The following is a 52,016-nucleotide window of genomic DNA, read 5'->3' on the forward strand; positions in this document are numbered from 1 at the left end:
CCCTCCTCATCACAGCCCCTTTCTTAAGTTCTAAAGGAATGGCGCGAGCTTTTGCATCACGGAGAAAGGAAGAAAATGTGATAATATTAACGGAGCACCTTCTGTTCTCCAAGCCTCTTCCTAGTCATTTTCACCAAAAACCCTGGGAATTAAATGTCATTGTCCCCTTTAGAAGATGTGGCCACAACAGCCATGACGTAGAAACAAATGTGTATATCCAGGGGAATGGATAAACAAAATGTGGTCCACACTTACACTGGATATTTATGATTCGGCCTCAAGGAATGAATTCTATCAACAGGCCCTGGCTGGCGTAGCTCAGTGGATTGAGTGTGGGCTGTGACCCAAAGTATGGCAGGTTCAATTCCCAGTCAGGGCACATGCCTGGGTTGCAGGCCACGGCCCCCAGCAACCGCACACTGGTGTTTTTCTCTCTCTCTCTTTCTCTCTCCCTTCCCTCTCTAAAAATAAATAAATAAAATCTTTTAAAAATAAAGGAATGAAATTCTGATGTGTGCTACACCACGGATGAGACAGCCAGACATCACTCGAAGTGAAGTGAGTCAAACAGAAAAGAACAAATACTATAGGATTCCACTGTCCATGTAAGAAACACCCAAAGATGTAGAGAATTTTTACGAGTTTATTTCAGTCAAACTGACGACATAGGCCAAGGAGCCAGATCTCAAACGCTGTGGAGAACAACACAGTTTTACAGCCGCTTTTATTGCATCTGAAATGCAGTAAGGAAGATCATATCGAGAAGGGAAAGAGCGAGGCAGGGATTGGATTTCAGGACAGTTAACAGGACTGTGTGCTCTCTGGAGGGCTAACACCCCCTCTGAGGAGGACTCTGGCATCTCAGAGGTGTGCTGACCTCGATGCACAGGAACAATGGGCAGGGCTGGTGTCCAGCCTCTCACTACAGAAGTCACAGACCTGGGGCGTGACTACCACCATGGCCTCCCACTCAGGAATTTATGATCAGATCACCCTGTGAGGTTACTTCCCACAGAAACTTTTTTCCCCATCCACACCACTTACGTAAAGTACCCAGGCTGGGCAAATCTACACAGACAGAAAGTAGAATAGCAGTTCACAGAGGCTGACGGGAGGGAGAAAGGGGGAGTTATGGGTTAATAGGTACAGGCTTTCTGTCTGGAATGATGAAAAAGCTCTGAAAATAGAGGTGATGGTCACACAATGTTGTGAATGTACTTAATGCCACTAAACTGTACATTTAAATCGGTTAAAATGGTAGCCCTGCCCGCTGTGGCTCAGGGGACTGAGCACGGGCTGCGGACTGAAAGGCAGCCGGTTCCATTCCCAGTCAGGGCACTCGCCTGGGTTGCGGGCCAGGTCTCTGCGGGGGTATGTGAGAGGCAACCAATCAATGTTTTCTCTCGCACATCGATGTTTCTCTCCTCTCTCTCTAAAAGCAAATAAATGAAATCTTTTTAAAAAAATATTAAATTCCATCTGTATAGAGTCAGGGGTTGATGCTACTAACCCCCGTGTTGTTGAAAGGTCAACTATTTATTCGCACTAAAGCCATTACTTGCGGGCTTTAGGAGGCATATTTATTTTTCTTCTTCTTCTTTAATTATTGTCAAAGTTCAAACAGAGGTGGAATCAGGCGATAACCCAGCAGACAAGGCCACCGGGCAGCAGAGGCTTACGAGGATGTGGTCAGATGATGTTCAGTGACTGATGTGTTTACATTTCTTCCACTCACCCCCTCTTCATCTGAGAAACAGCCTCGGGTCAGGAAGTTAGCCTGGAGTAGACATGAGAAGCGCATGTGTATTCAACAGTTTCTGCTTTGCCTGGGCATCAGTGTTATTACTGTCTACTTACTGTTTTTTTCTCCACCTGATCATTAATCACACATTACACAGATAGGTTCAAACCCCGACTTCTCCTCATAATGGCTGTGCGCTTTGGGCAATGAATCTCACCGTTTCTGTATCCTTTTTAAAAAACTGCAGTAAAGTATACATAACATAAATTTTACCATTTTAATCATTTTTAAAAGATTTTGTGTATCTATTTTTAGAGAAAGAGAGGGGAAGGGAGGGAGAAAGAGGGAGAGAGAAACATCGATGTGCAAGAAATACATTGATTGGTTGCCTCTCACACACCCCACTGGGGACCTGGTGGGCAACCCAGGCATGTGGCCTGACCAGGGATTGAACCAGCGATCCTTTGGTTTGCAGGCCAGAGCTCAGTTTACTAGGCCACACCAGCAGGGGCTAACATTTACCTGGCCTTCTTTCTCTGACACATCAACACCCTGGGAAAGCAGGGGGCGGGGCGCTCCGGATTGGCAGAGGCTGAAGAAGAGATCAAACACCAAAATATATCACGTCAACGTTCAGTGAATTCTGATTCAAAAAAACAAAACTATAAAGTGAGCAATTAAGAACAGCTGAATATGGACCGGAAATTAGCTATTAGGGAATTACTATTCTCTTTCTTACTATGATGATGACACAGTCATGAAGGAAACCATCCTTGTTAGGGCATGAATGCTGAGGTCCATAGGGCTGAAGTGCCATGATGTCTGACACTTATTTCCAAAAGGTTTAGCAAAAAGTAAATAAATAAATACACATCACACACACGTGCCCTGCATGTAGGTGAAGCAAACACAACAAAATATTAACAGTTGCTAAATCAGGATGTTGGGTATTTTGGTAATCATTGTACTACTGTCTCAACTTTTCCATATATTTGGACCTTTTCCAAATTAAAAAATTATTTAAAAAAATAAAAATCAGCCCTGGCTGGTGTAGCTCAGTGGATTGAGTGCTGGCCTGTGAACCAAAGGGTCGCCAGTTCGATTCCCAGTCAGGGCACATGCCTGGGTTGCAGGCAAGGTCCCCAGTAAGGGGCAACTACACCCTGATGTTTCTCTCCCTCTCTTTCTCCCTCCCTTCCCCTCTATAAACATAAATAAATAAAGTATTTTTAAAAAACGATTGCCTTTCATATAAATAAATTAACAAATAATAAAATAAAAATAAAAATGACAGCCACAAAACAAATAGCTAATGTTTCCTGAGAGTGAGTGTGCTCAGTGCCAGGCCGTGCGGTAAGGTCTGACAGAGCAGCTCATTCGGTCTCTGCAACAACTCTACGAGACAGGTACTGCGACTCTTCTCCCTTCAGTGGCAAGGGAAATATTCAATCCCGACCTTCCAAAGAGAGAACACGGGGCCGTTTCAAAGCCAAATGGCTGACAGGCCTAAAGCGAATGACTCCCCTTACAATAGACACCCCAAACAAACAGCACAGCAAGCTGAGAATGACCCCCCCACACCTGCATCCCGGGTTTTTCCATGCTCTCCTGACCCAAGAAACGCATCTTCTGTTTCTGCCCCTTGAATATTGACTAATGCAGCTACTGCTACTGCTGAAGCCCCATCTCTTAAGATGTGCTGTGATAGAGTGACCTCAGTCCTGCCAGAATATTGTTCAATGTGTAATTTGGGGGTCAACGCATTCTGTTTTGAAAGCAGGAAGGGGAGACAGCCACATGGGCTCAGCAGCTAGCAGCTGTGGGACCCAGAGCACGTGATTTTACCTCTCTGGCCCTTCTCTTGTGAAATGAGGCATTTGGCCACAAACACAGCGTCAGATTCTTTCCAACTTTGCCTTGCTGTAGCCAGGGTTTAGAATAAGCAGTTGCACAAACAATCTCTCTTTTATGCTATTTAATTGTGAAACTTTTTAAAAGAAAGTTACGACGGGACAAATCACTTTCTTTCTTAAGTTCTATGTTCTATTTTAAAAGTGTTTTTCTGTGGCCATCCCCTGGCCGATGTTTCACCCCCTCAGTCTGTTTATTTAATAACCAAGGGCAGACGTCGCTGGGGACCTGAGGCAAGAGATTCACGGTTCGAACAGAGGGGCATGTCGGGGTGGGGGTGGATTTTACGTTGTACGTCTACCCATCTCGGGTCAGAGACAGTCGGGCAGGCTAAGCTCAAGCCTCAGCCCTCTTCATGTCCTCGGGGTCCTGTTCCAACAATGGGAGGAAGTGCAGTATGTAAACCTTTAAATACCTACAGGGGAGGAACAGGCTGGTGAGTGGGATGCACGAGAATTCTGCCAAAACCTGTTCAGTCTCCAAAACTGTCCCAGCCAAAGAGCCCTTCCATCTCAATGAAGTTCAGCGAGAGTGACCACGGCCAACCCCTCCAAGATGTTAGGGATAATACGGATTCTAGTCCTCTGCCTGAATTGTTGAACATGGGTGCTGCTGGGTCTGATTCATACAAGTTGCAGGTGGGTCTGTGATTAGCCCCAAACTTCACCTGGAAACCTGGAAGAAAACTGCAGTGCAGGTGAATGCTTCCTGGAACCCCGGCCGTGAGAACGGCGCCCAGGCAGGAGGCTGCACCCCCACCCACCTGCCCACTTCTACTCGTCTGGCTGCTGCCAGCCTCACCCCAGGTCCCCCAAGGAGGGGTTCTTCAGCATTTTCCTAACTTAGGGAAGGGTCTTTATAGCAAAAGTAATTTTGCATGGAGATTGATTTTTTCACCTTTATTTCACACGTTTTAAGTAGAGGCATTTTTGAACTTCTCTTGGAAGGTATTTAAGGTTATCCGTCTGGTTTGTAGTCACTCATCATTTTAAACATTATACAGAGAGTATGTGTGTCCACTGCACGCTGTGGCATGAAACCCAGAGGGTCCTGCAGAGAGCGGGGCGGCCCTTCACCACTGCCGCCCGGCCGCCATGGGAAACTGACCTTGCTCGTTGCCAAACTTGATGGGAATGTGCAAAGGCCTGGCTTCCCATTCCCACTTTGATCACGCTGTCCTGGCTCAGAGGCTGCCCTCCCTCCCCCGGCCCAGGGCCGTCCAGCACCAGTATTTCTAAATCAGGACAAAAGGCAACAAAGTGTAAACTCTGCATTCCATTCCTCTGCAAGAAAGCCCTGTGCAAGTTCCCGTCTGGGCAAGAGAGAAAGGGAAGGAGTGTAGGGGAGCTTTGAAAGGGGACTGAATGGCGTACAGTCCTGAAATGTGGTCCACACACTTTCTTCTACAAAACAGTTCCATTTTTAAATAAGGTTGGGGGATCATGCATATTAATGACCCTCTTGGAGATTCTCACTGCGCATGGGCATGTTAAATGTTCTGAGAAAGCCTACCAAAAACCTGTCTATGTGTAATGCAAGATTTCCTAAAGCTATTTGACCATACAAATAGCTTTTTAAAAACAAAAAAAGAAAGTCTTTTTGCTCTCTATTATGTAACACCCATGAACATTTGTCCTGAGGAATACAAATTGTGAAGCGCCGGTTAAATGGAAAATCATGACATCAGGTGTTAGCAGGTCTAGATTGCAGTCTTTTCTTGCTGTGGGGCCTTGGGAAATGTACGTGACCTCTCTGAGCCTCCATTTTGCCATGTTTAAAAATAACTAATAATTCCATCCTCCTAAGTGAATTGTGAGGATGAAATAAGCGAGGATATTGCTAGGCACCTGATGAGGGCCAGGTGAATGGTAACTGCCATTTAGAAATGGTGTGACAGTCGGTTGGGTGGGCATCTTCCCACAAAGTAAAAGGTGGCCGCTTTGATTCCCAGCCAGGGCACACGCCTGGGCTGTGGGCCCAGTCCTCAGCTGGGGTGCATGTGAGAGGCACTGGATCAAAAAACATCGATGTTTCTGTCCCTCTCTTCTCCTCTCTCTAAAAATAAAGAAATAAAATCTTTATATATATATTATAAAGATATATATTTCATTTTATTATATATATATAATAAAATGAAAATGATGCATCCTAGAATGCAGGTTGTGAGGCCCTTTCCAGATCCCCCTTCTGAATTATTTCCCCAGCTGCTGGGGGTGCTGCCTAAAGACAGCCCCCACTCTCAGCCCTCTGGTCGCCTGGTCCAAGGACACACCCCACCCTTAGGACAGCTCTGGAGGGGACACAGGGCTGACTCTCACCCTATTTGGGAGCCAGTATGAAGGGCTATGTCAGTTTCAGAGCTTTCTATGGGGTTGGCCAAGACCTCCCCCTTGAAACTGTACTACAGCCTATTTTGGGAAAGCCCCCCTCCCCAGTCCTCCCTCCCTCCTCTTCCTCTTTCCTCCCCTCCCCTCTCCTCCTTTCTACAGGTGTTAACCCAGGAGCACTCACTAATATATCTCTTGCACACAAATTTCTACCTCAGAGTCAGCCTCCTGGGGACCCAGCAGGCACCACTGGGATCCTAAGAGCCTGCCTCTCTCTCATCAGGACTTTGATGAAAGAGAGGCATGCGTGGCTCAAAGGACCTCAGCAAGACACAGATGTGTGCACCTAGGGAAGCCTGAGGCTCATAAACAAATGCATCCTATGCCAGGAAAGTGTCCTCCCCAGCGATGATCAGACAGGTTCCCTCGGGAGACTGGGGAAGGTCTTGCTCCTCAAAGTGAGGCCCACCCGCATCACCCGAGCAGCTTGAAAACAATGGAGCTCCCCAGGACCAGCCTGGGCCTGCCCGAGGAGTAGGTCTGGGATGATCCCGGGAATCGACATTTGTAACAAACCCTTCAAATGATGCCGGTGCCAGCCATCCCTGGACCACTCTTGGAGAGTCAGAGCTGCAAACTTTCTCTGTAAGGGGCAGATAGGGGATATTTTAGACTCAGCAGACCCTCTAGTCTCTGTCAGACACTCCTCTCTGCTGTTCTCGCAGGAAAGCAACCACAGACAATATGTGAGACAAATGAGTGTGGCTGTGCACCAGAACAGCTGTATTTATAACAACAAGCAGTGGTCTGAGTGTGATTGTCGGCCATGTTTTTTGCTCAAGGCATGGTCCCGAGATCATCGACATCACCCTGGACCTTGCCAGAAAAGGCAGAATCTCTCTCAGGCCCATCTTGGGAATTACTGAATCAGAAGCTGCCATTTAACGAGATCATCTGGTTAGTTTCTGGTAAGCTTGAGCTGGAGAAGGAATGCTATAAAGTATCCACTAGAGCAAGATGACAGATCCGTATCAAGGCGAGGCTGGGCAGAACAGAAGGGAGACTGAAACCCAGGCTGCGCCAGCTGTCTTGCAAAAGTGTGCCTTGCAGAGCAGGTCAGCCCCGCCTGCTCCCTGACTGGGCAAACCGAGTAAGTTCTGCTTTTCTAGCCGTGGGCCAGTGGTTTATGAATGTAAAGGGCACACATTTGTTAAAAAGACCTAGTCAAGCTGATATATAGAGAAGAAAAAAGTAGCAACCTTCTTCTTTTTGAGGGGAAGTTGAATGTAAGAGGTTATTTTGATTGCCAGGCGGAGCTCATCTTCCTGGTTCCTGCGGTCCTGTTTTTCCAGTAGAGACTTTGCAATATTGCATTAGCTTAATGATTCTGCAACATCATTTCAATGACATAAAATGTCTGTGTGTGTGTGAGTGAGTGTGATTCTGAGGGCGGATTTGTGCTGGTCCATCTGTTTCTCTGGAGAATGTATCCAGCATTAACTCTATTAGAAACAACAGGCTCGTTTGGCAGGAAAGCCCTGGTAGATGTGAATATAAAAGGCCTGTTCAGAGCTGTCCTCATAAGGGACATGACAACAGCATCAGGGCAGATACATCTCGTCCTCCCCTCCACCCTGACAAAAGCTCAGGGATGCTTTCTTGGCTGGACTTAAAACTCCATCCCCCTAAATCAAGGATGGGCAAACTTTTTCTGTAAAGGCCCAGACAGCAAAATGTTAGGCTTTGCCAGCTATAAGGTCTCAGTTACAACTGCTTGACTCTGCCACTGGAGCACAAAAGTAGCCACAGACAACATGTAAATGAATGGGGGTGGCTTGTTCGATAAAACTTGGTTTGCGAAGGCAGGCAGGAGCTGGATCTGGCCTACAGATCTGTTTGCTGACTCTTGCTCTCAAGTCTGGTCCAAACCACTGTTTCTCAAATTTCAGTGTGCGTAGACATCCCCAGGGTATCTTCTTAAAATGTGGATTCTGATTCAATAGATGAGGCTTGAGACTCTCCATGTGTTAAGCAGCTCACCCGTAATGATGAGGACAGTGGTCTAGGCCCACCCTTGGGGCGGCAAGGAATGAGTTTGCACCTGTAGTTCCCAACCTTGGGTGCACCCTGGAATCACCTGGAGAGCTTTAAACACGCCACGTCCTGATTCCTACCTCCACGTCCTGGGACTCTGATTTCATTGAGGTGGCCTCCGCATCAGGATTTTTAAAAGCTCCCAGGGAATTCTGGTCTGCAGCTACAATGAAGAATACAGCACAGCAGGTGAGGGAAAGCCTCGGGAGTTTCTTCCTTGACAACCATGAGATGCACCACTTGAATTTCTAAAATGGCACATTCACTCAGAGTGAACTACCCTTTGAGAAGGGAGAATTATTTCTACCCAAGAGGAATGACACTGTTTCTTGTGTGTAAAGTAACCTCATCCCTGAATTAGCCAAAAAAAGATCCGATTTAGAGCCCAAATGGACAAATCAACCTTATAGAAGGGACGAGCCCCTTCCTCTGAGTTGGGGCCGGAAGACACATGTAAGATATTGGTGGGAGAGAATTTAGAACTTGGGTCATTCGTGGTGACTCTTCTGTAGAGGAGGAGATACTCAACCAGCAAACACTTTCTGAGCGTTTGGCATGTCCCGGGGAAGGTCATCTGCTGAGTACAGGAAACGGAAGCAGAGTAAAGGACTTGAAGAAAACTGGGAGACTTTAGAACAGGCTCTAAGAACACTAGGAGAAGATGCAGAGCAGGGGACAAACAGACGTTCCAGTGCTATCACAGGGCAGTGCCAGTCAGAGGCGGTTTTCAACTGCACAGAAGGAAGAATTTGCTGGCAGTGAAACCGTCCAGAGCCGTCATGAATCGGAAATGATGAACTCCCAGTCCCCGGATGATTTCAGCCACCAGTAAAATCAGCACTTTTCAGCTACAAAAGTTACGTATTCAATATAAAGGACAGCAGGGTGCAGCGTTACTCGTTGTTTTGGCTATTAACAATTAAACTGCCACCCTTTGCACATGCGTGACTTTCTAAATGCTCTTTGGAATACAATCCAGCCTGTCTCTGCAACAGCATCCCTTCTAGTGAGTTGCATTATTGATTCGCTTTGAATGGAAGAAAAAGGCGTGGCACAGAGTTCGAGTGCCAGGAATCGCACACAACCCACCACGGTCTTATCGCATCGGCTGAGGAAATGTATCCGTTGCGGGGCAGTGGAGACAAAGGGGCTGCGAACGGCCGAAGCGATGGAAACAGAGGGAGGGAGCCAAGAACGGAGCTTCGAGTGGAGATGTTCAACAACGGTGAAAAGTCCTCCCGACTCTGATACCCGGGGAGTCTAAGAAAACACCTGTGCTTCTGCTTGCTCTTGTGGTTCCAAAGTAAAAGCTTTCATGGTAGAAGCAAAGGCATCAGTCCATAAATTATTCAGGGCTGGGAGTCCTTTCCAGAATTGCTCTCTGGCCTTGGAGGCAGGGATCTTCTTCCCTATCCCAAGTCTGGGTCAAGGCTGCTTTTTGATCTCTCCCATCTAGAGAAAGGCCACCTCCCCAGGCGTAGCTAGGCCGCAGGTAACCAGGCTTACCTCCATCTCGTGTCTTTGTGGTTCTCGAAAGCATCACCTTGTGCATAGCTTGCAGTAAAGTCTTCTCTCCAAAGCCCAGAACTGTCGTCTGAGCTCGATGTGATGTTGCTGGGAAAGCACGTCTGAGCTAGCAGGAGGCTGTGTGATACAGCCCTGTGCCTGGGTTCCCGCATCAGCTTCGCCACTTCCCAGGTGGCGACTTCAGGTAGGTCGTTTTCTGCTCAGTGCCGCCCGCATCACTGGTAAGAGGAGAACCACGATGCCTACCTCGGAGGGTTGTTGTGAGGACATAAAGCATTTAGATTAGCACCTGGCAGGTACAAAGGTGAGTGCCCGGCCTTTGTTAGTTATTACATAGTTCCTATCGTTTAGAAGCTGGGAGAAAGATACACTGACGTGGACATACTTTTACAACCCATGCAGCCAACAGAATAAGCCCATAAAACAAAAATAAAATGAGGTAGCAGCCATTTTATTTCTCTATTGTAGGTTCTACTTGTTTATAAAAGCAGGCGCCGACTCTTTGGCTTGGCATCAAAGGCCTTCGTGATCTCATGCCGACGTTTCCACACATGTCGCGTGCTTGCTTTGTGCAGGAGGCAAATTTACGCTCAGAGACGAAGCTTGTCCTGACCAGTAATTTATTTAACACAGGTTCACTTCAGGAATTATAATAATTTCACAAGCCAGTAGCATACCAGGTGATGTCTTTTAGTAAACAAATAACACACTCTAAACCAATGGTAGAACAATTCCACTACTGTTCCAGGCAAGGGGAAGTGAAAGAAATGGAGTTCAAATTTAGTTGAGTTGTGTCTTTCTGTGAGTTGGCTCTCAGGAGAGGGGACTGAACCAACCAAGGGTTGTCAGTGCAAAGGTGGATGTCCCTGTCGCCAGGGCACAGTTACCAGGGGGGCGCGGTGCCCGTGTTGATGGGCAGGGGGACCCCCTCAGGGGCCACTTCATGGTTTCACCACCGCCTGTAAGGAATCAGCTCGCCATGGCAATCAATGCCCCAAGGGCTCTGGAGAGCTACTTACATCGGCAATGGGTCGCCCTGCCCAGGCCCAACACACTCCTACGCACCTCATAAACTCTACACATCTGTAGTCTAAATGTCCTCTTGCCGTGGTTGCTTCTTCGCGAGTTCTTATCAAGAAGCCCCCAGCAACACCCCTCAGCGGCCGAGTCCAGCAGCAACCACAGATACCAGTGACATCCTGAGAGCAGCTTCCCGCTGATATCGAAACCACCTTACTTACAAAAACAATTTCAGTCCTGGGTCCAACCACTCCCCTCTTGAAAACAGCTTCATTTTTGGGCATAAACAAGTGGTTCTGAAACCCTATCAAAGCACCACCCGACGCCACTCTTCTCCATGCGGTAAATAATCTGTACTTGAACCAAACCAGCCCATTAATCGTGGTTCCCACGGGTTCTATACCTTCTCAGCTCAGGAAACTTATTCACATGATTTGCTTAAACTGTCTGCAATATACTTTTTTCTCCCCTTTGTTGGTCAGTATTTCCCCATCATCACCATCCAGCTGAATGATTTTCTCCATGAAGACTGTCTTTAAAACCCCAGCAGACAGGATGTACCCATCCTTTTCCATGGTCGCTTAACACATTATGCCTGCAATACCAGATTTATCACTCACTCCCTTGGATTAGAATTGTTGTGTGAAGCCCACCAGATTTTAGGGGCCTGGAAAGACAGACTGGTCCTTATGTGTCTTCATGCCCTACCCTCTGACCCGCGCCCACCATCATCACCTTGCGGACCATGACGGCTTATACCCTGTGGCAGGTATTTGATAACTGCAGGCCAGCTGTGTGAGTCTCTGGGACATAGGAAAGCATATCAGTGGAATGGAGATCGGGAGGAATTCTCTACCTGGCCCAAGTTGGGCAAGAAAGAGCAGATGGCTCTAATCCTGGGGCTGCAAGCATTTGTTAAAGTTTTATCTCTAATGTTTGAGAAAAGATTCTCGTACATAGTCTTGGGCACCTCTCAGGTGCCGGCTACACTCATATCCCATTCTAAAAGAATGACCCCGTACGTGCACAGCCCCTGGTGAAATGATGGATGAGTGCATTGTGTTTGATACACCAAGTCCCTCCTCCAGCCTGGGTTGACTGGATCAGGAAGCCTGGCTACCTATGGACTCATGGGACAAGCCGAGCTCAGCCAATGGTTCTCTCTGCTAAGAAGTCTACACTGGGACTTGGAAATACCCAACCAGGAGCTGTAAACACCAGAGTTGCTATGATGATGACAAACACAGCTGTATGTATTGAGCATGGGGTGTGTGACAGCGCTGTGCTGAGTAATTACGGACCTTACCTCATTTATTCCTCACGATTGGTGGAGGCTGGTATTAGCTCCACTTTATTGATGAAGAAACTGGAACCAGAGAGGTTAGTGATAAGCCAGGAGTCAAATTCAGGGACTCTTTCTCTAGGGTCTGTGCCTTTAACCCATGTGCTGAAATATCTCGCCAGGGCAGGGAAGGACAAGATGGAATGTCCTGAAGACTCACAAATGAGGCACCCTTCAAAGGTCACGGACAAGCCACAGGAAACACAGGAAGCCGTCTGGGGGGTGGGGGGGGGGGCAGGAAATACCACCACAACAGGAGGAGCAGAAAGAGAAACCTGAAGATGACATGGCCACAGAAAGACCTCACTTCCCGCCAGCTGTAAAACTCCCCGGGGCTTGGCAAATCCTGCGTTTCCTGCCTCAGGACTTCGTGAACCCGATTGTTTGGGATACACTGACCTTTGTGAGAGCTACACCAAGCAGGGCTTCTTTGCAGTGAAAAGAACCGTGTGCTGGTTCAAAGCCTGTGTTTCCATAGGGCATGTTCAGCTGGTAGACTCAGAAGTCACGCCCCTTGCAGGGTCCTCAAGTCAGCTCAGCTCCGATCTTACGATCCTACGGAGCCTCCTGCTCAGGAAGAAATTCCTCACTCAGAGTCAGAGGACCTTGCTGGAGTTCTGGCTCCGCCATGCTGACTTTGAAGTGGTCCCTGAAGGGTTTAAACCTTAACAGCTTCCTTCATAAAATGGCTGTGGGGGAAGGGAGGGCCAATAACAAAACATTTGTCCTGCCTCCTACCTCCAGCCAAGAGTGTGGCTGCTGCTTACCTAAGAGTCTATGAACAGGCTGTGCAAACAAGGAGCATTTTTTTAAAGCTTAGCATTCTTAGGGCTTATATGTAAACCGTGGCTTTTTATCAGTGGCCTTGGGCCAGTCAGTAAAGAAAAAGGTAATGTTATCATCATTTCCCTCACTCTGTGTGTTTACAAAGTCACAGGGATTGGCAGAAAATACTCGCATTCCTTTGTTCGCACTAATTAGTCAACTCTGGTATAACACCAGTTTCTTTATCAATAACACCCATCAATTTTTCCTCGGCTCTGTTTACACATCAGCAGAAACATTCTCCTGGGCTGGTTTACCACGGCCTTGGCTCCGAGTCTTCCCACGTCACTCTGCTTCTCCAAACCTGACCTTACCTTACCTGCCAGCTTGGACCTGCGTGGCCTCCTCCCCGCCGGTAACAAGGGTTGTAGTTCCTGGCCATGGGAAGGTAATCGGATTGTTTGGGGAGAAACTGACGTGGAAGCAAAGAGATGGGCCAAATAGATATCAGCTAGAGAGTGGAGCCAACTGTGTGATTCTCTGATACAGTGAAGTTTACAAGACACAGAGGGTTTTACATTCAGTGTAATCTTTTTGGTGGGTTTGTTTATAAATGAACCATGCCTCCCTCATAAATATTATTATCTGGGTTTCTCCCAACTTCAGAGAGGTTTAGTGTCTCTTTAAAACCACAAACTCATGAACTCACAGTCTCCCTATCTTGTAACTCACGCAGACACAACCAAAATTTCCAAGAAGAAATTATGAAATAGTGGATGCTTACTTTATTAAGTTATGGAATGAGAAGGACCCTGTGAAGGAGAAGCCCTGAGAGAGGGTTGCCAGATAAAATAAAGAACATTGAGTTCAATTTGAATGTCAGGCAAATAATAAATAAACAACCAATTGTTCATTTTTTAGTGTGTACTTCCTCATGAAGTACTATGAAACAGACTTGTTCTAAAAAAAGTATTAGTGGTTAACTGAAATCCACATTTAACTGTGCACCCCGTCTTTTTATTTACTAAATCTGGCAACCCTACCCAGTTCTGACTCTTAAAAACAGACGTTTAAATTCTGCGATCCTCAGAATCCTCGGTAGAATGAGAAGGCTGAATACGACGAACCCTGAAGTCTCCTGCAGCTCAATAATTATGTAATTGTGTGACTCAAATACTAATGAAGTACAAATGTGATACTGGGTGAGTTATATAATCTCTAGGACGATCAATTTCCTCATCTGCAAAATAAGGATGATAAAGCCAGCGTCACTGAATTGTTATAACAGCAGACCTGACTCATGCCTTTGTCAAGACAGAGCTAGACAACAGGTAAGGAAAGTGGTGAAAACTGATTTAGTCAGTGACTACTGACAGCAGGGGGAAGAACTGATCTTCATTCCAATTTGTGCAGAGGTGATGGGGCGTTTAAAGGGACAATGGGGGAGGGGGGAGGGGAGCCAGAGATCCAGTACAGGAAGGGAAGTGAAAATTACAAGGGCCTGATTAGTGTCAATGTGGTTAAGTCAGCTGTGTCCCCTAGCTGGAAATTATTGAAGCAGGATTCTATTCCCACATAAAGACTGGGGAGCAGAGGCCCTATCCTTACTGACCTCGCATTTCAAAGGAAGGGCTTTCGAGTCTTTGAGAAAGAGGGGAGAGGTGGGGCAGAGTTGTGGGAGAGACATATACATCTCAAAGGGGCAGAGGAAGGATTTACAATGATATGTTCTTTTGTATTTTGTTTTTTTAGTAAATGCTCTAAGAAAGGAGGGTCAGGGGTCTCTTGTCAGGTTTTGGCTAGAAAAAAACTGTAAATTATTTTGGCAGCCCTGAGCTTTTCCAGAGAGAAATTCAAAAGGGAGCTGGGTCATGCATCCCAAGGGCAAAAAAGACCTTAGGCTACTAGGGTTGGCCAGGTCTCTGAGGGGAGGGGTCTGGAGAAAGTCCTTCCTTGCCCAGATTTCTCTGTAGTTCTCACCTTCCAAAGTGCCTGGCATAGGAACTTGTGCTTAACAAATAATCATTTGTCTTATTCATCCCCTCACCTCTTTCACCCACTCACAAATTGGTTGTTACACAAAATTGTCATGGGGATATAAATTACAGCAGGGGCAGTAGGGTCGGTGACATTGTGATAACGGTGTGCGGTGCCAGGTGGGGACTGGAATTACTGGAGGGGGTTTGGGGGTGGGGATCACTCTGTAGAGCACGTGTTTGTGTAACCACCATGCTGTCCCCCTGAAACCAATACAAAATAAGTTGAAAGTAAACATTAATTGAAAAATGTAAAGGAAATCTCTGCATATTTATGCCAAATCCTGTAAGATCTTTTATAATCAAACTGTCTCCAACCAGAATATTGGACAACTTGTGTAGGAAGATGCAGATATTTAGTGGACAAATAGAAATTTGAGACTTGCTTAACTTGCTTAATAATATTATTAAGTCTTAGGAAATTGTTGGTAAGCAATGGACAGGCTGCAGTTTAAAGTGTTTTATTTTTTCACTAAGACATCTCTTAAGACTTGTCAACATTTTTGTTGACACAAAATATATATCCTTAAATCATTCTAGAATTTGTACTGCACGCTCTCAGTTTGCCTTCCCCTCATTTACTCTGAAATAAAAAGATCTGTCAGGTTCTGAATAGGTCAGGGCACTATGCTGATTTCATTATATTGATATGCAGCAGATCTGAGCTGGTCCAGGGGAGGGCAGATGTCCTATGTCTGTTTCTCTTTATTCATTATATTTCTATGTCTAAATGGTATTGTATTGTGAGTTTAACGTAACACTCACAGCAGTAGTCACCGATGGAACTGTAGTCCTCCTTGAGTTTTTCACAGATTGAGGTTTTGTATAAAGAAACCTTTCACCCTTCCCAGATGAGTTCCTTTCACTCCACTCCCATGGTCAATGCCTTAGTTCAGCCTCCATCTCTTACTGCCTGGATTATTCTAAACATGTTTTAACTGGTGATGATGGAGAGAGATCTGATCAGACCACTGGGATGAAGTAGGGAGGAGCCGTAGCGGGAGTTTGCCAAGGCAATAATAGTAAACAGTCTAGGACGGGATTGGCTGAGAAGGTGAATGCCTCCAGAGCCCATGGAATTATGGGCAAGAAGATTTGAAATCAAAGGAGAGCTCTCAGACTGGCAGGCTTGGGCTCTCTCTGGCTCTCTTCTTCCTCGAGGATGCCTGGATGATCATGGGCAGCTGCTTGCCTGTGTTTCCCAACGGATGGTATTTTGGATGGGAAAGAGCTCCAGGCGCAGCCTAGGGTCATGCTGGCCTGGCAGAGGGTGGCAGGTTTATTCTTGTTTGGGTGTTCTAGAGGGGACGACCTCTGAGACGGAAGCCTGCCATTCTTCCAAAATTGTGTGGTTTTTGTATCTTATGTTGTTTTGGTTTGTAAACTAACTCTATAGAAATGAGATAATTAAAAACTAACAGGGGGGAGGAGAGAACTCAGGTATTAAAGAGTTTGGCCTTAGTTGATAGGCTTAAGTGACTAATGCAGGTGGAAAGCTGTTACTTCAAAACTGTGAAGCATTTGAATAAAGACTCCTTTCCTTTATCACCAAACCTTTGCCTTGGGAATTTTGCCTAGAGGGTGGTGGCGGGCAGCGGGACCCCAATTGCTGTTCGATATCAATCACTTTATTTCCAGCCTCACTCACAGTATGTGTTAGGATAACCTGATGTGACAGGAACCGAAAATAAGAGTGATATTAATGAAATAGAAGTGTAATTCTCTTGTCCTTTAAAGTCTGACAGGCAAGGCCACTCGGAATCAAAGCCATCGAGGCCCAGTTTCCTTCTAACTATCTCACTGCCTGGTTATGCCCCATCATCCAAATGCCTCGCTTCCGTGTCCACATCTCAGCCTGTGGAGAAAGGGGCTATGGATGAAGAGACAGCATCCCTTCTCTTTAAAGGCATAACCCCGAAATCGCACTTTGGATCAGGTCCCATTGCCCAGAACTTGGTGCTAGGGCCTGTACGTAGCTATAAGACCATCTAGAATACGTGATCCTTATTCTGCGATGCCATGTGCCCCCAAATTGGGGTTTCTATTAGTATACATGAAAAGGAGAAAGATATATAGTGGTGCTATCCAATATGGTAGCCACAAGCCACATGTGGCTATTTAAATTTAAATTTATTGAATTAAATAAGTGTAAAAAATGCAGTTTCTCTGATGCATTTGACGCATTTCAAGTGCCCAGTGGCTTTAGTGGCTACCTGCTATGCTATTGGGCCTCACGGACACAGAACATTTCTATCATCAGTGGAAATTCTGCCGAACAGAGCTGACATAGACAACCCACAATTTGTCTGCATCCCTTCCGGCCACTCTCTGAACCACTTTTATCACAGAGATCTTTCCAGATATACAACTGATCACCTTGTCTGTGGTTCAGGTTTTTCAGTGGGTCTCTACGGCTTTCAGTATGAACTCCAAGTCTTCTTGACTTAGGCATTCCTTTGTTTAATCTGAACCCTTCTCACCTCTCCACCCACTGTACTTCACAAACGACTTTCACTCGTGTCCTGTGGAATTGGGGTCTTCAAAGATGCGGTGCTTTTGCACAGGCCGTGCTCTGTCTTCTTTGAATGCCAACTTCTTTATCGCTTACGTATTGACTCTCTTTCATCTAATCACGTGGTACTAAGTCCCACTGCCCTCTCCTCTTCAAAGCCCCCTTCCCTCCCCCACCGGTTATCATTAAAGAGTCTTATCATCACGAACAATGCTCCATCAGAGCACTTAACACACTGAACAGGGATCCATGCCTGATTGTTTTTCTCTCCCACCGCCTGGAGGTTCCTTGAGGATAGGGCATCTTCCTCCACTTTGCAGCTGGCACCCGTGTGCCCATTAGACTTTCAACAAATGTTCATTGGACAAATGTGTGATACCGAAAAATAATACATTATTAGTTATTTTTAACCCCTTCCCTTCCTGTGTCTTCCAAGGAAGATAGATCCCCAGGAAGGTCCTTGGTGTTGCTCAGCAGAGTGATTGTTGGGATGCAAATGATAGGAGCCAAAAGAGAAAGACCAAATTCCTTTTCGTGAGGACATGTGAAGACAGACCTGCTGGAGGGGGAGGGTTCCCCCCCCTGGCCTGGAGAAGAAACGTTGGATGGGAAAGGGGGTTGTCTGGCAGAAAGAGATACGGCAGCTCCCACAGGATGTAGAACTTTGGAGACACAGATGTTTGGGTGATGCACAATAATTCTCTTTTCCAACTACAGTTGATCCACAGGCCAACTGTAGTAACAGTTGACCTGACTTGTCTATGCTTTTAGAGAATCATTTAGGCTTGTGTTTCCTCTAAGGGGAAGAAATCCATAGAGCAGGCACAAGAGATCTGAGTCCAGGTGGTCCAACCCGGCCCTCCCCACCCGCCACCGCCCAACCTGAGAAGGGCTGGAGGGGAAAGCACTGGGCTTGGGGTCAGAGAGCCTGGGCTCAAATCTTGACTTTTTCATTTGCACTTATAAATTTCAGTAACTCACAAAACCCTTCTAAGCTTTCATGTCTTCTCTATAAAGTAGACGTGATCTTATCTACTCCACAAGAGAGTTTTAAGAATAAAATCGGCTAATAGATGTAGAAGTTCCAAGCCCATGTTAGACACTCAAAAAGTTGAATCTGTGTAATCATAGCACATCCCTCTTCCATCTGGTCCAGTCTCTGAAATAAACCACTTTCAAATAAACACAACCAAACAGCGAAGAATAAAGAAGGGGCACCAATAAAGAAGGGAAAATATTAGGGTATCCAACTCATACTCTTAGCAAAACTTCTCACAGTCTCTTTCCTATTCTCTCATATCTCACAATTTCATGAATCCTCTTACTTAGCTAAACTCCTCCCACCTCACAAAATACCTTTACCCATGTCCCCTAGGTTGTGAAATGTTTTTTTTCCCCTCTTATCTTCATCATGTAGATCAATACAGCCTAGCTACCAAGGCCTTTCCTTTCTCTCCAGATCTTTTTCTTCCCACTTTTTTCATCATGAAAGTCCAGAAACAAGTCATGAAAGAGACAAGTACTTCTCAAAGGTCAGGTCTCAAAGGTCAGGTCTTAGTGTATTTGGGCTGCTACAACAAAATGTCAAGACGGGGGGCATATAAGCAATAGAAATTTACTTCCCTCAGCTCTAGAGGCTGAAAGTCCAGGATCAGAGTGACATTGCAGTCGCATTCTGGTGAAGGCTCTCTTCCTGGCTGCAGACTGCTGACTTCTCCCTGTGTGCTCCCATGGTGGGAGGGGCCAGGGAACTCTCTGGGACCTCCTTTATTATAATGGCATTCGTCCCATTCACGAGAGTGGTGGTTGACCTAATCACCTCCCAAAGGCCTCACCTCCTAAGACCGTCACATTGAGCATTAGGATTTCAACATATTAATATTGGGAGGGGACACAAACATTCAGACTGTATCATCATGAGATGTAGACAAAAGACGAAGTAGGGAAGACAGCATTCCTCTTTTTAGGAAAGGGGAAAGGCTGGGAACACTTGCATTTTAGTCACTGCTTGACTTTGTCATCTTTGTAAAGAAAGTGATTGAACTCCAGCCACAGAACAAGACCTGTAGTCAAGTTCAGGCAACCTTCCTGGGGCATCCGAAATCACAGTCTGGAGCAGAGCTGCTACTTTCTGATTGGGCAATCACAGCCAGAGAACTAGGTTCCAGGTGCTTCCTAGTGCGGTCACATCCTGTCCGGGAACTCTGCGCCCCTCAGCGAGCAGGGCAGGTGTTCTCCCAAGAGTTTTCTCTGAGCTGGTGTCTGCTCCGTTACAAATCCTCTCTTCTCCGCATAGGTAGTGCCCGTGCAAACATGCGTCTGCAGTTTTGCAGAAAGAGGAACCATATATCTGAGCTCAACAAAAATGTCACGTCCTGCTAGTTCAAAAAACTTGCCACGCTCTTCTGCTCCACTGCACACATTAATCTCTAAGTTGAACCTAGTGTTTCTTTTCTCCAAACATACTCAGGATTCCTCCTCAGGAACAGATTCAAAAGGACACCCCACTGGGAAAAAAATGTGGCAGGTGTTTAAAAAATTAATTCAAAGCGGTTTCTGGTATTTTTATCTTTTGAGGATTGCTTTTACTTTGGGGGGAGCGTTTCACCAACAAGGAGTCTGATTTGAATTTGTGATCATACTGTGTAAACAAGCCACTTTCAGTTAATAGTCCTGCATTTCTGTGGAAGAGACCACTGTCAGTCAAGGTATTTTATTCTATCAATTTAATCTGATTTGTATCTCACTGATTCCCCTTGGGTCAATGCCATTCACAACGGTGTTTCTAAACCTAAGTGGTCTCCCGTAAATTTTCTCCGTACTCACCAGTTCTCATCTTTGTTCAAGCCGCTCTCCGTGCATGAAAGGCTGTGCCAAGTCATGCCATGTCATCTCTTTCAGAATCCATCTCCAGACTTCCAGAAGGAGACTTTTCCTGCACCCCTGTCCCTAATTAGCCCACCACATTCTGATAGCTTCTTATCCCAGCATGTTCCAAAGTCATTGATAGGACGTGACCTGGCATCTGTTGGCTTATTGGTTTTTTTTGTTACCCTTCTCATGTTATTTCATACCATTAATTTTAATGTTCTTATTAGTTATTTCCTTTGTAACATTTCCCTCTCCCTACCAATTTATTTTGCCCCATGGCCTGACAGAGCAGATAAGTAAACTTTCAATCCATGCTCATTTTTTCTGACTTGGTGTAATAAAAAATGTGGTTTTTTAAAAAAGAAATACACTACTTTACAACTTAGGGAGGCCGAAAGGATTTAGGGGCTTAAATGTTAGACAAAGTTAGGTAGAAATCCTAGTTTTGCTTTTGGCAAGTTTCTAAACCTCTCATCTTTCTTGTCTGTGAAATGAGTAAGATAATACCTATCTCTTGGAGTTCTGGGAGAAATTAATGAAACTACCATGGAAAACACTGTCCATATGAGGCACCTTGGAAGGTGTTAGAGGAAAAGAAACTCGAATTATGTGTGAAAGAATTCCCAGATTTTCAGTGCTCCACTGCATGCACAGTAAACAATCCTAATAGGCTGGCCTTATGTCCTCTTGAGAGTTGCGAGTTTGGGGTTGGAGAGGGAAGGGTGTGGACAGGCTACCTGGAGGGGAGCACACCTAAATTCCAGGAATGGTAAGGGAAAGGATCAGAAAGTCACCCCTCATCCACTTTCCTTAGAACCTCTCTTCCAGGAAGCCCTCTGAATTTAGATTCAGCAACAGGACCCTGATTCAAGTCTACTTTTTGGCTTATTTGGAAACTGCTTGGATTAAAAGATAAAAATTAAAAAATTGGAGGACAGCACAAAGTGTCCCTGTAGAGGATACCCCCGTTTGTGGTTCCCACTGAATCTCAGGGAAAGACAAACTCAACCTCCTCATCACATAACAGACAAGGAAAGGTTTTTAAATCTGCCCTGGATGGAGCCTCTCACTCTAGCCTAGAGGAAGCTGGCACTCGAAATGGTGAAGGAATAAATGCACGGAGGAGGGGTGAGGAAATGAGTGATGAATGAATGACACAGAGCCAGGGTTACAATACAGACGACGGCTCTTTGTTTCTATTTTCTTCACAATTGCTTTTATGATTCTTGGCCCACCTCCTCCTTTATAATTTCTCTTTCCCCTTTGCCTCTTTGATTTTTACGGTGCAACAAAACCCTTCACAGAAGCGAGCCACCCTTTTAGCCTTCCTCTCCACCTCCCACCCACCGGCCCCCCTCCTCCACCGCTAGGTCCCTCCTCTCTGCCCGGGCTGCGCAGAAATGAATGGCAGCTTTGCCACTGCGCCGCTCGTTGTTCTGATTGGCTGTCCAGTGTGGTGACGCGCTGACAGCTGAGGGAGCACGCAGGTGGGCGGAGCCATCGGGGATGGAGCCCGGCTCCGGGGCGGGGCACGGGTGCTGTGGGCGGAGAAGCCGGGAGGCGGGAGGCAGGAGGCGGGAGGTGCCGCCGTTTAAGCGGCCTCCCTCCCGCCCCCAGCCGCCCGGTCTGGCCCTGGCCCTATCCCGACCACCGGCCTGGCCCACTCCGGCCCTGCCCTGCCAAGCGGTCCGCCGGGCACCCGGGCGGCCTCCAGAGCAGCCCAAGCCCATGAGGGCCCCGCGCCCGGCCGCCGGCGCTGACGAGACGGAGCTCCCGGCCCGCGAGGAGGAGCTGAGGATCAATGCGGTTCAAGAATCGATTCCAGCGGTGAGAGGGATGGAGCCCCCAAGCCACCGCCTGTACTAGGAGCGGGTCCCAGATTCTACCTCCTCCCGTGTGTGTAGGTCTCGGCTCCTCACCTGGATCCATCCCCCCGTGGATCCCGCGCCTGGGAGGGAGACCAGCGCCCGGGGGATTCCCTGCCCCTGCAGTCCCTGGGCGATCCCCTCTTTCGGAGGACCGAGATTTGGTGCCAGACCCTGGTCCGCCCCTCTCGATCTACAGTCCTCGGATTTCCAGATCCCGGACCCAGAGCCTGCCCTCCTCCCGGGGGATCCCAATGCTCACCCTATTTAACCACTGGATCCCCGTCCAGGCGGGACTCTTGCTTGTTCCTAGACCCGAATCCCAGCCGCAGGTGCGGCCCGGAGTCCTCAGACCCTGGCTTTGGCTGCCACCCCTTTATCCACAGCGTGGGGGGGCTCCCGGTGCTGGAAGAAGCAGGGCCGGATAGTTGCTGCGCCCTGCAGCATGATCTGTGGTAAAGCTGGGATGTTGGGCGTTTTTGTGCTTTGTCTCTAAAGGGCCCTGGCAACAGGGAAACTGAGGCACACTTCACAGATTTAGCTTGCCTGGCCACGTCCAGGCCTTAAGGGTTCTTAGGCTTATTTAGCGCCCCAGGGCGGTGCTATTTTGGGCGTTGCGAAGGGCCAACTTAGCATTTGGGTGGTACGATCTGCTGCTGGGGTGCCTGTGTTAGGAAACGAGAAGGCGCCACCGGAAGGATGGCAGGCTGCTCATTGACTGGAGAGACCGTGGGAACGCCAGCCCGGGAGGCACCCTGTGGCCTTAACCCTGACGCCGGGTCTGAGCCGCTGATGGAGGCTGGCCCAAGGTTCAGAGAGGAAGCGCTGAGCTTTTTTTCTAATTCTTCTTCGTTTAAGTAGGTGAAAGTTCACCTCCCCTGTGTTTGTGGTAACTCTCCATCTCTTTGTCTGAATCCGGCAGCTGTTCCCATTCCCAGACCTCACCATCAAGCTAGAAGCTAGCTAAGCGTGCAGAGACGGGGGGAATTGGAGAGAAGAAAAGGAATGCACGCAGTCTTCTGAGGAGGTTATTGTTGACTGTGCAGCCATGGCCTTCTATTTTAAATACTTAAAGTGCATTGGTCTTTCCGATTTCCTAATCCCTCAATGCCCACTCACCCATTGTGCTTATTTTATTCCTCCCCCCTCCAAGTCCCAAAGGCTAAAGGAGCCAAAAATGCAGAGGAAGAGTTGTGGTGGAGTCTGCCACGAGAAGGGCGATCAGTTTGAAGACTTGGATTAACTTCTGAATATCACTCAAGGTGTTGAATGCCTGGCACTGTTCCTCCACTGGGAACATCATATCAGTGCGTCTAAAGGCAAAAAGGAGCCACAATGCTCTTCTGGCTTTAGACCACGAAGGCAGGAATGAAGACTGGGGGGCTTTCGGAGGGAGAATGGAACAGGCGCTCAGGCATGATTGGCAGAGCCCTGTGCATGTGGTTTGTTTGATTTGGTTTTATGTCTGCATGTTTGTGCTCTTCCTGTTTTCAGAGAACAGTGGCAATATTCCGTGAAATTACCCTTCCTTATTTGATTAAGAGTTTGTATTTCTTTCCTATCCTTTGAATTATACTCTAGAAAGAAAAGACCATGTTTCACTCTTCAGTGCACAAACATTAAAACAGTGTTAAAGAAAAGAAAAAAAAAACACTTCATTTAGGATCCTACTGTCTCACCTGATTGAAATATGTTTTTTTGCTGGACCCTAACCCATTACAGTTGTAATGTGATTTTACGCTCTATTCATTTAAAAATGAAAAAAAATAGAGGTATTTTCTTCTGCTGTGGCATAGACTTTGTAATTTTCCCAGTGGATGCACAATATCCATGGCTATTTAATAGTTATTTTCTAGATGACATCTAGACCTACCCTGATTTTCTTTGAAGACTGAGGCATCCCATAGTTTTTTGGTTTTGTATCCTAGACTAGATTGGAAAGACTACTATTTCTGAGGGCCAATTTGAGCTTAGAAATGAAGCCTGAGAGGAAAAAGTAATACTATGAAAAAAGTCCTGGTTTTTGTGGTCCACACACTGAAATGTTAGGAGTACTGTTTCCTCAACTTGTGAAGCCGTGTTCATTATATGTCTTTTGAGCGTTTGGGGCAGTTGCAAGTAGGTAAATTACAAAGGAACAGAGGGAAGGCAGGCACTGTCTTTAACGCGTGTGCGCCTTCTGATAGATTTTATCAGGACTCCCTGTTGAAGAGCATTTGATTGCAGCAAACACATTTCATCAGGCCATAGTTTGTGGCTTTGCCCAAATTACAAGAAAACCCGAACACTCCGCTGGTTTGTTCATAATGGACACTTGGCGGTCCTCGTAACGTTGGGTCAGCCGGCAGCGTTCTGCCATTGCTGTGGAGCAAGGCTGCGAGGACTTAGCCCGCTGTCCTGAGTGGGGGGCTTTATGCACGCAGGGCTTCTTAAAAGAGCTTAGGATATGAAAAATTCCACTGGGGCCCAGCGTATTGTCTTTTTTTTTTTGCTTTATCCCTTCTACATTTCTGCCCTCCCTTCCCCTCCCCACCCCCAGTCCTTCTCTCCCTTTCACAGCATCTGGCTGATTAGAATAACTGCTAACGTTGAGTGCCAACCTTTGCCCAGGTAGTGGGTATTTGTGTACAGGGGTGAGCAAAAGAGGGCTTACAATTGTGACATTGTTTTGAGTTGATAAAGCTGTCGTAATAATTACCGCCTGCGTGTCTTTTTTCAATACGAACAACTGTAAACCTACTTTTGCCCACCCCTGTATATCGCTCATCTAATCCTCAACTGTAACTCTGGAAGACAAACTTTATACCCATTTACCAAAAAACAGACGGGGTCCAAGAATAAAAGGGAACTTACCCTGGTTACTCAACCAGGGAAGGGCAGACCCAAAGGTTCCATTTCTTGCCCCTTTTGTCACCCATGCTGCCAGCTCACCTCCTTCTGTCCCCCCGCGCACACTGCAACATCTGTGCGCACGGTGCAGAGGCTGAGGACCCGCGGCAGCTTCTGCCCTGTCTTGTTGGTGCCTCGTCGTTTCCCCAGCCTTGCAACCTAACATCCAAGGAGCGGGCCCTCCTTTCCTCAGGCCCAGTCCTGTGACCATTCAGATTGAACAGGAGGTGGAACATCTTATTCTGAAGCAGGAGGAAGTGTTCCAGGACTGCCTGTTGTCTTCTTTGTACCTGTTCTCAGGACACTGAATCGTGGGCATGGGGTCGTGTTCCTTTTTTTTTTTTTAAGATTTTATTTATTTATTTTTAGAGAAGGAAGGGAGGGAGAGAGAGAAACATCAATGTGCGGTTGCTGGGGGCTGTGGCCTGCAACCCAGGCATGTGCCCTGACTGGGAATCGAACCTGCGACACTTTGATTCACAGCTTGCGCTCAATCCACTGAGCTATGCCAGCCAGGGTGGGTCATGTTCTTAAAAACCCCTTCCCCATTATTTAATAATTAAATGTTCCTCACTACTGTTACCACCTCTGGCAATATGCTCACTTCATAAAGGGGAACTAATAATGTATTATGTGCAGGGATTAGTTTATGTTGCCCTGTTTTTCAAATGAGGTTGAAGAAGCCCTTAGAACGTCCATGGTCTGGGCCTTTAAGAATTTTCTTTACGCAGGATTGAGTTCTTTTGGCTCTAAGACAGTCTGTTTCTCTTTGTTCTGTGCAGAACCTGCTGCATGCCCAGTGAAGCCAGTAACAGTGGGGTATCTCTTGGTTAAGATAAGATAGTTAGGCCACAATGTCCGTCTTTCTATTCATTCATTCAGCGCCTGTTTATTAAGCTTCAGCAATAAACTGGGCATTGTGCTTGGGATCAGAAATGAAATGGTGGGGCAGATGGCAGTCATGGAATTCACATTACAGTGGGGAAAGAGGAAATGGAAAAAAAAAACAAGTTTGAAAAAATCTTACTGAATACGGTGATGGGAGAGGGCTGAAGTGACACTTTAGGTAGGGTGGCAAGGAAAACCCGAGGAGGTGACATTTGAGCTGACCTTGAAAAGGGAGGAGAGCTGAGCTTTCCAGAGAATGTTCTAGGCAGAAATGCACAGCACATGCAGACGTCCTGAAGCAGACAAGGCCTTGGTGGTTTGAGGAGCAGACAGGTGGTGTGGCTGGAGGGTGCGGAGTAAGGAAGGCAGGACTCTGAGACTGGGGAGGAAGTGAGAGCTGGGGACCCCTCTGGGCCTGTGGACCACTCAGAGACCACTTTGAGAAGTCAAAGGCAGGCTTTAGGTTAAAGTAGGATGTGTGATGTGATCTGGTTTCAACAGAGGATTGCAGCTGCTGCAGAAAGAGGAGAGTCTGTGTGGGGATAAGCAGGGAGACCAGGCGAGAGCATTTGTATTTGTATAGCCCAGAGATGTCCGTGTCTCGATTTTAGGTCGGATCTGTGGGACTGTAGAGAGGTGGACTAGTGTGAAATATGTTTGGAAGGTAAGTGTTGGCAGCACTGGCATTTGGGGAATAAGGAACACTGTCCAGGAATCCAGGACAGTTTCCGGGACTGGATCTCAGGCCTCTGAGATCTGCTGTGGGGTTCAGATCCGTCTACCTTCAGCAGGCACAGCCTTTGGACTAAATTTAAAGTATGCTAAGGAGTGTCCCTAGGGCCCTATCTGTTCTTTCTCCCCCCAGTTTTGAGATTCAGTCTTGGGGGTAGGAAGGCAGTGTAGGCCTAAGGACACTGGGCAAGGGGGAAGCAAGTGAGCGTGTTGAAAGAGAAAGTGAGGGAATGAATGAAAAAACCCCTGCCTAAACAATAGCTTTATTGAGTGTGGTTTCCATATCCAGGACTAACACCCTCCAACCCTTCAAACCCTCCAAAGCCTGCTGGATACTGGAGTCTAGTGCTGGGTGGCCATTAGGGTTACATCACCTTCAACAGAGGGGCCTTGCATAAGTGGGTGCTGCTTTCCATAACATTTGAGAACCTTATTCTTTTGTGGGGAGAAGAGAATAGGCTCAGTGTGTGGGAACTGATTTGCATTTTACATCATGTAGGTCTCAGGAGTGATTTCTTCAGCAGGGTAGACAGCTCCCTGACAGATCAGGGAGAAATGGGAAAATTGCACTGTGCATTTCCCAACAACATGGTTGAGCTCTCTATCCCACTGGCCCCACACGGGGATCTGCTGTTAGCGTAGTTGCTCTTACCTGTTCCTGTTGCCCAGCTTTGGCTCTGCCCTTAACAGAAACTACCTGAAGTCACCATGGGTGGGACATTTTTCTCTGCAACTTCTGAGTTTATTTTTAACCTGAGTGGTTCCAGGTGGGCAGGGACTAAGCTGTAACAAACATGGCCACCCAGCTTCTTTGCTTTTAGGAGAAAATGTGAAAGTCTATCCTTGTTGCTGTGTAATGGTCCGACTATTTTTAGATTGGGCTGCCAGAGATATAAATTGCTATTTTCGTCTGCAGCCTGGTGGTGGGTAGACAAACCCTACTGCACAGAGCGCTCTCAATTTTACTCTGGCCTCTGCCGTCCTGGAGCCTTGCTCTTTGCCCTTTAAAATCCCTCATGGGGTGTGCTGCTCAGAGCTCTGTTGTTAGGTCTCAGGGTACTGATGTGACAGATCCTTGAATGCTTGGGACGCGTTTAAAGCGTTCTTCCCAAGAGGGTCGTTATTTTTTTTTTTTACTAATAAGAGCTGTATAGCAACACTCTCATCCCTTAGGAAATTAGTAAAATTATTTAAGGGATTATCAGGGGAGAAAGATGTATTTATGTGGGAGAATAGCTGGGATAAATTCTGAGGGCATTAACTGCGTGTTTCTCGTAAGCAGTTCTCGGGCCATCTGGTCAATTCCACTCAATAAGTATATCTGCGCAGTTACACACAGGTGAGCTACCTGTTGCTGGTCCTTCACGCTCCCAAATCGACTCCCCAGTGGATTTTCCTTTTGAACTCTGGATTGGGTCAGTTGGGACTGCCATTTTATTTTCATTTATTTGCTCTAGGAATAATGTTCCCTCCTAATTCAAGGAAAAAGTGCTGATCTTGTCTTCATAAACTGGACACTGTTTAGAACGGCTTGACCATGTGTTTTAGCCTCTTTCTGGCCACCTGGCTCTGCCATGTGCTCCAGCCTGGTGCCATTGCTCAGTGTGTTCGTGAATAAGGTGCGACTAGTAAGAACCCCTAATGGCAAATGACCAAGCCCGCCCTTCCCCCACCGGAAAGTGGCTCCAGCAAAAGGATAATTGATGGTGCAAAGCCTGTCTTGACATCTCGCAGGCTGGGACGCAGGAATGCAGCCGGGCCGCTGACACCTGAAGGCTGCCCGGGCCCCTTCCCCTCCGTTTGCTTCTCTGCGTCTGTTTCTTTCAGGCAGCTACTTGTTTCTGTTACTGAGTTTGCATCTCCCTTTTCCCAGAGAAGGCAGACTAAACCAGAATCCCTCGTGACATGTGGCATGGGTGTGGGTGGGCTGGGGGACCCTCAGCCACACACTGAAATGGAAGAATGCTGTCGGTCTCTCCAGGTTCTGGGGCGTTCATGCTTTTCACCGTGTTGCCGACTGCCAGAGTCAGCCCAAAGGGAAGTATAGAATCTGGGAATGTGTCCACCTGTGTCAGAGCTTCTGATATTTAGATACACACAAATGTGAATATCTCATGTGTATAAAAGCATGTATTTGTGTGTATTTGAATGTTATAGTCAAAGTGTCAGCTGCTAGTCATGTACTTGGGTTTTGAAGCCAACTCTTTTAATTCAGGAAGGATGCTGGTGAAAATGTACCTCTCGTTTAGGTGGCCTAGGGGCAGCCAGGTATCATTTATTTAAGCTGTCGAATGCCGAAAGCAGATAGTGCAACAGAGTGAAACTAGTTGGACAGGCTGGCTAATTGTGGGATGTAGGGTTTAAAGATCTGTATGTATAAAGCCTTGTGAATTTTGGGAGAGAAAATAGAAACCTTTCAAATGCATTGTAACCCTTTTCATTTAATGGCAATTACTGGAATTTGTAAAGTTTAGAAAAATTCCCTTGATTTGTTTTCTGTTAAGAGTTCAGATATGGTTATGCTGTGTGTGTGGGGGGTTGGGTATCAGTTGAAGGGGTGAATATGGTGTCTGTTTGCCTTGGGTTGGTAGGTTTTTCATTTGAATGAACTGAAAGAATAAACTAGGGCATTTGCTTTCAGATCATGGCTGTGGGCTCAGTTTACACCTGTTTAGTGGCTTTGGTTCTGTTGCCCTCACTAGGTGTTCCCAGCAGTCACCTCTTCACTTAGAAGAGGCAAAACAACCCCGGGGAGCCCACCCACTGTTCTTCACATGCGGTTAGCTGTTCTCACATGCTCTTTTTGTTTCTGCAGGTTCATGAACCACCGGGCCCCAGCCAATGGCCGCTACAAACCAACTTGTTACGAACATGCTGCCAACTGTTACACACACGCAGTGAGTATGCGTTTTCTGCCTTTTCCCTTCTTCCCAAAAGGCTTTGCAGGGAGGAAGGAGCCATCGTCTCTGGAAGCCTTCACCAGGTTAGGTAGATTTACCCATCTCTGTGACTTAAACTACCAGAGTGTCAGTGCTGGGTTGTGCCGCCAGACACTGTGTGGGCATGTCCGCTGCTCTGACCTACACTTAACTCTGTTCATCCTGGACTTGCTTTCTCTGACGAGATCTTTCAAATGAATATCAGCACGTCCCCCAGTCATAGGAAAACCAAATAAATCTGTTTGTGAAGACCCTCACCCTGGGATGAAAAGAATTGCCTTTTTAAGACAGTCAGCTATGTCTATGTAACAAGGAGAGCTCACGATTTGTTGAAAAAGGTGCTTTTGGGACTTTCAGTCAAGATGGCGGCACAGGTCAACACGGCTCACCTCCTCTCACAACCACATCAAACTCACAGTTAAAGTACAGAACAACCATCACTCTGAACTATAAGACACTGAGTTGAATGGAAGCCCAACAACTGTGGAATTAAACCACATCCATCCAGACTGGTAAGAGGGTGGAGATGCAGAACAGGCTGGTCCCACATCCACATGTGGTGGATAAAAATTCAGGAGGGATATCTTGGGAGTGAGGAGTCCCAGCCCCACACCATGCCCCCCAACCCAGGGTTCCAGTGCCAGAAGAATAAGCCCCCATAATTTCTGGCTACAAAAACCAGCAGGGATTAAGCCAGTGGAAGAAACATCTGGAGTCCCAAGCAGTTCCTCTGAAAGAACCCACACACAGACTTACTCCCTGTGAGCTCTAGCACTAGGGTAGCAGCTTGAGAGAAACCAGTGGCATTCTGGGAAAAAGTGAAGTGTCAGGCATCAAGGCAAGAACTGGGGGACAGCCTTCTCCCAGACAGAAAGGTGGACCATTGTCCTTTTTCTGAACCCTCCCCCCATAAAGCCACAGAGCTGTCAGGCTGGTATCATATATGAGACTCCATCAACCTGGTTAACACTGTTTGCCCCACCCTGGAGATCCCCAAAGACTCCTTCCTACCCAAGCTGCTTTTCCATGTGAATGGCTGGCCTTGGCTCATGCTTCACAACTTCCTAAATCCTCTAAAATAAGCAACAACCAGCCTTAGTGAACCCCCAGCTCCCCATACCTCTTGCTAAGGGGCCACAGGCCTGGCACTAGGAGCAACCAGCCTAGATTCATATCTTGGCTTCTCCTGGGAATCTCTAAGCCCAGCACAAGTAGCAGCCATCTCAGATTGCTTTATAGCTCAGGCAGAGTGGCTGTGGGCAAAACACAGGTGGGGACTGACCTTGGCCTGTACCACCCGGGAAATCCCAGAGCCTGTGCACCCAGTGGACATCTATAGACCATGTCAGAGCACCACCATCCTGCCCCTGCACAGCTGATCCTCCACGGACACCAGAGGTTGGTGGTCAGTGGTCACAGCCAGTCCTTGCAGCTGACCGGCCTGGGTAAATCCCTCCCATTGACCTGCCAACAGTAATCAAGGCTCAACTACAAAAGGAGGGTATACCCTCATGAAGGGTGTACCTTGAGAACCCAGCTTGGGTGATAGGGAAGTGTGAGCCACTGAACTCTATAGGACACCTACTACATTAGGCCACACTACCAAGACAGGGAGTCAAAGCAGGTCTACCTAATACATAGAAACAGACACAGGGAGGCTGCCAAAATGACAAGATAAAGAAACATGACCCAAATGAAAGAACAGATGAAAACTCCAGAAAAAGAACTAAACGAAATGGAGATAAGCAATCTACCAGATGCAGATTCTAAAACACTGGTTATAAGGATGCTCAAGGAACTTAGTGAGGACCTCAAAAGCATTAAGAAGATCCAGTCAGAAACGAAGAACATATTAATTGAAATAAAAAACAATTTACAGGGAAACAACGGTAGAGTGGATGAAGCCAAGAATCAAATCAATGATTTGGAACTTAAGGTAGCAAAAACAACCAATCAGAACAACAAGAAGAAAAATGTATCCAAAAAAATGAGGATAGTGTAGGCAGCTTCTGGTATAACTTCAAGTGACCCAACATTTGCATCATAGGGGTGTCAGAAGAAGAGAAAGAGCAAGAAATTGCAAATTTATTTGAAAAAATAATGAAAAAAACTTCCCTAATTTAGTGAAGGAAATAGACATGCAAGTCCAGGAAGCACAGAGAATCCCAAACAAGATGGATGCAAAGAGGCCACTCCAAGACACATTGTAATTAAAATGCCAAAGGTTCAATATAAAAAGAGACTGTTAAACGCAACAAGAGAAAAGTAGTCAGTTACCTACACAGTAGTTCCCATAAGACTGTCAGCTGATTTCTCAAAAGAAAGTTTGATGGGTAGAAGGAATTGGCAAGAAATATTCAATGTCATGAAAAGCAGGGACCTACAGCCAAGATTGCTCTACCCAGCAAAGCTATCATTTAGAGCTGAAGGGCAGATAAAGAGCTTCCCAGACAAGGAAAAACTAAAGGAGTTCATCAATACCAAATCATTGTTATATGAAATGTTAAAGGGTCTTATTTAAGAAAAAGAAGATCAAAACTATGAACAATTAAATGGCAACAAATACATATCCATCAACATTTGAGTCTAAAAAACAAATTAAGCAAAGAAGAACGGAGACAGAATCATGGATACAGAGAGCATTTTGATGGTTGCCAGATGGGAGGAGGATGTGGGGGGATGGGTGAAGAGGTGAGGGGATTAAGAAGTACAAATAAGCAGTTACAGAATAGCCATGGGGATATAAAGCACAGTGTAGGAAATGGAGTAGCCAAAGAACCTACACATGACCCATGTACATGAACAATAGTGTAGGATTGCCTGAGGGAGGAGGGGTGCTGGATAGAAGGGCGGAAATTGGTACAACAGTAATTGAAAAAAAAAAAGAAGGAAAAGGTGCTTTTTATTACTAAATGATCCCCTGAAAACTAGTAGCCACATCTTCCCCACCCCCATGGTGGCCATGCTCCTCAGTACAAATGTTAGTTCTTACTGAAGAAAAATCTACTCTAAATTCCTATTTTTTTTTTATAAAATCAAAACATGCTCATTATAAGAAACTTAGAAAATACTGAAAATGTATAAAAAATAAAACTACTCAGAAATAACAACACTTTGATGTCTTCATTGTGTGTGTCGTGTTTGTGAATATGTATTTTCATAGTTTTACTATTAATGTCATATTGTTGGCATTTTCTTGTGTTAATATAAATTCCCCCTCTTTTGTGGCTTCATCTTTCCCTTTGAAAGTTACATGTCGTGAGACTGTCAAGGGGAAGAATGTGGCTGGTGTATAGTCTGAAGACAAGAACCAGAAAGGAGACCAGGTTACTCCTTCATGAAGAGTGTTTAGAGCAGACTAGACTGTTTTATAGTGTTAGTACAATCTGTAGGTTATGGACACATGTCATCGGATAAAACTGACTTGAATTCAAGTCGTGCACAGTTCCTGGGCCCTGAGTAGCAGTGCCTGTTTCCAGTGCACATGACTCTCCTGTGGCCCTCCTGTGACTGCCCAGGAAAGGCACACGTTTGTATCGAAGTCACCTTTCTAAAATTATTTTTGATAGACCTATATATTTTTTTCTTTTTAACCTGCACATGGGTGTTTATTTAGAACGACTGCATTCACGATTACCAACACTTAGACGCCATCGAGATGTCTTCAGTCGGTGAAGGGGTAGACTGTGGTCCAGCCAGACGATGGGGTGTGTGTTTTTAACAAAGGTCTCAGCTGGGAGGAGCCAGGGTATTGACCTCTCTCTGCCTCTCCCTCAGTTCCTCATCGTGCCGGCCATCGTGGGCAGCGCCCTCCTCCACCGGCTGTCTGACGACTGCTGGGAGAAGATAACGGCATGGATTTACGGAATGGGCCTCTGCGCCCTCTTCATCGTTTCCACGGTCTTCCACATCGTATCGTGGAAAAAGAGCCACTTAAGGTACAGTAGAGTGCTCGCTGGTTCAGAAGATCGGAATAGTTGACCCAGGGTAGCCGCCTGTACTGTCGTGTTCTGGTCAAACAAAGCAAGAGAGGAGACAGTCCCCTGCCTTGCGGACCACAGGGCTCTCCTGTCATTTAGGAAGTTTTCCGTGGATGGGGCGGAGTTTGCGGGCCCCCGTGTGTTTCTAGGAGAGCCGGCCTTTGCTCAGAAACCGCCTACAGAACTGGACTGCTTTCCCGGAACACACAGGTTAAATCCTGACACCTGTTTGCCCGTGCTGTCGGGTGCCGTAAGGACACTGTCAGGTGCAGCAGCTGCCTTCGAGTCCCAGCCCTGCCACTTGAGTCTTGTGTAAGTCACCTGCTCTCATGGAGCCCCAGTTTCTTCATCATTAAAGTAAAGATAACAATGCCTGACTCACAGGGTTGTTGTGATAGCCGAATGAGGTTATGCATGCGAAGATGATCTGAAATTACTAAAGACTCTAGGACCGTAGGGTGTTAGGTGGTATATGTCAGCCCGGGTTCATGGTCATGTGAAGTTCAGCTTTCCAAGTTAGGTCCTGTGTATCTATTCAAACACTATTCACGTATTTCGCTGCTGTTAACTGTCAGGCACTTTAAAAAATACTATGGTTCCTAGTCTCTCAGTGAGGAGGACATAAAAGCATTCCTCCTCCGAGCGAAGAAGCAAGTCGTGCACAGTTCCTGGGCCCTGAGCAGCAGTGCCTGTTTCCGGTGCACATGACTCTCCTGTGGCCCTCCTGTGACTGCCCAGGAAAGGCACACGTTTGTTTCGAAGTCACCTTTCTAAAATTATTTTTGATAGACCTATATATTTTTTTCTTTTTAACCTGCACATGGGTGTTTATTTAGAACGACTGCATTCACGATTACCAACACTTAGACGCCATCGAGATGTCTTCAGTCAGTGAAGGGGTAGACTGTGGTCCAGCCAGACGTTGGGGTGTGTATTGATGGGGTGTGTAGGGGAGTACAAAGGGAATAGCACACCATTTAATTGCTTATGAAACAGATTCTTCACAACCCAGAGGGCCAAATTTCTTCTCACAAAAGGAGGATTCAGAGCAGACTTAGCGTGACTTAAAATAGTATTAGCACATACCCTTTTGTTTTACAGGATGTCCAAAAATATCCCAAACTGTTCAAACAATCTAATAGTCAAAAGACATGCTTCATTTAAGAGCCGGATTTGAGGTTCATGAGATATTACTGGTTTCCTCACATGTGGGATCATAGGGTGCCGTAGAGGGTTAGAGCTGAATGGGTCCCGGGGGATCGCCTAATCCAAAACCCATTCATTTCCCCCCCGGGGGGAACAGGCTCCGAGATGTAGCCGGACTTGCCCAGGTCAGGGATGCCAGCAGAATCTGCTCATCCCAGGACTTCTGACTCCCAGTCCTGAGGTTTTTGTTTATTTGTGTTTTCCCCCATCCTTTACAATATTGCTTACAGTATGCAGTCTGTCACCTCTGCCTGCACGGTGACCATTCCCCGGGCTTAAAATAAAACCACGGCACTGAATCACGAGGGAGCCGTGGGGCGCACTCACACGGGAGCATCAGGAGTACCTGTCCTGGCTCCTCAGGACACATGGTCACGGAGCCCAGAGGCCAGAACACTTCATTATCTCCTTGGCACGGCCCAGCGCTCGTGGTCGCCTCAGCTGACTTGGCTTTGACGTCTAGATTTCGGAATCAATAAAGAGTTGTAGATGCCTACTTCACTATTCAGGGCCTCCCTGCCAGGCCCTGGAGAAGAAAGCGTAACAGAAATCAGGCTCTGTCGAACCTTGAAACGACACTGCTAGCATCATAATCCACGTGCGGTTTTGGTTTTTTTCCTTTTTATTGCATCTATCGGGGCAACACTGGTTGACAAAATTAGGTTTCAGGGGCGTAGTTCATGTGTGGGTTTTTGCTCTGCCTTAATTTAAGTAAAAGAGGGAAGGGAAGTATCATTCACTGACTACCTACTATGTGCTGGGTACACATACTAGGCCACATGATCTCATTTAATGCTCATACAGATTTGACCGTAGAGATGTTCCTGTTTCTGTTTTATATGGAGGAAAGCGAGGGTCGCAGAGGTGGGTAGAGAATCTTGAATAAAATTTCAGGTCTGACTTTACCTGCTTAACAATCTAAAACAGCGATTTTCAGCCTTTTTCAGCTCACGGCACACAAACTGACTACTAACATTCTGCAGCACACCGAAAATAGTTTTTGCTGATCTGACAAAAAAATAGGTATAATTTTGGTTCATTCACACCAGATGGCTATTGTTGTTTGGCTGTTTTCTGGTTGCATTATCTGTAGGGAAAGAAGCAGTGCCCCTGACTGCAGAGTCAGACGTTGCTGCTGTGTGTTCTGGAGGTTCCTGTGGCTCACCAGTGGGAAATCGCTTTTCTGGAAAGCAAACTTAGTAAAGGCCTGAACCTGACTAGGTATCATAGTCATTTAAGGAGTTTTCTTTTTAGAAAAGAACCCCCCTCTTCCCTCCATCCCTCTACTCCATTTTCTAGCCCTTTTAAATTAGAATCTTCTGGACTGGGGTCCATGACTGCATATTAGAAGCTCCCCAAGTAATTCTGATAGGCAGTCAGGTTTGAGAAGCAGTAGTGTAGCGCTTGCCTTTTCAGACCCGTGAGCTAAATTATTCTCACTCCCTCGCCCACACTAACTGTGACTAAAACACCCTCAGCAGGATTTGGTCGCCACTGCGTGTGGGGGGAGGCAAGAGCTAGTACTGGTGCTTCACCAAATCATAGCTCCTACCCCGTGGACGCTGAGATCGGGTTTGAGACGATGCAGCACACTCGTACCCTTAAATGACCTCAGGAAGCGGCGGATTCTGGCTGGTCCACTTTGTGAACAGAGCTCAGCGAGCCAGACCTTGGCACATCTCCTGACTTCAGTTTCTGGAGGAGGAGCTTGCTTAGAAATCCAGGTGGCCGCCCTCCTGTAGCAAATGTCTCTTTTTGTTGTTGGTCTTGCTGTTCCTAAATTAGTTTGTGAACATCCTGGATGACAACGCGGTGTCTGCACTGGGATATTTGAAGGGAAAGCTTCTCTAGAGACATGCTAGAGAGACCGGAAGACTGCGACTCCGGGAGTGTCCGCTGAGCAGCACTACTTTGGGCCGCATTGTGACGCGGCCATGAGGGTGACCTGCCCTCAGAGAATTCCACTTTCTGTTAGGTAGGGTTTTAACAAACGGAAAACATCCGAAAAGGCAGGTTTTGTGTCTTTGTTTATTTTAGCCACTTAAAAGTTCCCGATTATTGTGGGGTTGGCCCCTGTGTCTCATACACGGGGAGTGTGTCTTGCACGTGCAGCCTTAAAAGTAATACAGAGCTCTTACTTGTGGCTTCATGTTATTAAAACTAGCTGTCGACCTCCAAGGCCAAGTTACCAATGCCACGAGAAACTGGAGCAGGAAGGGAAGGTGCAGCGTAGCGGAGCCGCGCTTCCAGCCTGACTTTCCGTCCGTGTCGCCTAACGTGGTTTTCTCCCCCTTAGGACAGTGGAGCACTGTTTCCACATGTGTGACAGGATGGTCATCTACTTCTTCATCGCCGCTTCCTACGCGCCATGGTAAGACACAGGCTTTCTCTTTCTGACGGTAGTGCTTTTCTGATAGAACCCCTCAGTCCCTCTTCCTCCCCTCCGCCTGTCCCTGCGTCCAGCCTCCACGCACGTACCCAGCCCCCCTCCCCCCAGCGCACGGACATCCATGCAGTTTTTGTCCCGTTTTGACTTACTTGGGTCCGAATGCAGATATTAAAGGGAGGATGTTGCTGCTGTTCAGAATACGTATCTGGCATTGGGTCGTTCAAGAGAAACTTACGAATTGTGTGTTAGGTAACTCCCTCACTTCTGAAACCTGGCATGTCTGCCTCCCCCAGTGTCTCTGTACACTTCTGCTGCCGTTCAGAATCTTAGACATCTCATTGTTTAAGTGGAAATGCTATAAATATGTGTGAGGGAAACAAGCTCAGTTTTGGAATTTATACTGTTTGTCTTCCGTTCACAGCACAGGAGTTACTATATTTGAGGTGTGTTGCTCATTTCTTGAGCTATATGAGTAAGAGAACTAGCCAAATTTATTAGCTATTTAAAATATCTAGTACTCTGGTCAGTTTCCATGACCTTCCTGCCCTTTTGGTATAGAGAACAGATGGAATATTTTGTTGTTTTGAAACCTGTAATTAAAGAAACATTTGTGTTCCCTATCAAGACATGGTCCAGTTTTAAACACTCAAATTCGTATGATGCCGTCAACTGCCATAGTCGTTAGAAAGAGTGGGCCTCCAGATTCTGAGTAACACAGCACCTGTCGTGCAGGAGAAACCTAATTATCTGCTGGGGGGAAAGTAAGTGCGATCTCTCTCCAGCACCTGTTACTAAATTACAAGTCTGCACTACCTTGGAGGGAGAACGCTTGAAGGCTTTTGTGAAGTACACCTCAATTTAAAGTAATTCAATAAAAATTTTAAATGGAGGCTGAGGAATCAAGTATTTAGAGTAGACAGTTTGTTCACACATCATGTTTGATAAACAAGTGGCACTTTTTTCATTTGGAAATATTAATTTTATAGTAATAGCCAGTCAGCCATTTGTTTTTTTCCTCATATCCTTAATATAAAATTAGTGTAAATGTCTTTGCAGCATTTTAACGTTCAGGCTCCACAGGAGTCCATGGTACGATTCTAATCAAATGTCCTCTATAATACACGTTGGGCGAATTCTTCTCGTGTTCCCTCTTGGAAGAGAGATGGAAAACAGAGACACTTGATCTGTGTATCAGGTATCTGCTGTGGTTATGTGACACCAGTTCAGGATCTTGTTCAGGGTTCTCACTAAGCTTTGTGAGTAATCCGCTCTCAAATACGTTGTCAGGAATCCTAAGGCAAACAGGCTGTCCAGCAGTCTGCCTAGTAAGGCATGTCGGGCCTCACAGGTGTGCTGGGGCTCACTTCTGCGTATCTCCTGTTAGCAAGTTCTGTTTTTAAACCACATCGGAACTAGTCTACGTCTTAAAGGTCAAGTGACAATTTTATCTTTGAGTTTTTAATGTCACCCAACTTGCCCACGTGCCCCCAGGGGTGCTGAGTGCCTTTTCTTCCTGATCTTACCCCGACTGTCAGGACTAGGGGAGACACAGGCTGTACAGATGCCCTTCATTTATCGCTTCTGTTCTTTGTTGTCATGTTTACATTTTTAGGTTAAACCTCCGTGAACTTGGACCCCTGGCATCTCATATGCGTTGGTTTATCTGGCTCATGGCAGCTGGAGGAACCATTTATGTATTTCTCTACCATGAAAAGTAAGAGAACATAATTTACCTTTGATAGCTTTTCAAATTCACTGCGTAAATTTTATCTCCATCACAATTTGTATTTACACTTCAAAATAGTAGAAATACATAAAAAGAAAATACACTGTTTTAAGCAAACCTTCAGAACCATTGGGTATTTGCTGGTGGGGGGCAGACCCCTGCGGGGAGGAGCACGCTGGCACGCATGCGGTGTGGTGCAGGCGAGGGGCGAGGTGGACAGTCATTCCGGACTCAGTCGGACTGCATGTCACATCCTCAGGAAGACCGGCCCTGCCAGCAGACCTGCCTTAACCTCTGTGACTGACAGTTACCACGTGAGAAAAATAACTGCTTTTCAAGGTTCCTAGGAAGATTGAAGCTGATAGATATTAAGTGCCTGGCACAGCACTTACCTAGATAGGAACCTAGAGGGTGTTCCAAACTAGGATCTCCTGAGAAGGGAGATGTGTGGAAGGGCATCTGAACTTTATATACGAACCATGGGGCACATTTGTAAAATTCATTCTTTGTACCTCATAGTTCTAAGTGTTAAGCAATGTCAAAAGGAAAGCTTATATATACTTAGACTCTTAGCTCAAGAGGAGATCTTCAAAGTCCTCTGTTCCAGCTGCATGCTTAAAAAATGGGAATATTCAGGACATGCATCTAATTAGTGACTCATCTGCAATTAGGACCCAAGCGTCCTAGTTCCTGTTCCACGGCTGTTTTCATCAGTCCACGTGCTTGAACCGGAGAAACTCACACCCGTGGAGTCATTGTCACTGGATACAGTTTATTAAGTTCTTTATCTCTGGTGGTTGGCAGAGTGGTTTTCAGAATTGAACGGAATTGCTGTTTACCACAAAGCATGGCATTGTTTTTCCTTTTCAGAAGAAAAGGGTAGTTTTTGCTAACTTCTGTCCAACTTTGAAATTTTACTTAAATGCATTTTTGTTGCCATAATGAGCACTTCTGCGTGGTGTTATGCAATATATATAAATCCAAGGAAACAGTTTGCTTCTTGAACCCAAACCCCTAATTTATGTCCTTGGACATAAAATAGGAAGTAAAGTAAGACCACTATCTTTTCTCCTGTTCCAGGCCTGCTAACGTAAACCAAGCCTGCACACCTATTCTTCCCCGGTTCCCTGATAGTATCACTTCATGGTGGACTTTGAGTATAAAACACTAAGAGTGAGAGGCGAGTCACACTTGGCCATTCGGTTTGGCCGATATTAGGGAACACCTACCTTGTGCCAGGTACTGCTCTCGGCCCCGCAGATCCACACATAAAGAAACTGGGCTCCTGCCTTTAAGGAACTTACGGTCTAGTTTGATTAGGCAGAGATGTAAGTGCAATTTCAATATGTCTTAAGTTTCGGACATTCTGTAGCCTCATGTGATGCTGAGTCTTACACACTGGAGTTTTTCAAGCAGATAGAGAGACACACAAAAAGGCGGGCCTTTTGTTTCTCGGGCCATTCTCCCTTTGTCACTGACACACTAGGCCGAGGGCTGCACCCCACCCACCTTCGTGACCACAGTTTCTTACCGAGATGGAGTGCAGTGGTGGGGTGCAGTGGTGGGGTGCAGTGGTGACGAAGGCAGGCACTCTGGGACCGGAAGGGAGCATGCGTGGTGGATGGGGCCCAACAGTCACTGCGTTGGCAGAAAACAGTTTCCAGGTGGCACCGGGGTCTGATGCCTTCTCAGTCCTGAAAGAAATGCTAGTTTATTGTTACTCGGCTAGGGTGTTTCAGTCAGAGGCCTGGTGGTCTCCTACTGGGAACATGCATTTTATTGGAGAAATTGCGTTTACTTTTTATTTTAAAGAAAAAAGAAAAACTGATAAGGAAATGGCCTGAGCATTGCAGGAATAGACACACTCAATTAACTGTGTTTCCATCTGCAGGTATAAGGTGGTTGAGCTCTTCTTCTATCTCACCATGGGGTTCTCTCCAGCCTTGGTGGTGACATCAATGGTAAGGAATGGCTTCACGATTCTAGTTGTCCCACCTTGCTTCATTTTAAATCGCCAGGACTTGTAACGTGTCTGTAGATATAGGTAGCATTTCTTTCTGAAGTTGTATGTCCATTAACTAGAGACTCGAAAAATATATAAATTCCAAGAGCCAGAAACTTGTACTAGCTACTGTCTATAGTTTGGGGAGAAAGGATACATTTAAGTGTGTTTATTTCTGTTTGGTAACCACCTGTGTTTGTCTCTTTCGGGGTAACCTTTCTGTTCACCCCACCCTCGCACCCACTCTTGGCCCCAGGCAGGTGTGAAGTTATGTGAAGGGTGGTAATACTTAGTGTCCCCATCCTAAATCCCTGGAAGAGGGCACATTCTGAGGTTGGTTTCAATGGAGAAAATATAAATTACTGACTCCTTAAACCCTAAGAATTGGAAGGACCTTAAAAGGTCCTTTGGTTCAACCTTTTATTGGATATTTCTGAAATCTCATCACCTTTTCCTTTCAGTTGTTATAAGTCATATTATTTCTCTTACTCTGGGGAAGTGCTTTTTTTTTTTTTTTTTTTTAACTTTGCCCTGAAAATTTCCTTTGGAGCCTTTGATGGGTGAAAGTGCCTCATCACCGGTAGGGGGCAGTCGCACGCGTACATTCTGAACTCCCTTTCAAACCGACCGCCATTGAGAGACCTACGCGTCTCTGTCAACTGGAACAAAAGCACATCGTCACAGCCTCAGATTTCACCCAGCTGGTGCCTTGTGCCTGCAGCGTGCGTACTCCAGTGTCTCGCTCCCCATTTTGGGCGCTGGCCACTGTGTTCACTAAGGAGGTCACAGAGCGCTGTGTTTGAACTCTCTTCTCGGCTTGCCGTGGTCAGAACTGCTGCCAGAGCTTCACTCACTCCTGGGCTCACAGGCAGCTTATAACAATGCGGTGTTACTGTGCGTAATTCTTGGCCTGGCCGTGACAACACCTGTGAAAGGTTTAGGAGTTGCTGGTTTCCTTGTGTGTTTTTCAGAGAATATATCTTAGGAGAATGTCATAAAATGTATTCTTCGAGATAATGAGGTTTAAGGCGGCTTGAACTATTACCTAGTGCCAAGACAACTGGGATTGGCGAGGCGGCGGGGAGGGGAAGGGCTGAAAGGAGGAAATCTGTCTTCAAGGCCGTGTGGTTAAAGGGCGACTGAGGACACCTGAAGCCACATCAGAAGCGAGGTCTGTGTAGACAGGTGATCAGTCACCGGGGAAGAACTTCAGGTAAACTCCCTCTGGGTGTCATAAGGCAGGTTTATCCAGTGTCTTTATCACTAACTATCATTTTTACCAGTGGCAGGTAGCAGGTGACTAATATTGTAATCAAACAGGATAATCCCCACACGTGCCCCTGCAGAACTGAGAATCAAGCATGAATCCAGCACAACTAACACCCCTTTTTATTACATAATCTTTTATTACAAACTCATAAGCGTGTAATTCTGTAACATAACAATATCACACTCCAGCACACCGAATGACATTTTAAGTGAAATGTTCAAATTAAAACTGTAAATTATTACACCCATGTGATTACCCTACCAACCACACTCAGGCAGGCCTTACTTCTGCCGGACCCTGTACACAGGATGCGTTATAGAACTGTACACTTGAAACCTGTACCATTTTATTAACCAGTGTCACCCAGTAAAGCTGATTTTTAAAAAACTGTTTTCTACAGTATTGCATTCCTGAAAGATTTATGTACTTGACTATTTCATGACTAGTTTTGCTTTTCTTTTAAAAAATATTTATTTATTTTGAGAGAGAAGGGAAGGGAGAGAGAGAGGGAGAGAAACATCAATGTGTGGTTGCCTCATGTATGCCCCCCACTGGGGACCTGGCCCCCAGCCCAGACTTGTGCTCTGACCGGGAATCACCCGGCCACCCTTTGGTTTGCAGGCAGGTGCTCAGTCCAATGAGCCACACCAGCCAGGGCTGGTTTTTCTTTTATTCTCTTTTTGTGTCCTCTCTTTCGGCATGTTTTCAGGTTAAAGATAAGCAGCGTATATAGTAAAACACATTCTGGAAGTAACAAACTTACTTAAAGTGGTGCCTCTAATCAAATTCTGTCTCAAACAAATACAGTTCCTGTGAACTAAGAAGTTGTAATAAAGTTCTGCTGCGTCTTTGGCTGGGGGAAGCACAGGTTGCTATGGGAGCACCGGACAGATGTGCTGGAGGAAATGCAATCTGAGTTGATTCAGAACGGCAGGTGGGGGCCTAGAGAGAGTGGGGGCGATGCAGGTGGTACAGGTAGAGGATACAGCTAGGCGGGGGGTGCATGAGCATCTTTGAAGAATGGAAAATGGTTTCTTGCTTGGAACTTGAGTGTGTATGTACATGTTTGAGTATGTACATGCGTACAAGGTTTGGGGGGGGTAACTGTGCAGGTAAATTGTGATCAAGGTTTTGAGCTAGACAGAGACCAGACCAGTCCACAAGCCGTCGGAACCAACAAGGCAGCAGTGTGCACGGTGACGCAGAGCTTCGGTTCTGGTCAGCATCCTGGCTCTCGGACCTGCCCTCCTGCCGTAAAAATCTATGAAAGTGGGAAAAATACACGAAATAACTAGTTTTTGGTATTGGATACAGGCAGTGCAGGACTGTGATCTTGGAGGGAAGAAAACCCAAAAGATGGGCTTCAAATTGCCCCATTGTCTCTCTGGGGACACTTTCTAATCTGCGACCAAAAACCATGGAGCCACAGAGCAGAAGTCGGGGGTGTGGAGGGAGGAAGCAGAAATTGCTTTTCAGCCTCATGGCCGGCTGCAGTTTGGGGCAGGGCACCGAGGAGGAGGAGGAGTTTCACAGGGAAGAGTCTCCAGGGTTTCCGAGAGTCCTTGCCTGAATGCTGAGCGGCATTGGTGCAGAGCAGGACTGTGCAGGCCCCGGCCGAGTGCAGCTCTGGGAAGGCTGTGGGATACGTGGGGATTCCGGAGGGTGCCTACTGTGGGGAGGTTGCAGAGTTCCACCAGCAAGAGTGCAGAGATGGAGCTGAGTAACTCAGGTCGTCAGCAGACCACACCCTAGAAGAGCTGCCCCAGCGCCCGAGTGAGGACTGCGTGCTCTGGAATCTGATACCCGAGCCCCGACACAGCACTGGAAAGGATGCAGTCGGTTCTCCAGTAAATAAACTGCCCAGCAGAGCAAAAACTCCGTGTTCTTTGAAAGAAGACAAAAAGTCTACACTCTTTAACAACTTGGCATCCTTATTGAAACAAATATTACCAGAGAAGCAAGCAGCAGACATACATGACATACAAATCGAAGGAAATACAGGACATTAGAAACAGATCCAAAACGACGGAGATGTCAAAAGCGCCATGCAAGGGCTTTAAAACAGTGAATAAACAGGTGGGGAATCTCAGAGAAGATGGGGAACTGTAAGAAGGAACCAAATGGAAATTCTAGATCTGAAAACCATATGTTAGGAAAGAAATTTATTGGAGGAGCTTAACAACAGATTGGATACTGCAGAAGAAAAGATCGATGAACTTGAAATGAACAGCCAAGCTACAGACTGGAGAAATCATTTGCTTTCTCTATATGTATCTGACAAAGGACGTGTATCTTGAATATGTAAAACACTCCAGTAACAAAAAGCCACTTCTATAAAAATTGGTAAAACACTTGAATAGACAGGTCATAAAGAAAGCCTTTGAAAAAGTGCCCAGCGTCATTAGTCATCAAGGAAGTGAAAATTAAAGCCGTGATGCGCCACCACCGCACACCCTGCGGAGTGGACAATTAAAGAGACTGACGACAAATGCTGACCGGCAAGGATGTAAAACAACTGGAACCCTCACTCAGTGTCGGGGGGCGTGTAAAATGTTAGAGCCACTTTGCCATCTTCACCAGAAGTCCCAGAAAATTGCCTAGCAGTATGTTATAAAATTAAATACTTAGGACACAAAAGGTATTACCCAACAGAAATAAAAATATATCTATAAAAGACCTGTAAAATAATATCAATATTATTGATATAAACATTAATTTTATAACATAATTTTATAATATAAAATATAACATATATTATATATAATTATACTTATATAATGTATATAATTATAATTAGTTATACTACAGTTAATATGAAATCATTTCTATTATAAAATGATATTACTATCAATATTCATTTTATTTATAAGCCCCCAAATGGAAAGAATTGATCAGCAAATTATGTTAAATACATACATGGAATGCTAGGCAGTAGAAAGGAATGAATGACTGATAAGCACGTGCATGAAACTCAGAGATGGCACATTGAGCAAAAAAGCCAGATGCAAAAACACACATACAGTATAATTCCGCCACGTGAAGTTCTAGGGCAGGTAGACTTAGTCTGTGGTAACAGCAATGAGAACAATGGTCAGTGGACGGGGGGGGGGGCTGTCTAGGATTGAATGGGGGTAGCCCACAACTTTGTGAGGGGTTGGGATAATTGTGTAATTTGATAGGAGGTTATGTAACCTACACTGTTAAGTTAGATGTATTACACGCTGTAAGCTAATCATCAATTTTTAAAAGGACTCCTCTCCTCCCACTACCCTCCCCCTTCCCAAAATGTAAGTTCAGGAACCAAAACACTTGCTTCTGACACTTAAAAGTTACATGGCCTTGGGCAAATCATCTTGTGTTTTATTTTTTTCAGCTGTAAAGTTAGGGTGCTAATAGTGCCCAATCCAGGGTTGTGAAGATTAAATGAATAAGTACATTCAGGGCTTCGCACAGTGCCTGGTACCTAGGAACACAATAATGACATTGATATTGAAGGAGACGTTTTGTTTTGTTTTGGGATTCACTGTGTTTTGGTTCTCGGAAAGCTGGTCAGGTAAACGTGGTGTCTTGAGGAGCCAACTACTCACAGAACATATATCAAAACCTACCCACGCACTTGGTTTGGTCTCTTGCTTCCTGACTCAGCAGAAGGGAAAAGTGAGGTGTCCTGGTCCGTGACCAGCTGGGCGACTTCGTTCAGCTTGTTTCATTCCTCTGGTCTTTTCTTCTCATCTCTCAAATACGGAGGTCATGTCAGACGAGTGGCTCTTGCCCTTTGCCAGTCATACCCCCTGTGAGAATCCAACAAAAGCCTTACCCACCCTCTAGAAAAGTGCTCCTAATGTACAGACACCAAGAATTTTGCATAATTAATGGATCTTAATTGCCTTATAACTTTTAGGAAATGGGGTGTGTGTGTGCGTGTGTGTGTGCACGCGTGCACGTGCATTAAATCAAAATAAACCTGGCTGAAGTTCCATCTTGCCAAGATTATTGAGAAATCTGGTATGGTCTTTTGGGGTTGGCTTCCTTCCCATCTTTCGATCCTACCAAAACCATGGGGACTTAACGTGGGTTTTGAAGATAAGACTGATCCTCGCCCACGGCCCTAGATCCTCCCACCAGGTGCTTAGGTCATGGTCACCTGTGGCTGCCATTGCTTTGGCCTAGGTCCATGAGGCCCAATCAACTAGACTACTGCCTTAGAACTCATGCTCCCTGCTAAACTGGCCACAGGACCTGCTCCAGCACTTAAAAGGTCACAGCTCTCAGTGCCCAGGCCTCTGGGACACCCGCACACCTGTCCCCCTCTGAGGCCTTGCCACTGCCTGGCTTAGGTTTCCACCTCCCCTGCAGGACCCAAGACCTTTCTGCCCCTAGTGCCCAGGAATCCAGGGGGGCTGACCCATTTCATCAGCTCCCTCAGCCCTGCCTCTGCTCATTCACAGAACCTGGTTTAATCTTGAAGAGGGGTCTTGGTCTTTGAAAACCAAGAGTGGCCTAAAAACTCTCCTTTTTGTGCTAAGGCACGCATGCCTGTTGACTTCCTGCTAGGCTGAAAAGTCCGGGCTCAAAGACAAAAAGGCCTGGCCACGTCAGGAAGGTTAGAAAGTGTGTTGTACTGCGTGACCCCTAATCTCTGAGGCCACTTCTAGCTATGACTGTCCCATGTCAGCCGTAAAGAAGTCATAAACCCACAGGCAGACAAAGCCTCAAGAAAGCAATCAGTGCAGAACAGGGCTTGAGGGGGACAAAGGGAAGTGAAAACTTGGGCTGAGGTTATGCATGGAGTGATGTGGGCCTGCCTTAGGAGGAAGAAAGCTTTTAAAGGGACAGATGAAAGCCGAGGATCCACATGACTGCAGTATCTATATAACGTAGTACTGTATTGAAGTGAACTACCGTGTCTGGATGCCATTTCAGTCTGCTTGCATGCGCCCTAGACGAGCAGCGTGTGCCGCTCTTTACGGTGGGACCTGTAACCGCACTGCTTGGTTCCATCAGGACGTTCAGTCCAGCCCTGGCCAGATAGCTCAGTTGGTTAGAGCATCGACTCCATATGCCAGGGTTGTGGGTTTGATCCCCAGTCACAGCACATGAGAATCAGCCAATGAATATGCATAACTAAGTGGGTCAGCAAATTGATGTTTCTCTCTCTCTCTCTCTCAACTCATTTTTTAAAAACTGGTGTTCAGCCCAAAGGGTAATTCAGGTGGAGATACGAGAGACTTGAGTTTAGTTCCTTTTGACATATCGGCAGTCTGTCTGTGCAAAGCTACTTCGTTGTCTAGAAAATTAGGCTTGGGGGAAACTGCAGTTCACCTCTTTAACTTGTCACCGCAGAGTAACGTCACAACCTTTCTGTTTCCTCTGTTGACAGAACAACACCGATGGACTTCACGAACTTGCCTGTGGGGGCATAATTTATTGCCTAGGAGTTGTGTTCTTCAAGAGCGACGGCATCATCCCGTTCGCCCACGCCATCTGGCACCTGTTCGTGGCCACGGCAGCTGCGGTGCATTACTATGCCATTTGGAAGTATCTTTACCGGAGTCCCACAGACTTCATGCGACATCTGTGACCCACCTGTACTAGGTCTCCAAACCAGTATTATTTTAGTGATGGCACTTGGGGGTGGGGTAGGAGCTGAATGTTGCACAGGAGGAAAAGAAGAAGAGGACGGCTGCACTGACTTTCTTTATGTAGTTTGAATATAATTACTGTGAAAGTGTAGATGCTGTGTTCTGGAACTTTCCAGAACAAAGACGTAAGGTAGTCAATTAACTATTCATTCCATTCCACTATCGTGCAGGACTCTGGATAGACTTGGCCAACTGATGTTTACAAACCAGAATTTTGTATTTTAATTTTAGAGATTTTACTACATGATTTTTCTAAATTACTAGGTCAGGTTGTCAAAGTCAGTGCAATAGCGAAGCTTCCTTTTTTAAGAGAAAATTGTATCACTTTCCCATCAGCCGTGTAAAGAATCATGGACAGAAGTTACACTACTTTTACCATGTTTCATCTTGGCATAACATGGTTATTTTTTAAATAGTAACTTTAGCTTTTTGTAACTTTTTAAAAGAGTGTTCCATTGACGCACATCTCCGCAGTTCCTCATCCATGTGAATTTTTGCAGCGAGCTGTCAACATTCCGCAAAGAAACAAACATTATACCTCTTCCGATAGTTTTATTAGCCATGGAGAAATTGCCAATTTTTAAAACCTGCAGTTTTCCAGACTTTTTCTGCCAACCTGTGACTCTGAATTTCGTGCTGCTTTGGGCCATCGACTCGACCTCGTGTGGTTTACCGATGGTGGAAAAGTATTTTATATCATTAACTTTTTCAAAAGACCCAACTTTCCCTCTACACCTTTGCCATGTGTGCTTCAGGGCCCGTCGGCAGTGGGCGGGGCTCGGGCTGCGTCACGTGGTGCCGAGCCGGCGTGCACCGGAGCCTCCTGGGCAGCTTCCCGCCACACGGTGCGGTGCGCGGTGGTGTTGCTTCTTGGGTGCCAGACCGTTGTCACTGAGCTCTGTTTGATCAGTGTGATACTCATTTTTAAACCGTGGAGTTAGATGCATAAATTCACATTTCTACCTTTCTTCTCCATCTCTCAGTGTACCTTGTTTGTTTTTGTTTTGTGGTTTGTTTTTTTTAGATAGAAGAATATTTAAAGCGTTGTCTGACAGATAGAAACTCATGTGTCTGTAGTCCATGGGTTATTTGCTAGCTCAGTGGAGTGGTATTTAAATGCATTATTTTTGGTTTTCCCTCAGTGTCTTATATTAAGATTAATCTATTAGTTGCTCTGTTGATTAATCCCCTGTTGGTGTTTTAATAAATGAGACAACCTTGCCTTTAGATCAGGTGCTGATATTGACTATTTTCTAATGGGTTTGATGAATGGAATTGTTGGTTTGATGTTACATTAAGGCTTATTCATTGATTTTGTGCATGTGTGTTTAGAACGCTCTCATTTCGGTGGATTACATGGGAGTGAGGAACAGAACTGATATTTTCCGGTGAATTTTTAAATGGGCGAGGTGCTCAGTAGCAACACCAACCAGACCACCCCCACCTGCATGATTCCGAACACCCAGATGCCTGTTGTTTTATTGTGTGTGTTTTATTTTTAATATATTAACTTTTGTGGATTCATTTAAAGTCTGCTCAGAAGTAACACTGTCAAAACCACTAAAATATATGTAAAAACTGTGGCTGTAGACTAGAATAAAATTATTACTTGGATTTGTCCCGCCGTCTCTAAATTAGACTGCGAACGTGATCGTGCATTTCTTAGAGCGTGCGCTGGTCTGGCATTTGTAATTCATAGACCGGCCTTTTCTCTTTTCTTTCTTGCTTTTTTTTTTTTTTTGAAAAGTCAGGGTGGGAAGAAAAACAAATGTGTCCTGTCATCTAGGACGTGCCACTCCCCTTTTCAGTAACAGAAATGCCAGAGTCAGCTGAAACACGAACACACACTTCCAGTTTAAAAGATGCTCGTTGGGGCCTGAAGAGTGTGAATTTTATGAATGATGCAGCTTTACCAAGAAAGGTCTTTGGGTTTAGCTTATATAATAACACGGTGGGGCTGAGGTCACCAACCAGACACAGGTCACCTACCCACTCTGAGCGTCGGATGTAATACTTTCACTCCTGCCATCGGGAAACAGAATCGGGGAGCCGGCACAGGAACCCCAGTCTGTCCCGTTCCAAAGCCTCATGTTCACCACACACCATTGCATTTGCCGTCAGCAAGAGCAAACAAATAGAACAATTTGATCTGAGAATTCATGAAAATTCACCAGGCATGCACGTGGAGAAGAAGACTCCATGCACACAGTTCAGAGCCCCAATAAACCCCAGGCAGGCCCCCCCCTCCCCCCGGCAAATCTAGTTTTGAAGCCGAGTGTCGTGCAGCGAGATCGTTGCCAAGAATCCCGCCCTCCAGTCCACCAGGGTGACCTCACCCACGTCTAGGGCCAGCGCCCACTCCCGTCCTGTCGCCTTCCCAATCAGTTTTGCCAGCTTAAAACTTCGCTGAAGGCCGGACCTCTACTCCACTGCCCACGGCCCCCGCGTGTTTCACTCAGTTCGTCCCAAAGGTTTGTTCGTTGTCTTTCCTCCCCGCACCAAGCCCATTTCTGCCAAGTTTCCTCTCAGTCATGGCATGGCCGTAGCCATCCATCCATCCTGGATTTCTGTCACCGCCCACCTCAGGTCCGGGGAGGCCGCCAGAACTGTCACCTCCACCCGTCACAACTCCCTGATCGGGTCCTCAGCTCCCTTCTCTCGGCGGCGAGGCCCTGAGGACCCCCAGTCGGACCACTGCTGCCACCTCCTCTGCACCCCCTGCCCCTGGTCACGCCCCTCCAGTGGGCTCATCCTCCTCTCTGCTGTCAATGTCGTCTTTCTGCAAGACAATCTGAGCGTGTCTGTCCCCTGCCTTGAAAACACCACTGACCAGGAGCCTATACACAGGCCAACCTCCTTAGCGCAGTCCCCTCCCATGCTGACTCCTCCCGGTCTGCCCCCACCCCTTACAGAACCCCCACGTCCTCCCCCAACCCCACCCTGCCCTCACGGGGCTTTTGGAATTGCTTTTGCACCTGTCGTGTCCTTGACCTGGAATGCCCTTACCCCAGCCCTTCTACCCCAGCAAGCGTTCCACACCTCCCACCAAGGCCACCTCTGCTGTGCTGGGGGCCCAGGCCCGGCGCCCAGTGAGCCAGAGCTCTCCTCCTCACTCTCCAGCACTATTATTCCTTCATGGGCCCGAGTTTGCTTGCGGGCTCCCTCTGTGGCCCCACGGCTGACCCCTTGCACAGCAGGGCCTGAGTCTCCAGCTCTGTCCTCAGCCTCTAGCAAAGCGCTGGGCCCACAGCAGGAGTGCAGTGAATGAAGGAGGGGTGGGAGGGAGGAGAGGGACCGAGACAGAAGTTTTTAGGACACACTGAACTCCGAGGAGAACACCTAGGCAGGCGCTCAGGGAGTGCCTGGGGCCTGACTCACGGCTTCCCGGTCCTTACCGGCTGCCCAGCTGCCCAACCAAGGGTCAGGGAGAAGCAGAGCCACCGCAGGAAATTGGATGAGAAATTGGCTCGGAAATGCTATTGGGTCCTAAATAAAGCCTGTTCACTGAAGCTTCCAGAGCACCAACGCCTGGGAAGTTATTTTGCCCACCCTACTTCCCTCTGGTCCCCTTTTCTGGACATAATAAAATCAACTACACCAAGTTCTGCAACTCTTGGAGCCTTAAGGCAGATTATACTAAAAACAAGAACATTAACATAATTTTAAATGTTCCACATACTTTCACTCTAAAAATATAGAAAACACCTTGGAAAACAGAGAACAGAAAACTAAAAATGACCAAGAGTTCACTCATCCCAATGCATTTTCATGTATTTCCTGCCAATCTTTCCTCTACTTACAGGATTTGTTTTCTATTTTATACAGTTATAAAATAGGCCGTACACGTACTTTGGTAAACTGTTTTTTCCCCCTCACTCATTGCATCATACGCATTTAAAATATTATGTAATGTTCCTAGTCAGAGTTTTCAGTGGCTCCATCATCTCTCTGGACTGGATATGTGCCTATTTTGCTTAGTCATTCACTTAATTTTGGATTTTTTACATTGTTTTCAATTGTCCATTGTCATAAACAGTGCCGTGGCGAACATCGGTGCATAGCTTTGCCCATATTCAAGAGCGGGCCTTTAAGGTAATAACAAACAATTAGTGCCTCTGCCAGGCACTGTACTAGGTACATAGAGTATTTCATTTAATCTTTATAAAAAACCTTACAAGCAGATCAGATTGTTCTATTACGCCCAGTTCACTGATGAGGAAACAAGGGCAGATGCGGGCGTTCCTGGTACCAGGTGAGTGGCAGAGCCAAACTCAACCCAGGAAGCCATTTTCTTTCTTTTTTTTTTTTTTTTAGTATTGTAATTGTTTTTCCCCAGGAAGCC

At 46.3% G+C, this 52,016-nt stretch overlaps 1 protein-coding gene and 1 long non-coding RNA gene across 2 annotated transcripts; both read left to right on the forward strand.

The window, feature by feature from the left end:
- Positions 1-21,695: 21,695 nt before the first annotated feature.
- Positions 21,696-49,293, forward strand: MMD (monocyte to macrophage differentiation associated). Its single transcript, XM_045836836.1, has 7 exons — positions 21,696-21,973; positions 29,336-29,417; positions 33,237-33,397; positions 36,942-37,016; positions 38,647-38,748; positions 40,652-40,721; positions 47,413-49,293. The coding sequence occupies exons 1-7, from the start codon at positions 21,948-21,950 to the stop codon at positions 47,611-47,613; spliced, it is 717 nt and encodes a 238-aa protein (XP_045692792.1). The 5' UTR covers positions 21,696-21,947; the 3' UTR covers positions 47,614-49,293.
- Positions 22,057-24,703, forward strand: LOC123817253. Its single transcript, XR_006785386.1, has 2 exons — positions 22,057-22,466; positions 22,934-24,703. It is a non-coding gene; the product is annotated as an uncharacterized LOC123817253 (long non-coding RNA).
- Positions 49,294-52,016: the final 2,723 nt, after the last annotated feature.

Source organism: Phyllostomus hastatus, unplaced genomic scaffold, assembly GCF_019186645.2.
Source record: "Phyllostomus hastatus isolate PE091 unplaced genomic scaffold, TTU_PhHast_1.1 phas_contig_210, whole genome shotgun sequence".
Taxonomy (NCBI): Eukaryota; Metazoa; Chordata; class Mammalia; order Chiroptera; family Phyllostomidae; genus Phyllostomus; species Phyllostomus hastatus.

Coding starts and splice junctions, on each gene's coding strand:
- MMD (XM_045836836.1), top strand. CDS start 21,948: ATGCGGTTCAAGAATCGATTCCAGCG. Junction 29,418..33,236: donor CCAACTGTTACACACACGCA/GTGAGTATGCGT, acceptor CCTCTCCCTCAG/TTCCTCATCGTGCCGGCCAT. Junction 38,749..40,651: donor GTATTTCTCTACCATGAAAA/GTAAGAGAACAT, acceptor TTCCATCTGCAG/GTATAAGGTGGTTGAGCTCT.